This window comes from Podarcis pityusensis, assembly GCF_964106645.2.
Source record: "Podarcis pityusensis genome assembly, chromosome: 8".
Taxonomy (NCBI): domain Eukaryota; kingdom Metazoa; phylum Chordata; class Lepidosauria; order Squamata; family Lacertidae; genus Podarcis; species Podarcis pityusensis.
In genome coordinates, this window is record NC_138033.1 from 81,293,928 (window position 1) to 81,356,382 (window position 62,455).

General features: G+C 47.3%; 1 protein-coding gene across 1 annotated transcript; it reads right to left on the reverse strand.

Moving 5' to 3' along the window:
• Nucleotides 1–644: 644 nt before the first annotated feature.
• USP48 (ubiquitin specific peptidase 48) lies at nt 645–41,090 on the reverse strand. Its single transcript, XM_081017655.1, has 27 exons — nt 40,931–41,090; nt 39,313–39,433; nt 37,685–37,841; nt 36,960–37,087; nt 36,472–36,596; nt 35,326–35,434; nt 32,117–32,250; nt 31,069–31,151; nt 30,380–30,559; nt 28,889–29,011; nt 27,029–27,178; nt 24,332–24,532; nt 21,508–21,622; nt 20,294–20,424; nt 17,877–17,945; nt 14,469–14,593; nt 13,320–13,442; nt 11,768–11,829; nt 11,336–11,446; nt 10,617–10,747; nt 8,095–8,201; nt 5,580–5,684; nt 4,788–4,943; nt 4,147–4,272; nt 3,032–3,080; nt 2,551–2,577; nt 645–2,428 (listed from the first exon to the last, which is right to left on the reverse strand). The coding sequence occupies exons 1-27, from the start codon at nt 41,062–41,064 to the stop codon at nt 2,406–2,408; spliced, it is 3,105 nt and encodes a 1,034-aa protein (XP_080873781.1). The 5' UTR covers nt 41,065–41,090; the 3' UTR covers nt 645–2,405.
• Nucleotides 41,091–62,455: the final 21,365 nt, after the last annotated feature.

Genomic DNA, 62,455 nt, shown 5'->3' on the forward strand with positions numbered 1-62,455 from the left:
TTGGATGTCCATGAATTCTAGTGTTATGAGAGAGGGAGAAAAGCTCTTATCTACTCTCTCTAATTTTATAAACTTCTATCATGTTGCCTCTTACTCGTCTTTTCTCTAAACTAAAAGGTCCAAAATGTTGCAACCTTTCCGCATAGGGGTGTCGCCCCCTTCCCTTGACCATTTCGGGTGCGCTTTTCTGAACAATATACTATTTCGAAAAGCTAGCCTGCAGTTTCTTGGAGAAGGCAGCTCACACTTAACTCACTACTAGGCTTTGCGATTTTTATTCCAAAGTTAACAAAACCAAAACTTCAGTGTGCTAAATTCTGTCAGTGAGCAATGCCTGAGGCTACCTCATAAATTTGTGTGTGTGTGAGGGGGAATAAATGCACTTCATGACAACGGGGAGAAAACAAGCAGGGAAGTTGTAGCTTCAATGCCTTAAGCTTCACCGGTGGGTCTTCACGTGAGATACGAGTCAAGCCAGCATAAGGGTTGATGACAATCAACAGTGTGTGTGTGTGTGTGTGTGTGTGTGTGTGTGTGGCTCTTAAACCTCAATTTTAAAAGAAAAACAGAAAGAAGTTGTCATGACTGGTTGATAAGGAATCTATAAAAGTGCAGGGGGAAAAGAAAATACCTGAGCAGGCAAGTGAAAAAAACACACACGTTTTATATGCAATACAGTACAAATAAGGTAAGACTGACCATGTGGACACACTTTTAATAAGGCTCTGAAAACTAGTCCAAAAACATTTTGCAAGTGTGGATGAAGAAGAGGGTCCCAAGCATGAGGAGTGAGGCTTGAGCCCATTTCCCCTGCTCAGCTGCGACCGGCAGAAATGGTGGTTTGGTACAATTTAGGCATCACTCGTGTGTCAGTCTCCATCTCTCTCTCTCTCTCTCTCACTCAGTATGCACACATATATACAAGCACAGCATGGTCGATCGGTCTTCCTTGTGAATTAAGACACACTCTGCCCCGCCCCCCATCAAGGAAATATTACGAAACCTGGAAGGGGGGGGTAGGTGGTGGGGGAAGTAAATGGAAAATAAAAATATCAGAACTCCCAGGGGCTAGATGTCCATGCATCACTGCTTTCCATCTAGAACAATTAAGACCACTTCTGGGCCTGGCTTCTGAAAGGAAGGAGGAGGAGATGGAGATGGAGAGAAAGGCAGGCTGCTCTATAAAGCACTCACAACGGCAGACTGAATTATTACTGTTAACTCTTTACCTTGGGAAAGAATAAGATTGTTCAGCGCCACGTTTCGCCTCTTTAAAAAGAAAGACCCAGGGACCCAGAACGAACCTCAACGCCCCCCACTCCCATAGCCCCAGCTGGAAAACCTCGCCAATTTCGCAGGCTCCCTCTCCTGCCTTCCCCGGAACAGCAAATTGAGATAGTATAGTAGGACCACCAATTTTACAGCTCTCTGTTACAAAAGGGAAAATGAACTTGTCACACCCTTTTGAAAGGCTAAAGCTCCCCCCAACGGTTGTGCAGGACATCATTTTTCAAAGCTCTTTTGGATATGTGTCAGAAGGTCTAAGGAAGCGTTTGTGCATTCCTCCCCACCCCAAAGAAAAAGGCAGGCAAGGGGCGGGGGGCGGGGAGACTCTGCCTCCACCCGCACCAAAGTCTCACTTGAGCTCCTGGGCGACTGGGTCAATCTGGCAGGGCTGAAAACTAGGGCTTCCCTCCACCAGAGAAAGTGGTCCAAAATAATTCAAGTTATTCCCGAGAATAATTCACTATGATTAATTATCAGGGGCCCATCTTAATATGTTGGAAGTGAAGTCTTAAACAAAAGCAAAACAAAACAGGAGGGCATTGTTTTTTGATAACAGGCTGAATAAGTGCCTCTCTCCCCATACCCACCCCAAACCTCAGGCTTTTAGAAAGGGATTTTGCAGGCTGTTCAATCCTGGGGGACATATCTACGAAGTGCCAGAGGAAGCCAAGGGCTACTGGAAACAGAAAATCCTGCAAGTTCTCAAAAGACCTCTGCCAGGAAGCCGAACACCTGCCTCGCTGAAAGAGCAGATCCAGAAATGAAGGTCGCAGGAGGGGAGGTGGGGGAGACCTGATGCTGCGAGAAGCCGACCCTTCTTCCTCTGCAGGGGGAAACGGAGAGGTGCAGCCTTGAAACCGCTCAACGCTCCACCTCTGTTGTACTAGGCCAGAAGCTCTCCTCTGAAGAACAGCTCTTTCTCTCTCTCTCTCTCTCCTGCAGCGCAAGTGTGTGAGGGGGCCAAGGCCCTTCAGAATGGAGTCCCACCTCCAGGAAGGGGGCCTGGGCGGCTGGCTGGTCTTTTTGAAGTCCACCTTTCTTGGAATGCCCAGCCAGAGCCCAAACTCATCTCCCTACACCCCAGTTACTTCTGCTGCTGGCGCGGTTGTCGAAAAACATTAGTGTCCAAGGAGACCGGTACCTGGAGAGTAAATGGAAGGGGGAGGGGGGAATTTGGAAAGGCGGGGGGCAGAAAGCTTAGAAGAGAGCAAAACACGGTGGCAGGTAAAAATAAGGCTGGAGGGAAGAGAAAACAAAGCCTACCTTTAAATCCCTCTTCGGGCATGCAGACTGCAAAGAAAAGCAAAGAGGTCAAGGTACATTCTGAGGTGTGGAGGTTAGGGTCAGAGGAAGCTGCCTTGTACAGTTAGACCCCTGGCCCTTCTAGTTCAATATTGCCTACAGTGGCTCTCCAGGTTTTCAGGCAGAGAGACGCTCCCAGTCCCAACTGGAGATGCCGACTGAATGCTGGGTACTTCGACATGCCAAGCAGATGCTCTACCGAGCTACAGCTCCCCACAAGCTTCAATAACGTCGTCTTGGCAGCTTTCCCTGACACTTGGGGGGGGGGGGGGACGACCAAGGTCTCGTTCCCACCCCTTGACAACCATGTGAGTCAGTCTCAGACTGGACCCTTTGCTCCCGTTACCACCTCCTGCCTCCCCACTCCAATAGGTAAAAATGACTGGACGGGAAGAAGCAGGGCTTATTCCAGAGGAGCGTGTGTGTGCAAACTTCTCCTTACCTTGCATAACATCATCTATTGCTGCATAGTCCACAATTGGTTCATCTGCCTGTCGGAAGAAGGGAAAAAGGGAGACATGAGAAGAGGAGCCCTGTTAAGCCAATTTGGCTGATGTGCTTTCGAAAGAGAGACAAGGCCTCCTGCTCCATGTCACCAGACGACATTTCCAGGCCAAACACTCCAGATCCAGAATAAAAACAAAGAAACAAGGCGGTTCGTCCCCTTTTGGGAACCTGGCCTGAACTGTTCACAGCTGTGGCAACGAGGGCTTTAGGGTGGCTTATCCCTACTGACTTTTTATAAAGGTGTCTGCAAAAGCTTCAGCCAGGAAAGGGGCTGGTCCACTTAATTATCTCTGTCAACAGGAGTCGCAGCAGTTGACCACTAGCCAGCCACCTTTTCCTCCTAGAAGTCAAAACCAGCACTTACTTCCAGTGGCTCTTCTTCAACCATTGTTTTTTGCCTTGAAGTTGAAGGAGATCAAGGCAGCCCAAAGATCCAAATGAGTTACAGACCGGGGCGGGCGGGGGAGATGACAAGTTAAGGTAGTGTGTTCTTAGCTTCCTTTTTGCGGGGGGAGGGGGGATATGAACCCAGGGCAAAATAAGGCCTCAGATGGACACTATGACCAGTCAGGGATGGATGGATGAATGAATGCAGGAAGGGGTAACTGGTGACCCCCGAAGTGTTGTTGGTCTACAAATCCCATCAGCCCCTGCTCAGCCAACATGAAAGCATACAAACAGCCCAGCTGGATCAAGCCAATAGCCCATTTTGTCCTGTCTCCTGTTCTCACAATGGCTGACCAGATGCCTCAATGGGAAACATACAAGCAGAACCCGAGTGCAACAGAAACGCTCTCCTCCTGTGATTCCAATTAACTAATATTCTGAAGCACTGTTGACTCCAGCAGTTGAGACAGAGCATTGCTATTGTGGATAGTAGCCATTGATATGGGTCCCTGCCCCTGAACCTCCTAGTGAAAAGTAGGTAGGCTGGAAGTTTTTGGCACAGAGAGAGCCAGATTGCATTGCGGCACACAACCACTGGCCTTGCTACAAATATCTTGGTGGAAGGAGAGCCACACCTACTGGCAAGCAACTCTCCCGGCTTACCTTTAATAAAACAACGGACTCCGGAGTGACCCCGAGGCTGCCAAGCGTCGCCGAGTCGTCGGTGAGTATTGCCCCATCGATCGACAGGTTCTGGTCGAAAGGAGCAACGGAGAAGGCGTGCATGATCTGTGTGCCAAAATGAGGGGCAGGAAGCGCAACCATTGTGGGCGGCAAAACAAACACAGATGGCTTTTAAGAAATACGACACCTCATGGCAAAAAGTTGAGGCATGCTGCTTCCTCCGTTTCTCTCCCTCTCTTGCCCCGATCTCTCACCTCCGCTTTGTCCCTTTTAGCCCCAACCCACAGCCAAAGGGCCACTCCTCTGCTCCCCATATTCTCCTTTAGGTGGTTGGGGGGGGGGGACGGGACAGAAGGATACAATATCTTAAAATAAGATCACAGGTCTTAAAAGAGTGATCAGAATCATCAAGGTGAGCATCACCCTTTCTCTTTTACCCCTGGATGGCCATCTGTCAGGGATGCTTTAGCTGCAATCCCTTGGAAGTCACTTCCAACTCTACAATTCTATGATTCTACGGATTCCCAACTATAGCTTTGGGGGAGGAAGGAGGCCCGCCCACGCCGACTGCCAGGACTCAGGCAAGCCACCTCCAGGGCTCAGGGCAAAGTCCGCCTCACCTGAATTTTCAGGTCTTTCAACGTCTGGTTCGCCGACACAAGGAGGGCTTTCTCCCCGCGCACCTTCCTGTGCCGCGTGCTCCGGCGGATCCCCTGCTTTTGGTAAACTATGTAGTTTGGGTGCGACATTTTCTGTCGTTTCGTGTTGCTGTTGGCCTGGAAGCAGGAAGGCAGCTCATTGGACTCGACTGCCAGAGCGGCAGGTTTGTTTCTTGACTTAGCAAACAAAATCCCTACTCCCACCCCCATGTTCTTATCTAAGAGGCTCTAATGAACTGCAATACCAGACCTGGGGAACCTGCGTGTAGCCCTTGAGATTCTGTCCGACTTCCAAGTCCCATGAACCTTCAGCCAGCTGGAATTGGCCACACATTTTTAAGAACTGAGGAGTCCTGCAGCTGGATCGGGCCAAAGCGGACCCACCTAGTCCAGCCTCCTGTTCTCAGTGTGGCCAACCAGGTGCCCATTATGGGAAGCAGGACCCAAGCAAAGAGCCCTCTCCCCTCCCCAGGTTTCCAGCATCTGGTCTTCAGAAGCACTGCTGCTTCTGACTGCGGAGGCAGGGCAGAGCCAATCCTCTTTTAAAGCCACCCAAGATGGTGGTCATCCCTGCCTCCTGTGGGAGAGAGTTCCGCAGTTTAAGCACATGCTTTTAAGTCTGGCCTCAAATCGTGCTTTCAGCGGTTCCAGGGTGCAGAGATGAGGAGCGAGTTCACAATCCACAGAGACCCAGGAGGAGGAGGAGGAGAAACAAATGATCTTAAAACAAAAAAATGGTGACCAAGGACATACCTGGTTAAAATCTGGATCCTGCTCCCCTTCCAGGCGGGCCTCCTCTCGCTCCTCCTCTGCCTCAGAGCTGCTCATGTTCAGCTCTGGGGCGGCGTCCTTCATGACCTGGACATGACATCAGACACAGAGGGAAAACAAAGGAAAGGAAAACAGCACACCTGTGAGTCGCCTTTAGAAAAAAGGAAAAGGCACCTGAAGTCAGAGGTTGTCGGGAGTTCACCGCAGACACAGAAGGCTCAAAAACATGAGAGTTGCGTCATAAGGCTGCTGGTAGATGCTGGTCTCTCGAGATTGCCCTCGAGATTGGGCAAGGAGAAATCTCTGTGTGTATCTGTGTATATGTTTGAGTCTGTCTGTCTGTCTGTCTGTCTGTCTGTCTCTCTCTCTCTCTCTCTCTCTGTGTGTGTGTGTGTGTGTGTGAAATAGAGAGGATTTGACTAAGGGACGCGGGTTGTGCTGTGGTCTAAACCACAGAGCCTGGGGCTTGCCGATCAGAAGGTCGGCGGTTTGAATCCCCATGACGGGGTGAGCTCCCGTTGCTTGGTCCCTGCTCCTGCCAACCTAGCAGTTCGACAGCATGTCAAAGTGCAAGTAGATACCGTATTTTTCGCCCTATAGGACGCACTTTTTCCCCTCCAAAAATGAAGGGGAAATGTGTGTGCGTCCTATGGGGCGAATGCAGGCTTTCGCTGAAGCCTGGAGAGCGAGAGGGGTCAGTGCGCACCAACCCCTCTCGCTCTCCAGGCTTCGCGCGGCTCACCGCAAAGCGCGGGAGTCCAGCGCCGGGCTCCCACGGCTTGCGGAGAGTTGCCTGTTCTGGGGGCTGGGGTCGGGGGAAGCTCAGGCTTCCCCCGTCCCAGCCCCACGCCTGGGGGGGAATCAATTTTTTTCCCTTTATTTCCCCCCAAAAACACTAGGTGCGCCTTATGGGACAGTGCATCCTATAGGGCGAAAAATACGGTAAATAGGTACCGCTTGAGCGGGAAGGTAAATGGAGTTTCTGTGCGCTGCTCTGGTTCACCGGAAGCGGCTTAGTCATGCTGGCCACTTGACCCGGAAGCTGTACGCCGGCTCCCTCGGCCTACAGAGCGAGATGAACACGCAACCCCAGAGTCATCCACGCCCAGGGCTAATGGTCAGGGGTACCTTTACCTTTTATGTATTTGACTACAAAATGCGAAGCCTAATCAGCTTTGGGGATTTGCTTTGAGATAAGATCTAGCAACACCAAAGGCCCACAAGCACACCTGATCTTCTAGCAACAGCCTGTTTACCCAAGTTGACTGCTTTGCTATTCCTCTCCATTGCATCCACTGTTGCTGTCTTTCAATTCTCTCCCCGCTACCTAGGTGTAAAAAATACAGGACACAAACAGCACGGAAGCCTAGATCAGATCTTCCCTGCCAAGAGCGACCCTTGGCAAGAAACAGCCCGATTGCAGCCGTTCTGTTATGCTGGCCAAGGTGATGCCGTTTGCCCTTCAACATGCTCTGTTCCCCTACACAAACAAACCCCTCCGCCCTTAGACTTTTGCAACGGCAGCAGCTGCAGAGGAAGAGGACCCTGCATGCAGCCTCTCCAGAAACCTGCTCAACAGGATCTTGTGACCTTCCCACACTAGGACTTAATATTCTGCTGTGATCAGCTGGTTCCCAGCACCTTGGTGGAAACACCAGGACATATGTCAGAAGAGGGGAGAGTCATCATGAATTCCTGAGGCGGGCAGGCATCTTTCAGCAGCTCCCCAAAGTTCCCACAGGACCATATAAAGCTGGGGAAGGGCTGAGGCTCAGTGTCCCGGGTTCAATCCCTGACAGCATCTCCCACCGAGGCTGGGAAAGACCCTGGAGAGTCATTGCTGCCAGTCAGTGTAGGCAATGCTGACCTAGATGAACCCAAAGATCTGGCTCAGCGTAAGGTATAAGGAAATTTCCTGTTCAAACCAGCCCTTTACTCAAAACCATGAGGACTAGAAATCTGGCTTTGTTTACGAGAGGAATAGCTGCTTTGCATGCAGAAGGCCCCAGAGAAAACTTCCCACGTTCCTATGGCTTGAGACTCCATCTCCAACCAAGGAAGCACACAAGCTTGACAAACACCTTTCGTTTGCTTCCCCCTGCTCCCCTGCTCAGCTGTTCAGAGATATATTGCCATTGGCCATGGAGGTTCCATTGCAACTCAACAATCCCTCCCCAACATTTCACCTAAGAAGTTCCTGAAGTCCTTATGCCAGTGGCCCCGACAGGATTGTGCTGTAACAGAGAACTCAATGAAGGTTGGGATATCCCAGTTGGAAGAGCATGAGACTCTTAATCTCAGGTTCAGTGGTTCAAGCCCCACATTGGGCAAAGATTCCTGCATTGCAGGGGGTTGGACTGGAGGATTATCGTGGTCCCTTCCAACTATGATTCGATGAAGGCCAGAGAAGGAAGGAGGGATTAGGCCAGAACCATGAAGCAGAGAAAGAGAGCACACAGGAGAATACGCAGGGGTGGGGTGGACAGAGCCTCTCTACCTTTTTGTTGTCCACCACTTTCCGCACGTAGATGGTGGCCTGGGCATACTCTTTCAGGTCCCTCTGCTGCTGGCACAAGAGCCCTTCTCTGCATTCTGAGCACAGCTCTGGAAGGTTGGGGAGCAAAGAAAGGAGAAAGGCTGATGAACTACCAGCGGGGTCTGTTTCTACAAAGACCAAGCACTTTGGGCAATGTCACTAAACCAAGAACAACCACAAGCCTTTATTTACCGTATTTTTCGCCCCATAGGACGCACCACCCCATGGGATGCACCTAGTTTTTTTGGGGGGGGGGGAAATAAAGAAAAAAAATTATTTCCCCCCCAGGCACGGGGCTGGCGCGGGGGAAGCCCGAGCTTCCCCCGACCGCAGCACCCAGAACAGCCTGCTATCCGCAAGCCTAGGGAGCCGTGCCGGTCTCCCCAGGCTTGCAGAGAACTGCGCGAAGCCCGGGTGCGCTCTTCAGCGCACCCCAGGCTTCGGAGTGCAGGCAGCTCTGCGCGCCCCTCGGGAGCCCGGCACGAAGCCGCGCCGGGCTCCCGAAGGTTGCGCAGAGCTGCACGCCGCCCGGGAGTGCAGGCAGCTCTGTGCGACCCTCCGGAGCCTGGCGCGGCTTCGCGCCGGGCTCCAGAGGGTTGCGCAGGGCTTCGTGAAGCCTGGAGACCGAGAGGGGTCGGTGCGCACAGACCCCTCTCGCTTTCCAGGCTTCAGCGAAAGCCTGTATTCGCCCCATAGGACGCACACACAATTCCCCTTCATTTTTGAAGGGGAAAAAGTGCGTCCTATAGGGCGAAAAATACGGTACTTACACACACACAAAAAGTACAGATCTTTCAGAGGTTATCTTCATTTCTTCTTCATGTACAGTGGTACCTCGAGTTACATACACTTCAGGTTAGAGATGCTTCAGGTTACAGACTCCGCTAACCCAGAAATAGTACCTTGGGTTAAGAACTTTACCTCAGGATGAGAACAGAAATCACGCGGCGGCAGCGGGAGGCCCCATTAGCTAAAGTGGTACCTCAGGTTAAGAACAGTTTCAGGTTAAGAACGGACCTCTGGAGCGAATTAAGTACTTAACCCAAGGTACCACTGTCATTCTTTTTACAGTGGTACCTCTGGATGTGAACAGGATCCGTTCTGGAGCCCCGTTCGCATCCTGAAGCGAATGTAACACACGCATGACATCATTTTGAGCGTCTGCGCATGCACGAGCGGTGAAACCGGGAAGTAACATGCTCCATTACTTCCGGGTTGCCGCGGAGCACAACCCAAAAATGCTTTTCCTGAAGCATATTCATCCTGAGGTATGACTGTATTTATTTCTTTTTTCTTTTGATGAAGTAACTATCATAATAAATAAGAATAAAAATGTGCACCCCACCTTCAAGACCATTCCATTGTAACTGTCCAACCTCCCAAAATTTCAACACCTCTTGTGATAGTTTGACACCTTCCCGTTTTAACAGTACTAATTCTACAAACACCTTCCATAATTTCTCCTGCGTATTCTCGTCTGACCTTAATGGAACATGCTAATTTATCATTAATAGCTACATCCCACACCTCTTTATACCATTCTTCCATTTTATATTCTGCTTGCCCCTTCCACTTCCTAGCTACCGTAATTCGTGTAGCTGTCAATAAATTTGTGAGCAAGTCCTTCATAGCCTGCAAACCTTCCACTACATTGTGAATTGATAATAATGCTACCTCAATATGGCTTACAACACAGACCAATACCAAAATCCTACAGCATACAGTATATTCTGTATTGTATAAGTTCATATTCATATTATTAATTACCATTTGATTCCTGTAATAAAGTAAGTAGAAAAACAACTAATAATGAAATAGCTGCAATAACAGGAAACTAGCATATTATAATATACCTGGTTCAAATCTGAAGTGGGTTTTGGGTACATGCAGAAATCCCTTTATAACGTCTTGTCATCCTATATTTCATCGATTCTGAATTTGCTTTTAGTTATACTTTTTTGCATTTTAAGGTGTCTTTTGTATTGTTAGTCACACCAAAAGCTTAATGAAAAATCGCTATAAAAAATAAAATTCTAAAGCCGCTAGAAATTTTACAAACCCCCCCCCCCCCCGCTTGCAGCTTATATGTGAAATAGGAACCAGCCGCAAAAATATATATACTCTGGCTCTACGAAAAAGTCTTTGTTCCATCTCCAAAGCACAGGGGTTGGGTGGGAGAAGCCGTCATCTCTGAAGCACAGCAGCTGCCTGAAATAATTTTTGGCCCAACGGTCACATAATGCAAGTTAATAGTCTTGTGCACAACCTCAGCATGGAACACAGCCCAGGCAGTCGGGCATGTCTGCAGGTCATCTAAAAATAAAAGTGGAATACCTGAGCGTGCAGCCACCTGCAGAAAAAGCGAATGCCAGAACTGAGTGGGAAGAGAAGAACGTAGTGTGGAGTTTGCACAAGCCAGTGATTTTTTATTATTATTATTATTTGAGGTGGGGGAGACGGAGGAAACTTGCTTGCTTACTCACCAGGTTCAGTGATGAAGAGCGGTGCTTCGGGGCTGGCGTCTGCGGGCTGCCTCCGGATGACTCGAATGGCGTAGTCCACCACGAACAGCTTTTGGATCTTCTCCCACTCGCTGGGCCATATCAGAGCTATACTGTGCAAAGAAGCAGAACATGCTGCCTTACTTGGAAAGAGGGGGGCGGCCTCCCTCTTTCCGCAACACTCCAGACCACGTGCATCGAAAGCAGCAGGGAAGGGGATCCCAGTTAAAGAAGAGCTTTCGAAAAGCCTCAGCAAGCACCACCCTGGTTGGTTGGTTGGTTGGTTGGTTGAATGAATGAATGCAGGCTCCTTGCCCACGTGAGCCTTCATTCCAGAGGTGGCTGCCTGCTATTTATTCAGAATCTTGAGGACTAGAAACTTGCTTTGTTTTTAAGATCAGCAGCAGAGCACCTGCCTCACAGGTCCCTGGTTCTATTCCATGCAGCATCTGAATGTAGGGGCTGAGGGAAGAAAGGCCCTGCCTCAGACGCTGGATAACCCTGCCTGCCAGTGCAGACAATACCAAGCTAGACAGGCCAAGGGATCTGACTCGGTAGAGATGGCAGTTCCCTGAGTTCCTATGCTTGGCAGCCGTGCACTGAACTGCAACCCATGCAAATCCACCTCACTGCCTGCACCCTTATCCCCCCCCCCCAAAAAAACCTGAAAACGATGCAACTACTGAACGGAAGCAACTCACAGTTTAGAATCGTCTTTGGTCATGGAGGCAAACGTGAACATCAGGCCACCATGTGGACACAGAAGATCCCGGTTCCCGACCGAGGAGACGGGGCTGCAACGTGTAGGCCGCCTGGTTGTAGGTCAGAAGAAGAGGCAGAGATGGCAGGCATTGCATAGCAAAAGCCATTCTGACAAGCAAGAAAGTAGGGTTGCTACTTTCAATTTATTTTAACTAGACTAGAAAGAGGGAGAATGTGTTAGGTGGAAGCAGAGAAGCCTTCCAGCTCTAATAAGCTCAGTGGCAGAGTCCCTGTTTGCATGCAGAAGGCCCCTGTTTTCAAGGACTAGCAAGGGAGATCTGGGGCTATGAAACAAAAGCTGTTTCACCCACTAGTCATAATGGCACCTGGCTGGTCCAGCAGCCAGACTCACTCTCCCTTCGCCTTCTCACCTCACAAATTTCCTCCATTCTTCCACGAAGAACTTTGAGACGACATACAGCTCGTCCACCTCCTGAAAGACAGTTGGCCAACTTTTGTGAAATTCAGACTTTCAGAGAGTTCCTTGTTCCCCTGCAGAACATTATGTGAAGGGCATGAAAAGAGGAAGACTTCAAGGGCTGCTTCCAATAGCAGCCTTTCCCCTGCCGATTTAAAGTTCTGCCCCCGAAACCATTGGTTAAAAGTTACTGCCCAGAGGAAAGTTTTCAGAAAAAGCCAAGCAGCATTCATCAGGCTTCCTGAGGAGGCTGTAAACCATCACTTGTAACCACGACCTGTAGTTTAGTTTTGTGGGTTTACTTAGGGGAGGCTGAATGCATGCAGGCAGTGATGCCGCCCCTGGGCATTCAATTAGACTAGTCTTACCTGCCCTGGAGCCTTCCAAGAGTTCTCAGCTACAACTTCCATCAAGCCAGCCAGGGCTGATGGAAGTTGCTGCCCAAAATATATTAGGGACGAGCTACTTAACCTAAGGCCTTCCTTTGCTCAGAGGACAGCATGTTCAAGGACAGTCACAAACTCTGGATTAATGATCTTCACCACAGGCCCCACTGCCCAGACGCAGAAATGGAGAACTGGTTTGGAGGCTGCTGACTGGATCTCTACAATGCGGCCAAGAAGCAGCTCTCAGGAAAAAACCCTTCGGCACCAGAGACAGAGGTGGCACCCGACATATACACGCATCCCCCCACTTAAGTGGGGGTACGTTCCTGGCCTCTGCACACAGAATTTATTTCATGGTGGCGCATGTAAACGCAGTTGCGCACGAGAGGATGCACGTAACTGGGGCATGCCTGTATATTATACGGTATGTAGTTTTTAAGTCGATTTAGGTGGTTTTTATTTGGTTCCAAACTGCATTGTTTTGCGTCATCTGCAAGCCACCCGGCAAATTATATAAACCTAAATAATGTCGTATTGTTATGGGTTGTATTCAACTAAGGCCTACTCACAGTAGACCCCCTGAAGTTAATGAACATGAGCCATGTCCATTAAACCAGATATATTTGTAAAAATATTTGCAAACCACTGCGTCTAACTGTGTGGGGGTGGTGGTTTACAGCACTAAAAAGCATAAAACCATACAATAAAAAGCCATGTTAAGAAACAGAACTCAGTTAACCATTGTGGATGACTTCTTAATTGCCTGCATTGGCCTGGCAGGATAGAAGTGGTTTCAGCCGGCGTTTAAAAGTGGACACAGAAGGCAGAAGGCACCCGCTGGATCTCTAGAGGCAGAGAGTTCCACAGGACTGGGCTGCTGTGTCTGCTCTGAGTACGGCTAGCAACGGAAACAATCCATCATCTACCAGTCGCCATCGTGAAAGCACTTAAGAGGCTTTTGATGATTAAGCAGTCTACATACAACATATATATGTGTGTAGATGCATATATTGACAAGAAGGCAACCATAAGCAACCTCTGCCCCTGCAACTATATGAACTCATTCTGAGACACACACAAGCACCCCACCCTGCTACCATGAACTCCTGGACTTCCTACCTCTGGCCAGCTGCTGAGGCAAGGTCGGTTTTTGTCCTGGAAGAGGTTTGGGAGAGATGCCTTCTGCTCGCCAGCCATCATTTTGTGGAGGGCCTCATTCTCTTCCCCTTCCCGTTCCAGAATCTGCAGAAAAACACACACAGGAGTCACTCCCCATCCTGATCGAATGAAACTGGGGGTGGGGGAGCTATGTTTTTGCTTTACAGCATTGATTCCCAAACTTTTTATGGGTGTGTGTGTGTGTCCCTGGTTCCATAAACTCATCCCCAGTGCTGCCTACCCTATAAAAAATCATTACTCAGAACAGCAGATGGCATGACCCGCTAAGGAACAATTAATTGCACATTCATTCAAAATCCAGCTAAAACTATTTTGTTTAAGGAAATCAACAAAACTGATGGACTTGCTCCAGAGATACCAGTCCGATAGTCATATCCATAGCCAACATATCCCTGCTGCTCCCTTGCCTCTCACTGACCACCTAGAAAATCCCAGCACCCCCAAAGAGGTGGTACCACCCACTTTGGGAAGCACTGCTTGAAGTCAAGGGTTGTGGCAACGGTGCCTGCGATTCTTTGGCTGCAGTGACTGTGCAGTGGGGAGCAGTCTTAGGAAATAGTGAGCTAGGTTGAGCCAACTCCGTAGTTTCTTATGCTCACATCTGAATCAGCTGTTGCTTTATTTCTAAGCACCATAGTTGAGTGGCAGAGGACCTGCAGAAGGCCTGAGGTTCAGTCCCTGGCATCTCCAGGGACGAAAGCCCTGGATACTGCCAGTCAGTGTTGACAATACTGAGGTAGATGAACCAATGAGTCTGCTTAGGGTTGCTTCCTACATAGCACAAACAGACCCAGAACTGTCCTGCAGGCATTGGTTAAACCTCCCCTGCCCCCTCTAGGGCTCATTTGCCTGCAAAATTTCCTAGTGTTTGGGTTTCTGGGGCATTCTTGGACACAGAGCACACTCCGCCTTAGGCAGGGAAAATGCAACCAAGACACCTTATAGAATTACAGAATTGTAGAGTTGGCAGGGACCCCCCGGGGTCATCTAGTCCAACCCCCTGCAATGCAGGAATCTCAACTAAAGCATCCATGACAGGTGGCCGTCCAGCCTCTCCTTAAAAACCTCCAATGAAGAGGAGTCCGCCACCTTGCACTGAGAACAGGAGTCTTTGCTGTTTGGGAACTCGGGGGCATTCCGGAAGTAGCGCTGCAGTTTCTCCCAGGCTTCTCCGGAGACCACCCTCCTCTCGTTCTCTGATATGCACAGGTTGCCTGCGGGAGGGGAGAAAACCGCCAGAGAAATGCAGTTGACTCGAGCAAAAAGAGGCACATCTCAATTTGAGGCCCACCCCACCCCGAGTTTGCTGCCAAAAGGGAGTCAAACGGTCCCCAATGGACGTTGCTTTATAATATGGAACAATTAGACACAAGAGCTCTCCACACTGGAGGAATGGCAGATGAAACTGATGGACTATATGGAATTGGCGGAAATGACTGGCAGAATCCGTGACCAGAGAGAAGAGTCGGTGGAAGAAGATTGGAAGAAATTTAAAGATTACCTACAGAAACATTGCAAAATTAAAGAATGTTAGAGTGATGATGGATTAAAATTAAGTGGTTTCTAGCTGCACAGGCTTTAAAGTTATATACAGATTAAGATTAAGGATTAGGAATAAAAAGGTTAAAAGAATGGAAAATTGGCTATTAATAGATAAAAATTTAATGTTACATTATATTAAGATTAAGGATTGGGATTAAAAAAGAGGGAAAGGAATTGCTGGACAAACAAACTGAATTGGAATACAAAAGAGGGAGGTATGAGGAGGTCCAGAAAATAAGCAAACTCAAAAGTAGTGGTGAAAAGATGGAATTGTTTTTAACTGTTTTTTCTTTTTTTCTTTTTATATTTTGTATTGTGTATTTTTCTTTTTACTTTCAAATTCTTTTTTATTGATGTGTCTCTTTTTATCTGAAACTTTAATAAATCTCATTTAAAAAAATAAATATAATATGGAACAATTGTGAGGTTCCCTTTTGAGCAGCTTTCGGGTGCATGCTTCCTAGCTCACGGATCTGGCAGGAATCCTGGGGCAGGTGGGTGAGAACACTTCAGGTCCAAATTGGTTCATTAAAAGACCAAGCACCCCGGAGACCAGTTTTCAAAGCATTAACCCTTCCCCACACATGATTTTTGACAAGCCCCCCAGGAGGAGGAATTAGTTGCTGGAGAGCAGTGGGGCAGGAGGGGAACCCAGAGAAGCTGCTGTCAGTCAGTGTAGACCAGTGTTTCCCAACGCGGGTCTCCAGCTGTTTCCGGACTACAATTCCCATCATCCCTGATAGCTAGGGATGAGGGGAGTTGCAGTCCAAAAACAGCTGGGGACCCAAGTTTGGGGAACACTGGCGTAGACAAAAACAGACAGCTTGTTTTGCTTCTTTAAAAACCAGTCCTTTCTCAGTACCACGAGGGACTGTAATCTTCCTTTGGAAAGCTTTCCTGCCTGAAACCCATGAGAAGCTGCTGCCAGTCTGTGTAGACAACACTCGGCTAAGATGGGCCAATGGTCTGATTCAGTATAAGGCTGCTCCTTGTGGTTTTTAAGGGAAAGTAGCGCCAAAGCAGAAAGACAGGGCCATCTAACAAAGTTGGTATTTAGGACATTCAAGACAGATGAAAGGAAGGCCTTCTTACACACCAAGTAAGTTCACTATGGAACTCACTGCCGCAAGATGCCGCGATGGCCACCAACTTGAATGGCTTATAAATCAGAGGATCAGGCAAATTCGTGGAGGATAGGGTTATCAATGGCTGTCAGCCACAATGGCTATGCTCTGCCCTCCACAGCCAGAGGCATCAATGCTTCTGAATGCCAGCTCCTGGAAAACACACAGGAGGGGAGAGTTGCTCTTGTGGCTCAGGGGTCCTGCTTGTGAGCTTCCCAGAATGGGCATTTGGTTGGCCACTGCGTGAGAACAGGCACTTTGGGCCTGATCCAGCCTATTCCTAGGTATCCCTTCCCACCCTGCTCTTATTCTAACCAGAAAAAACATCAGCATCCAAGGCTCACAGAGGAAGGAACCACCACATGAAGCCGCTGGATGCAAGCCAAGACCAGCCTCCCCCTCTTCCTGCCCCCCAGGACTCCTTGCAGAGCGCACCTATTCCTGCCTCCGTTGCAGAGCAGAGAGCTTGCAAAAAAAAGGCCCACTGCACATTAATAATTTGCTATGTGCTTGGTAAGGAGCCACATCATCTCAAGAAGGCCTTCCACTTTCCAACACAGCTCCTTTCTGTGCAGTCTCTAAGGTTACAGGGCAATTAGGGAGACGAAGCTGGCAATTAAGGCGGAGGAGGAGAATACGCTTTTGTTTTACCTCCTGCTCCAGGGGTGACCCAAGCATCAGGAAGTGGGTGTGCGCCAAACGCAGGGGCCAACGCAGTCGCTGAGCCTGCAATTGCTTGAGATCTGGGAGAGGAGCACACTAAGGGCTTCCTTAGGCTTTGCTAATTGCCAGAAGCAATGGCATATGCGGAGGCGAGCACGTGCGCCTTGACTTCTTAAGCAAATTACCTTTCTGAAGGGCATCCTCCAAAACAAACACTCGAACTGAGATTATGTCTTGTTCAATGCAACCCAGCTATAAAAGCGGTAAGGGAGTAGGAGGCATTTGTATGCGAGATTCTCTCATTTTACAGCCACAGAAAATGGCCTGGGCCTACACGAACCTCCCTGGGTGCTAGCATCCTTGGGGGAGCACCTTCTCTCAAAAGAACATGAGCCTTCTGGATCCGGCCAGTGGCCCAGCTAGTCCAGCATCCTGTTCCCTCAGTGGCCAACCAGATGCCTGTGAGGAAACTAGCACACAAGACTGGATCACAATAGCACTCTCCCCTCCTGCAGTCTACAGCAACTGGGATACAGGAGCACTGCATTCCTGGTGTCAGGGGGAGAGGGCAGCCCAGGATGCGAACTGGAAGTCCTCTCACTCCTTTATGAACACTAAGAATCAGCTCACTCCCCACCCTTCTGAAACACATGGGTATTTTAGGAAGGCAGGTTTCACCCTTATAGGAAAGCCCTGGAGATTTCCTACCCCACTGGAAACTGTTGTTGTATTGGACTAAGTAGGGTGTAGCGGTTCAAGCAGAGGGGCTAGAAATAAGGAAGGGCCTAGGTTCAAATTTGCACTTAGCTGTAGGAAAGCTCATTGTGTTTCCTTGGGGCAGTCCCTTTCTTTCAGCCAGATCTGCCTTGCAGGGCTGTGGTGATGAGAACATTGCAAAGAGGTGGGTGGAGAACTACGCATGCCACCCAAAGCTTATCTGAGGAAAGGTAGGAAATAAATACAGTACATAGTGGGGCATATATATTAAGATGAGTTTGCTGAAATTTCAGCAGCTGGCACTTGCTTTCTATTTTTTATTTTAGAAGTGGGGTTTTTTCAGTTGCATTTTCATGCTGTCCACTGCTCTGTGCTCCCATCAGAGTAAGGGCAGTACAGAAATGGAATCAATCATTGAAACAGACATTTGAGAAACAGCCCCAGCCCTCACCATGGGGGCAGATGATGTCCTCGTTGAACTTCAGGTCCTCTTCCTCCCGCTTCTCGGCGATGGATTCATCTGGAAAGCAAGGAGAGGATGCCACAGAGTGAGAACAGGAAAAAAACCAGGCCTCTTCTGCAATGACTCCGTTTGAGGAATGCTCTTCCTAGAGAGGTTCGTCTGCTGCCTTCATTACAGATCTTTAGTTTCCAGATGAAAACATCCCTCTTCAAACATGCCTTTGGGCTGTTAAGCAATCTAAGGCCTTTTATTGGGGGTGTTACTGTTTTTATTATTCTTATGCATTTTGTGTTTTTATGTTCTAATTGCCCTGTGATCTTTGGATGAAGGGCAATATATAAATTTAATTAACAACAGCAGCACGCCACAGCAGATGCTGAGGTTTACATTACTGTGTGCTCCCAATGGCCTCCTCAGCTGAAAGGAATGGATTCAGGTGAACAGGGTTTGCTTCCTGGTGTTTAGAGACCTTTGCCACACAACTCCTGAGACACAGGTGGCCACTCAACTGCTCCTGTCTCTGAACTGTCTGTACTCCAGCTGGTCATTGTAAGAACCGCCATTTTGGTGCCTCCGGTTCGCACATTTGCCCTTTTCCCTCCCTGTCCCTTTCTCCTTTTGTGCCGTGTCTTTTAGAATGTACTTGTGATGCTGAGGGCCAACTTCTTTGTTACCAGTCTTGTGAAAGAGGTGAAGAGATTTGATATCCACAGTGAGTCACGCATTAGGGGACCGATCAAGGAACTGACTTTACAATCCTATTTAGGCCATGCCTAAGAACTGTAGTTTGTTTTTGTTTCTTTCCATAAAATTTTATTGAAACTTTTTCATTGTAAAAAACCAAACTAATCTGAATAAAAATTAAAAAGAGGAGGGAGGAAGGAAAGGAAGGAAGGAAGGAAGGAAAAAAGTATATACAAAGTCCTCTCTCAAAGTTAGGTGTTTTTTTTTATTAAGGCTGATCTAAATGAAAACAAAAAGAGAAAAATAAAGCAAAGTCCTTTCTCAAAGGTTGATCTTAACTCTTGTGTCACACAGAAAGGGGGGAGCACTAAGTAAAACTAATTGCTGGACAACAGTGCTTAGAGCAGGGGTAGGCAACCTAAGGCCCATGGGCCGGATGCGGCCCAATCGCCTTCTCAATCCGGCCCAAGGAGGGTCCAGGAATCTGCGTGTTTTTACATGAGTAAAATGTGTCCTTTTCTTTAAAATGCATCTCTGGGTTATTTGTGGAGCCTGCCTAGTGTTTTTACATGAGTAGAATGTGTGCTTTTATTTTAAATGCATCTCTGGGTTATTTGGTGGGGCATAGGAATTCGCTCATCTTTTTTTTCTTCAAAATATAGTCCGGCCCCCCACATGGTCTGGGGGACGGTGGACCGGCCCACAGCTGAAAAAGGTTGCTGACCACTGGGCTTAGTGTGTTGGGACTATGACCTGGGGAGAGACCACACTTAAATCCCTAACTTGGCCATGGAACTCATGGGCGGGACCTTGAGCCATTTGCTGCCACTCAGCCTAACTCAGGGCTGCTGGGAGGATGAAATGAGGACAGCGTGGGGAGAACCATGTATGGCACCTGGAAGCTCCTCACAGAAAAGGGTGGGATATAAATGCAATAAAATAAATACAGTGGGCCTACAGCTTATGCTGGGGTTTCGTTCCAGGGATCTGTGCTCAAAGGCAAAATTAGGTAAAGTCAGAATGACCCCTGGAACCACCTCTGCGGCCTCAGATCTTGCAGTATTTCTTAACTGTTCTGCAAGATATTGCCGGAACATAACGCAGGGCCTTGTGTGATTGTCCAAGAGCCCTGTAAAGCAAGGCAAAGGGCTTCAAAAGCTGCTTCTGCAAAGGAAAATCCTTTGGGTGGCTCCGCAAGATCTTGCAAGAGGCTCCAGAGCCCAGTAAGCAAGGGTCTCCACTTTCTATTTATTTATTTACTTACTTACTTACAATCTGCCTAAAGTTGCAATCAAATAAGAAGAGTATGTGTAACTTGTGGGCCTAGTGTAAATAATAATTCATAGAATCACAGAATTGGAAAGGACCACGAGGATCATCCAAGTCCAACTCTCTGCAGTGCAGGAATCTTCCACCCAAAATGGGGCTTGAACCCGTGACCCTGTGATTAAGGGTTTCATGCTCTACCAATAATAATAATGATTCGTCCTTGAGGGGTTCCACATTCCAGATTTCACCAGCTCAAGAGTACAGGATCAACTGTGGAGCCCCTCGTGCGCTGAGGCCCTTCGGGCAAACCCTTTCCTTGGGATTTAACAGCATCCGAGTCCAGCCATCATCCCTTTGCGATGGGAAGGCAGGCAGGACTTTGCTCCAGTGCTAGGCAGGGAGGCTGCAAAATCCGTATAAAGGGGAGTGGGGAGGCAGAGACAGGAGGCTACCTTTGCTTTTGGCATCACCGTTCATCCTGCCGTTGCTCTGATCGGCATCCTCGTCTGGGTCATCCAGCTGCTCTAGGGCCAGCTGGCGCCAACTCCGCAATGACGATTTCCCAACCCAAAACCCGTCGTTCCTGAAAGGAGACAAAGAGGCAACATACTGTGAAGATCTTTTTATTTAATACAAACTTCATTGAATTTTTAAAAAACAATTACCAAGCACAAAGTGTTCAAGCACGTATGCAGTCATCCACCTGACACCGATACAGACTTGGGAAATCTTTTACATTACAGGTTGAGCTCCCATCCACTGGGATAATTTCTCCATAGTGGCCATTGTAACTGAGACGGAAGAGAGTTTACTGTACTATTGTACAAAACCCCGCTATAAATCAAAGCCATACCGAGTCAAACTCATATTTCATTTTTATTCCACTTATCATAACTGGACTTTCTGGTTCTGCGGCTGTGTGTCTGGCATGGTACCAATGGCTGGAATGTCAAACCACCACTGAGAAGGACTGGAGTTCAAATCTTGCACATGAAGAAATTATCTATTACAGTGGTACCTCTGGTTGTGAACGGGATCTGTTCCGGAGGCCTGTTCACAACATGAAAAGAGCGCAACCTGCAGCGGCACATCTGCACACGCGCGGGTTGCGATTCGCTGCTTCTGCTCATGTGGCGAAACCCGGAAGTAACCCTTTCCAGTACTTCCGGGTCGCCGCGGGACATAACCTGAAAGAATGTACCAGTGGTACCTCGGGTTACATACGCTTCAGGTTACAGACTCCGCTAACCCAGAAATAGTACCTCAGGTTAAGAACTTTGCTTCAGGATGAGAACAGAAATTGTGCTTCGGTGGCGTGGCAGCAGCAGGAGGCTCCATTAGCTAAAGTGGTGCTTCAGGTTAAGAACAGTTTCAGGTTAAGAACGGACTTCTGGAACGAATTAAGTACTTAACCCGAGGTACCACTGTAACATGAAGCGGATGTAACATGAGGTATGACTGTAGTTGCTTCAGAGGTCTTGCAAAGACATTTAATTTCCCCCAGCTACATTTAAATATTAAACAGCCTAGAAATGCTTTTAAATAAAATGAATGCAGCTATTGATTTCCAAGCCACTTGCTCTCTTTACAAAAATGTCTCCAGCAAAGTACGCCCCCCCCCCACCGACAACCACTCTCTGCACACTTGAAAAGGGGGCTTGCTTACCCTTTGACGGTCACCTTCAGCAAGTTGGAGACTGTTTTGTAGTCCTCATTCAGCTGGTTCTTCAGCCGCAGGACTCGGCACCTCTCCACCACACAGTCCCTGCAGAGTGCTTTGACTGAGGAGGAAGAGACAAGCAAAAAGACCCCCATCATCCTCAGTACAATATCCCTTCCTGTGCATTCTGGAGAAAGTGTCCTTCCATAGGGCAGGGCTTAGATCTAAAGCAGCTGAGACAATGACACAGCTTTCCTCCACCCCAAACCCAAAGACCTGCTTCATCCAGCTTCCTTTCCCCTCTTTAGGCTGCCATCTGGGCATGTTTATCAGACCCTTTAAACTTCCCTGATTTTAACAAGCAGTTAACCTTTCTCCTGACTGTAGAACAGGAGACATAGGGACATAGGAAGCTGCCCTATACCAAGCCAGACCATTGCTCCATCTAGCTCAGTCCTGTCTACACTGACTGGCAGCAGTGGCTCTCTAGGGCTTTTGGCAGTGTGTCTCTCCCAGCCCTACCTAGAGATGGGGATTGAACATGGGCCTTCTTCTTGCCCGGCAGATGCCACACCACTGAGCTACCAGTGCCCCTTCCACATCCCATGGAGGAGAACTCTGTTTATGACTACCCAAACTAAGGCTTTCAGCGTAGCAGCACCAGCACTTGGGAACATTGTAGGCAAGCACCTCTACCGTGTTGATATTTTGACATTTGCTGCAAAGCTGGTATTGCCAAGTGTGGTTAGAGAGTTAGTCTGATTCTGCATGGGTCATTTTTTCCTGTTATCTCTGGGGCACCTCCAACTAAGTTTTACTCCAGGCAAACCTATCGAAATGAATGGACCTAACTTAGCTGTAGCCATTCATGTCAGTGGCTCTACGTAAAATAGGACTAACACTGGGCAGAACTCTTTGAGATGCTTTAACACTCTTGCATGCAATTTAAAAAAAAAACAAGTTGGCAGCTTATAAATGCTATTATAACTAAGTGGCAATTGAAGACACGCACACCAGCCAGTTCCTGTCTGGAGGAGAGGGATGGCTAAGCGCTTTATGGAAAGGGGAAACCTCAGTCTGAGAGTGTCAGCTTCACTCTCAGCCTTTGCAATCAGCTTCTCTTGGGTTTAACAGCTTTCATCTCAAGATTCAGCCCTGAGAACAGCAGCTGGCAGGAACGAACTTGGGAGGGGGAGAGGCATAATTGAGAGGAAGGTGAGTTTACCAGCCAGGGCAGCAAAGAGCTCTCCCAGCTGCAGAAAGGCATGGGACCAGAAGAGAGTGTGGAGTAAGCATTTGGAGGTTAACACGTGTGCTGCAAAATAGATTTTGCTGGCACTCTGCCACTTGGAAGGCAGTATCAAGAGGAAGAGGTTTCAAGGGTGTGTGGTTGTTGTTGTTAACCGATCCATTCACCTCCTCTCTTTCCAAATAGTATGCACTTTTTATCACTTGGTTTAATTTGCCCTATTTAAACACTGTTGTTTGGCCCCAGCCACAGGATGGATTCCATAAGGAACAAGTGGCTCCCGTTGCTCACATCTCCTTTCCAGGAAACACTGTGCTCCTTGGGAGCTGCCTGCTAAGCCAAGGAAATTGCAACAGCCGGTGGAGTGTGGAGTGGTTCGAGTGTGGGAATAGCAGGACCTTAGAGGAGAGGCTTCAAATCCTGCCCCTCAGCCATGAAACTTACTGGGTGAGCTCTGGGGCCAGTCACTGCCTCTCAGCCTAACCTACCTCACAGGGTTGTGGTGAGGATTAAATGCCACCTTGAGCTCCCTGGAAAAATTGGTGGGATATAAATTCAATAAACAAACAATCAAAGGTTATGGAACTCTAGTAAGAGCATAAAAACCCTGCTGGATGAAGCCAATGGCCTGTCCAGTCCAGTCTCTTATTCTCAACCAGGTGCTCGTTATTGGAGACCTGCAAGCAGAAGAATTCTCCCCTCCTGCAGCTTCCAGCAACCGGCACTGAGATGCATTTACTGCCTCCACCCGTGAAGACACAGCAGAGCCATCGTGACTGGTCACTCCTCTAACAAGGCAGGGTAGTCCAACCATCACAAGATGATGCGGGAGGCAAAGGTGGCGAGGAGCTAAGCCATGGGTAGGCAAACTAAGGCCCGGGGCTGGATCCGGCCCAATCGCCTTTTAAATCCAGCCCACGGAGGGTCCGGGATGAGGATATTTCACCCCTCCCATTGCAAGAATCTGCTGATGTTTCAGAAAGGAGGGGGCGGATTTTGCTTATTACTTATTCCGCTCCAGCCTGACTTCAAAGAGGGAGTCTGAGTGTTATCTGTGTATAGATAAGGTCGCTGCTCATGCAGCTGTAACACTCAGCGCAGTCCAGCGTCTCCATTTAGTCTGTAGTTAGTTTGTATAGTAGCTGTAGAGAATAAAAGAAGTTATTCTACAGAAGCTGTCGTTCATGTGGTTCATGCTCTGCTGTGCTCCGCTGACTACTGGAAGTGAGTTTGGTGCTCACAGCTCTGAGCTGTGAGTCCACAGCACTTAGACCTGCTTCCTGCGTGGAAGGTCTCTGGAAGTGCTTCCCAGCTCGCCTGGCCCAGTCGGTGGCACTGGCTCAAAGGCAAAGCTGAAACGGGAATCAGCGTTTTTTTACATGAGTAGAATGTGTGCTTTTATTTTAAATGCATCTCTGGGTTATTTGGTGGGGCATAGGAATTCATTCATATTTTTTTTCAAAATATAGTCCGGCCCCCCAAAAGGTCTGAGGGACAGTGGACCAGCCCCCAGCTGAAAAAGTTTGCTGACTCCTGAGCTAAGCTCTCCTGGGACATGCTCCCTTCTGGGGTTTGGCTTACCTGTCAGCCTAGGTCCTCCTCCATATCTCTTGTAGAAGTAGTCAGCGACATATTCAGAGACCCTTTTGACGGTGGGTATTTTGTCCGGGTGCAACTTTCCGTGAGAGCACAGGCAGGCCGTGTTATCGATGGGCTTGGGGGGCGTTGACTCATCCAGCCACTGCTGCAGCCATTCAAGAGACACGAAGTCATAGGGGCAGCCTGGAAGGAGGAGGAGGACAGGAGGGCTGGGGTGGGGCATCAGCGCCACAAGCCCTGTTTGCTTGGGCTCACCAAAAGTGTCTGCCTTGACCGGTGAAGCTTCATGATCATACATTCCACCCCCTGGCCAGCAAAACTCAAAATCTAAACAATCTAATCTTCAACTTGGCAAGAAACAAGCAAACTGGGTTGTATCCAAGTCTGCCCTACTCAGAGTAGACCCGTTGAAATAATTTATAGTTGTGATTCCTGCATTGGAGGGGGTTGGACTAGATGACCCTTGGGTCCCTTTCCAACTGTACAATTCTATGAGTCTATTAATTTATATCCCTCCCTCTCTCCCTAAGTAGTCTAGGGTGGAAAACAGATGTAGCATTTGAAACAAAAGCGTAGCAAGCACTTTGAAAACAGAATGAAACAACATGAAAAACTATTACAGATAACATCTAAAATAAGTTAGTTTTTAAAAAACCCTAAAAGCAATTTGAAAGAGTTAAGAACATCCTTCCATCCAATAATCCTAGGGTTGCCTGGGATAGTATTATGCAGCCACGGAACACACCTGGGTAAACAGGAATGTTTTAAAATTCCTCCTGGAATGGAGTAATGATGGAGGCAGGCACACCTTGATAGGGAGGGAGCTGCACAACTGGGGAACCACCACTAAAAAGGCCATATTGTGGGTCAGCACCAACCAGGCAGCTCTGGAAATTAGTGGACCCAAGTTAGTCTTGTCAGTTAATTTCTACGGGCCTCCTCTGCTTAACGCTAACACAGACTGTGAAAGTCTAACACTTGTAAAATAGGACAACAACCTGAACTTCAGAAAATTAACTCCAGCACCCCACCCTCAGAAGGCCCTCCAGCTATTTGGGGGGTAAAGCAAGAAAGGGGCTTAGGCCACTGAAAATGTAGCCGCATGGTAATGTGTTTTCTCTCTCTCTCTCTCACTCACTCACTCTCACACACACACACACACACACACTCCCAGAGCAAAACAGAGGCTCCATCAGCCCACCCACATCCCAGCTGCTCATTTTCTCCCCTGCACTGAGCCAAAATGAGGATGAATGACCTCAGCTCATGGATGCATGAAGGAGCAAGCCATGCGTGCGACTGCTCCCTTAATGTAAGGTAACTCCATGCAGGTGGAAAACTAGTGCAATTATAGTGAAGGTTTATAGTGAAGGTATTATAGTGAAGTGCAATTATAGTGAAGGAAACTAGTGCAATTATAGTGAGGAGTGCTAGACACACTCTTTCCAATATACTTGGTCCTGGTTTGTGGTTTTTTAAGAGTCATTTGTTAAAGGACACCAACACCACCCCAGCCTTGCCCACAGTGGAACAGTTCGTTCTGCCACATGTCATCATTTATCTCCTTTAATTTATAGCCTACCTTTCTCTCCCAGAAGCTCAAGGTTGCAATGCACAGTTCTCCCCCTCTCCATTTTCTCCCCACAAGGTAGGGCTGGGCTGAGAGGCACCCAGTGAGCTTCATGGCTGAAGGGGGCGGGGATTTGAACCCTGGTCTCTCCCAGGTCCTACTCTGACACTCTAACCACTACATCACACTGGCTCTCAATAAAGTAAAGTAAAATTATCTGAAGACCTGTGGCATGCGCATGAAAGCTTATACCCAGAACAAACTTAGTTGGTCTCTAAGGTGCTACTGGACAATTTTTTTATTTTTTTTTTATTTATTTCAACTGCATCAGACCAACACCTGAATCTAAAATTATTTTGTTATTTATTTTACATCCTGCCCTTCCTGATAAAGCAGCTCAGAGCAGCAAACACTTCAGTAAACAGAGCAGTGGCCATGTTTCTTAATATTTTAAGTCACTGCAGATCGTAAAACACCCTAGGTTGACAGAACAGGTAGACAAATATCTTGGGGCCCAGCAGCAGTTAAGTTGTACTGTACAGAACATTAGACTATCCGGAAAAACCAAAAAGGAAACTTGGCTGGCACCCAATGTCCACACAACACGTTGTTCCAATATTTCCTCTTGGGACTTAAGACTAAGGCGGCTGACCAACTGCTTCTAAGTGTTGCCAGCAGTGATTATCTTTACCAAGAGATGCAGAAACGACTTTAATTTTCCAGGCCGGAACTAGACGCCACAGGATTTGATAAAAGTGATATAAATATTGCTAATTAGGAAGGCTTCATTAGAGATCCAAACAATGGGAGCGGGGGAATGCAAGGCAAATTTTAAATGCTTTCACATGTTTAGATGTTTTTAGACATGCCCAAGAGAGAGAGAGAGAGCACAGGTGATGTGAATTTGGGAAGAAAATTCTTGCAAAGCTTCCACTGATGTCTGCTTGCACTGTGTGGGTGCGGGGCAGGGATGGAAGGCACTTTGATGGAGCCTCAGGAGGCTTACTCGTCACCCCACCCTCCAAACCTCGCCTACAACAGTCTTATCCTTAACATGCAATACTGCAAATATTTATTTTTTTAAAAGACAAATGGAAGATCTTACAGACCAGCTTTGGCAGGCAACTTCTGGTAGAGCTCCTTCACCTCCTCGTGCTTGATCTTGCCCCTGGCCACGCTCTGCTTGCGCATCTCGGCCATCTCTGTGCACCACTCCTCAAACTTGCTGTTGTCCCTCTCTACGAGCTCTTGCAAAAAAGCTGGCCAATTGGGGGGAGGGGGACAAGCAACAGAATTAGGACTGAGAACGGAGCCCGGCCCTCATCCCCCACAAAAGAAAGAGGAAGCCCTTTCCTACACCTCTAAAGGCCTTGACTGAGAGTCATTCCCACAGACATCCATTCACCCCAGGGGAAACATCTTGTTTCATCAAATTCATATGGTTGCTTGATTCCAAAAGAAACCAAAAAAGCAGTTTAACAAAACAGATTTTAAAAATCAAACTATAAATAAGGATTAACGACAGTAATTGCAGACTTTTGAACAAACGTTCATAGAACTATAGAATAAAAACAGATTAAAACCTGCACCAACTCTCTAAACATCTGGGTAGGCTTTCTCTTAACAGAGATGTTTTTTGCAGGTGCCAAAAATAGTACAGTGAAGGCAGCTCTCCGATATCAATAGGCAGGGAGTTCCAGAGTGCAGGTGCTCCCACACTGAAATATTGAGTTCTTATAAATGCAGAACAGATATTACGTTGCACCTGCAGTAGTGCCTGTTCTGCTGACCGAGGGAGTCAAGTGGGTGTATATGGGGTTGGAGGCCCCCCTTTGAGAGGAGACCCCCAAAATAAGAATGTCAGAAGAGTCTGGCCGCAGCTGGAGCAAGCCAAAATGGACCCACCTAGTCCACCATCCTGGTGGCACAGTGGCCAACACAAAATTATTAATTATTATTATTTATTCATTTTATACACCGCCCTATACCTGGAGGTCTATGCCCTATGCCCTTATGGGACCTATGTGCAACAGTACACTCTCTACTTATGAGCCCCAGCAAATGGCATTCAGAGGCAATTTGCCCCCAGTAGTGGATGTAATAAGCCCCCCCCCCCGAGCCAACATTTTCTTGAGAGTAATTTACAGGTTTCCGCCAAAGGAGGATTAAGCTCATGTAAGGTTTCTGATGCAACCACCAAGCTGACTTGCCACCTCCTCAACCAATATAAAACATCTCTTGGGGGGAACAATGTGTAGAGGACATTTGCCATTACTTACGACAACATCCACTATATACAGACCCAAGAAATTGATTCATAACAGTCCTTTTCACACAAAGGAAACAAATCTAACCAGGGTGGTCAGTGTGAAATAGCTGCAGAGTGATACTGATGACTCTGTTACTTATAAGGTGGCTCTCTATGCCCTAACAGCTAGGAAGAAAGAACTGGATGGGCAAGTGATCAACTGAAATAGGGACTCAGATAAATTTATACAGTGGACGCTCGGGTTGTGAACATGATCCGTACGGGAGGCACATTCGCAACCCGCAGTGTTCGCAACCTGCAGCACTGCGTCTGCGCACACGCGGGTTGTGATTCGGCGCTTCTGCGCATGCACCGAAACCCGGAAGTAACCCGTTCCGGTACTTCCGGGTTTGGCGCACTGCGCAACCCAAAAACACGCAGCCTGAAGCGTCTGTAACCCAAGGTATGACTGTATAAAACACACCCGGCATTCCCCCTTTGACTCAGCAAGCTACCTATTTGGGGGAAGAAAGAAAACATCACCATCTGTGCCCAACATTTGCTGAGTGGACACAAGGTGGCTTGCTTAGCTTAACATGTGCCCCACAACAGGTTTGCCTGCACACACACACACACGCCAGGCAATTGCCACACCCTGGGTGCACAGACTGGGAAAGAATAGACAACACACAAGCACACAAAACTCCAACTCCAGCCTTACCTGGAATTTCAACACTCAGCGATTTCTCCCGGGTCTGCAGCCTGTACACCAGCATGTAGGCGTTCCGAGAGCGGTAAACCCCCTTCCCGCATTTGAGCTTCCGAGTCTGAGATTTAGAAGGCTCTAGTGGGGAGAGAGAAGCCAAGCACAAGAGAAGCCCTGAGACATCTGCTCTCTCTCTCCTGTCACGGAAGCAGAACCTGGAACGCTCTTCCCTCTCAACTCACTGATCTGTGATGGGGCCTTTTCAGTGGTGGCTCCTGGGTTGCTGAGCGTTCCGTCCTAGCAAGGCATTGCCCTGCATCTCACCCCATCCAGAGTGCTTCATCTGCCAGGTTCAATGCAGCTAACCTTTGGCCAGACCCTCCCACCCCACTTCTGCAGCTTTGCCAGAGTGCCAAATTTATTTGGGTGGATCCCCATGTACCCCCCCCATTAACATGTTTACTTTTTAATGGATGCCCCATTCACATCACCTGCCAAGCACATGAGGAAGGAAGACAGCACAGAGCAAGGAGCCAAGACTGAAGGTGGTTACTTCCAAAGGGCCTCATGAGAGCCAGCAATTTGGAGCTATCAGATACACAAGCCTCACCAAACGTGGGTTGCGTAAACACGTTATTGAAGCCGTTTCTTCTGGGGATAATTATGCCAAGGCACAAGAAGCTTTATTGCTAGTGGAAATGGCAACTGAGTAGTTAACCCTTTGCTGTTCCCAATACACCAGGCATACCCAGCTTTTGGCCCTTTGGATGTTGCTGAAACTACAACTCCCATCAGCCCGGGTCAGCACAGCTAGGGATGATGGGAGTTGTAATTCAGCAACATCCAAAGGGCCAAAGGAACCCCACAGTGTGTCATTCCAGGAGTGCTCACAGGACAGACAGGCAGTCTTCTCTATCCTGTGGCCCTCTAGATGGTGCTGAGCGATGATTCTCTCAATTCCCTGGCCTTAGGGAGTCATTCGTCATCTAATACAAAATGCCTCTAGGCACCTTACACACACCCTATTAAAAATGATCACTGGGTCTAATTAAATAATATGCAAAGAAGATATAACACATAAACATAATCATGTTCCCTCAAATACCTCAGAGAGCAGATATGCTGAAACAACATTAATGATGGCACAAGGCAAGCCTTACTAGGGAGAGCATTCCAAAGACCAAAAAGAGGGGCCCGTAACCAAAAAGGCCCTGTCGCTTGCTGACACCCTCCAAACCACTCTCAGGGAAGCGCCTCAGGCAATGAATGCAGGACCCAGGCAAATGCCAGCCAGGACACAGACATCGAGGTCCCTTGCTTTATTGATTGAATCTGGGATTTGGTGAACCGAGCCTGAAAACATAGAGGCAGTCAGGGCAACTGCACCAGATTTGGACACTTGGAGGGACAGAAGCTGTCTCCCCACCATGGCTGCTCCAAACGGTTTGACTCCTAACTGCTTATAGGAGCCAGGGCCTCCTCTGCGTGTTTTTGGTAAGGTCTTACCTAGGTCTTCTTCTGCCCCCAGCTGCAGCTTCTTGCCCTCCATCTTCTCTATCTCTTCATCGTTGAACCGGTACCACTCTCCCGTCTGAGGGTCCTTCACGTGGGCAATGTAGTGGCCGGAGTAGGCGCTCACGCCACGGTGGATGAGGACTGCACTCAGCTCATAGACAAAGATGCTCCCTGGAAGGAGGATCACAGAATCAGAGAACTGTAGCATTGGAAGGGACCCATGGGTCATCTAGTCCAACCCCCTGCAACGCATAGGGTTGGCAAAGAGAATAGCCCCTACAGCGTTTATGGCGTTACCGGCTTTGTCATTGTAATCTTCTGGGAGGCAGAGATCAGCCTTTTTGTCCCCAACCCCTTGGGCCATGGTTGGTGTACATTGGGATTGGCAGGATAGAAAGCAGGGAGCTCAACAGCAGGGTGGTGCCAGAGTGACCTACTTTTGCCCCTGCCTTCCTCCTTTTTGAGTTCTAGATGGGGAAACACTGAGTTTGAGGATGCTGACAGCAAGTGCCACAAACCTGGACTGGTGGTAAGTAAGAAGGCAGGCAAGGCAGGGTCTGGTGAAGGGCAGTGAGACTGCTAGGGCAGTGCCCTGTTTGCCCTAATGGACCAGCCCCGACTGCCACCCCTTCATGCCCAATCACAAGCTGCTACTTGGCTACGTAAGATCATAACCTCACCTTTGTCTTCCATGTAGGGCTCCATGTCCAGCAATTCTGAGAACTCGATGTAGGCGTTCAGCTTCTTCTTGTGACCTGTTTGCCTAAGGAAGTAAGGAAAGAAATAGCAAACGGTAAGGCCGAGTTTGGCAACTCACAACACACCTGCGGCACCCCACTTGTCACCTTTTTCCAGGATGACGAGGAACCGTTAGTGAGCTTCGGGTTAAGTCAATCAACCAGCTACTAATCCACCGAACAGTTATCTTGTCCCGTTCAGTTTGATCTGCGGCACTGTTACAGGCGCCGCATAATATCCATTCTGCCTTGGTAAGAAATTGATCTTTTCATGTAGCAGCACCTATACTGACAGCAGGCAGGAGCCTTTTCTGTCCTCTTTTTAGCAACTGCTGAAACCATTTTTGTTTAGGCAAGCCTACCCAGATGTTTAGGGACGCGGGTGGCGCTGTGGGTAAAAGCCTCAGCGCCTAGGACTTGCCGATCGAAAGGTCGGCGCTTCGAATCCCCGCGGCGGGGTGAGCTCCCGTCGCTCGGTCCCAGCGCCTGCCAACCTAGCAGTTCGAAAGCACCCCCGGGTGCAAGTAGATAAATAGGGACCGCTTACTAGCGGGAAGGTAAACGGCGTTCCGTGTGCTGCGCTGGCTCGCCAGATGCAGCTTGTCACGCTGGCCACGTGACCCGGAAGTGTCTGCGGACAGCGCTGGCTCCCGGCCTATAGAGTGAGATGAGCGCACAACCCTAGAGTCTGGCAAGACTGGCCCGTACGGGCAGGGGTACCTTTACCTTTACTTATCCAGATGTTTACAAAGCTGATGCAAGTTTTAATCCCTTGCTATTTCCCTTGTTATTTTTCTTACTGATATTTTTCTTATTGATAATTTCGTTTGTTTTATCTCCTTTTGTAAGCTGCTCTGAAGTGCTTGTTGTAGTTTGTGAAATAAAATGGGGGTGTAAGCGTAAGCCTGCCTCCTTCCAGTACGGAGGGATCTGACCACAGCAGCTCTGAAGGCTCCCACCCTGGGGTGCTGGAACAAGAAGAGATGCTTGCCTGTCAAACACGAAGCGCATGAGCTGCAGGTTGAGGGTGCATGGGAGGCTGAGGAGACGGATCCTGCGGGTGGCATTCTGCTTGCTCTGGCAGGTCTCACAGAAGTAGCGGTTGTCCCCTTCCAACTTTTCTTCCTAGCCAAGCAAGAGACAAATGGAACAAAAGTCACCTGGATGCCCCTGAGGCAGGCTAGAATTTCACCTAGGTGGAAACAGACATCAAATCCACTCTTCAGCTCCTGAATCCATGCATGGAAAGAGTGTCAAGGATGCCTATGGGTCTTCCTTCAGTGGTATTCTGGGAACAGCTTCTATGGCAGGAGACCAGAATTTGGGGGCTGTCACTTGATACGCAGAAGCTGAAACCAAACTGTCTACATCTGGAGACAGTAAACAAAGCAGGACCCTTCTTATCTCCTTTTTCAGAAAATATCCTAATCAATTTATTCTCTTTGCATATGACTTTGAGGCTTTTTTAAAATAATCAAGCAGTGCAGAAATTTCATGAAATAAACTTTTTATATGTTAAAAAACCCTCAAACAAAAAATAAACATCCATTTATTAATAATCACATTTGAACCTATTAAAATAGTATTTATAATGTTGCTAACTTGACAGAGACCACACTTAAGATTATCCTTCTGAGGCAGCCTGTTGGAATTAATTTTTATAAAAGCTCCATAGGCACAAAAATCCCCAAAGGACCGACTTCCGGGGGCGGCGCGAACGGCAATGGCGGTCCTCTTCTGAACGGGAGAGGAGGCTCCGCAGGCAACGGGTCGTCCGCTACGGCGAAGCGGAGACCCACATCGGAAAACCCCAGGCGGCAAGAGCCTGGGGTCTTGAGGCTCGGTGGGCGCCTAGAGCGACCCTCCAAGTGCAGAAGGAACCCCGTAAGGGGCTCCGGAGCACGGAGGGGGGTTGCGGCGCTGTGAGCCGTTTCGCAGCCTGAGGAGCGAAGCCGCGCTGCTGCTGTCGGTGAGCGCTGATCCCTTTTCCTGCCAAATTACGGATCCGGATGAAAAAGCAACTAATTTGTGAGTAAAAGACTGAATCACTCGAAATTTGAGACTTTAAAAGGGAAACTTAAATTGGCTTGAACTTGGCTGTGAGCGGAGAGACGTGGAAGCAGGAAGTCCGTCTTCCGCAGCCATTGAACTTGAAAAAAAGCAATCAGCTGGAGGAGTGGAGGCTGAAAGAAAGAGACTCTAAGTTTTACAGATCTAAGCATCTATTTGAACTTGCATTTTAAAGTAAAGACTTCAAGTTAAAGATTTGGGATTTCTATTTGTACTTGACTTTCCTCCTCTTATTGGATTACAAATTTAAAGGTGAAACCCAGAGTCAGGAGCTGCCTGAGTACTAAGGGAGCTGTCAGTACTGCAGATTTGGATACTGTATATTGGAACTGGAAACAATCTGAGGGTATTGATACCTTTTAAATTTGAAACATTCTTTTTGGAGATAAATAAGCACTGTCTGCAACAAGGTAATCATTTATAAACTCTGCTAAGTATTTGTATCTGAAGGTTCTTGGACATTAATCTAGACTCTGAAAGATAGATTAAGCTCCCTCTAGAGGATTGGATTATAACAGTGATTTTACATACACTTTTTACTTTCGATTCCCTTGCTGTTTGCTTGCTCTGGACCTTTCCATTCCCATGGGAACAACTCAGTGTGACCTTGACTGACAGATAACGTTGGAATGAGTGGCACAAGAAAAAGAGGGAGAGCTAAACAAACAACTCTAACAACTCTAACCTCAGCCTTACAGACACGCAGATCATCTGTGCCTGCTTTGCCCTCAGAAGTGGAGGGTGAGGGCGAAGCAGAGCAGTTACAATTGGAAGATATGGCCTCAGGAGCATCTGCTTCTATACTAGATAACTAGAAAAGGATGGAGACAAATGGAAATTGCAGAGTCTAGAGAAAATGAAAGACAAAGTGCGAGACTGGTTACATTACGCTCAGATCAAAGAAGTTTTTAAAAATGATAAGAAATTAGGGTTCCAGGTGGAGAAATCGAAACTAGAAACAGAATTGTTAGAACCAAAGATTAAGGTACTTTCAAGGATGTATAACTTGCTGTTGAAATGGAATACACAAGACGAAACGGTTAAATCGGCTATGATAAGGTGGGCACAGGACATTGGGCATAATATCATGTTTGAGGACTGGGAGAGGTTGTGGAATAATGGACTGAAATTTACTGCATGTAACGCCCTGAAAGAAAATGTAATGAAAATGATTTATAGATGGTACATGACCCCAGTCAAACTTGCTAAAATTTACCACCTGTCTGATAATAAGTGTTGGAAATGCAAAGAGTGCGAGGGAACGTTCTTCCACCTCTGGTGGACTTGCCCTAAAGTGAAGGCGTTCTGGGAAATGATCTATAATGAACTGAAAAAGGTATTTAAATATACCTTCACTAAGAAACCAGAGGCTTTCCTTTTGGGTATTGTCGGCCAAGGGGTGGCAAAGAGGGACCAGACATTCTTTATGTATGCAACAACAGCAGCAAGGATACTTCTCGCAAAACATTGGAAAACCCAAGATCTACCCACACTGGAAGAATGGCAGATACAACTGATAGACTACATGGAACTGGCTGAAATGACCGGCAGAATCCGTGACCTGGGAGAAGAGAGGATTGAGGAGGACTGGAAGAAATTTAAGAACTATTTACAAAAGTATTGTAATTTGAGTGAATGCTAAATAAGATGCTAGACTAAAACAACTGAGCACCACTAAATTTAGAAGCTTTTTTAAGAAAATAAGTAAGGCTGTGAAAAATTAGCTCCTTTTGAGAATTATATGATTATGAAATATAGAAGGGATATAAGAATTTAAACAAGATGATAAATTGCTGACAAAATGTTTTAACGATGAAAATGGGAGCGGGAGGTGTGAGGAAGTCCAAAGAAAATGTGAAAATATGTTAAGATCGATGTTATATTGTTTATTATGTCTATTTTTATTGTAAAATTTAATAAATTGCTATAAAAAAAAAAAAAAAAAATCCCCAAAGGACCAACAAACTAAATGACATATGCAAAAATTAGGGCCAACTAGGATCAATCTCCTCTATTCAGATCCCACCCTTGAGATAAAGCAAAGAGCAGCCGAAAGGAAATTGGCCTCAAACCATAATAGGCTGGAGGATGAAAGTGACAAGGAGAAAACTCCCAAGGAAGAGTTGATACCTTCAGAAACTCTGTGATGCAGTCCGACAGTTGCTTGTGGCCCTGGATGTTCAACTCAAGCTCATAAAATTTTGATATGAGTTTGGACTCTCTGCCACACTGGTTGCAGCTGGGGAAGAGAGAAAAAAAACACCACTGAAGACTACCTCAAGAAGAATTACTTCTTCAGAAATCACGGATATCATTATTTATTAGTCACTTTTTTCTCACGGTAGCTCAAAGAAACTTACAGTATTTTAAGCAAACACCAAACATATATATATAGATAGATAAATAAATATAGATATAGATACACATACACACACACACATTAAAACCAACTTTTTATTTTTTTTAAAAAAGTATTCTGTTTTCAAAAAACTACTATAAAAATATTCTATCCACGCAAAAAGGCCATATATATCGTTAAAACCCAAATGCCTGATGAAAAAGGAATGTTTTTGCACAGAGCCTAAAACGGTGGTGCCAGGCAAGCTTCCCTGGGGAAAGCATTCCACAAATGGGGAGCCACCACTGAAAAGGGCCTGATCTCATGTTGCCACCCTCTGGACCTCCCATGGAGGGGGCACATGGAGAAGGGCCTAGGAAGATGATAGTAGGGTCTTGGTTGGTTGGGGAGATGGTCCTTGAGGTACTGGGGTCCTAAGCCTAATAATAATAATAACAATAACAACAACAACAACAACAACAACAATTTATTAACAACAACAACAATAATTTATTTATACCCCGCCCATCTGGCTGGGTTTCCCCAGCCACTCTGGGTGGCTTCCAACAAAACACTAAAATACAATCACCTATTAAACATTAAAAGCTTCCCTAAACAGGGCTGCCTTTAGATGTCTTCTAAAAGTTTGGTAGTTATTTTTCTCTTTGACATCTGGTGGGAGGGCGTTCCACAGGGCGGGTGCCACTACCGAGAAGGCCCTCTGCCTGGTTCCCTGTAACTTGGCTTCTCGCAGCGAGGGAACCGCCAGAAGGCCCTTGGCGCTGGACCTCAGTGTCCAGGCAGAACGATGGAGGTGGAGACGCTCTTCCACGTATACTGGACCGAGGCCGTTTAAGATTTATAGATCAAAATCAGCACTTTGAATTGGGAATACACAAAGCTAAAGCACCAAAAGACTAAGAAGAGGAGAAACTTACACTGTAACGTAGGCATACTCTCCACAAAACTGCTTTTGGACAATGTCTCGCACATCTGGGTTTTTCTGTGAGGTTAGGGTATCCTCCAACAGGGACATGAACAGCTTGGAGAACTCCTGAGCATCCTAGGAGAACAGTACAGTTGCAAAGGCAGCATTGATAACACAGGTAAATTAACAAACTAACAAAATAAATGAAGAGGGTGCTTAGCTCTTTTGTTATACGTTATAGCTCCTTTAAAGAGGAGGCAAAGCAACCACCACCACCCCTCATTGCATCGATTCGGGGATGGCACTGCACCTCAGCAATGTACAAGGAAATTAAGAATGGAATAGGGCCATCCTCTTCAGTGGCAAAACATCCCTGGTTCACCTCAGCTCAGGGAACTGCGGCTTAGCATTACAGAGGGCAAGTGGATTGATGTGCAGCTGCTTCTGCAGAAAGAGCAAGGCAAAACACGCGCTCACACGCACGCACCCGAACGTTACCTGTTGCTGACCTGTGTCCAAACCCAGCGCTTTAACAAACCCTGATGGATCGATATAGCGCCTCTTGCTGTTCTGCAGCAAAGCAAACAAGTACTGGAGGTGCTCACAAATCGTCTGAGGCTCATAATCTATCAAAAGGCAAGAGGATTCCTTCAGAGATTTACCCACCATGACGCATATACTCATATTGACAATGGTCACCCCCCTCTGCACACACTCTGTTATAAAAGACCTCCCCCTGCCCCACTTTGCTACACATTGGGAGGGATATACACAGCATACCATCTGCTGGCAACTGAAAAACTAACAAGATGTGCCATTCTGAATAACAATTTAAAAAACCAAACCCTTTCAGAAAGGGAAGGTTTCCTCTTCATTTAGATTTCCTTTCTGTCGAGGTTTGTTTGCGACTTTGCTGCTGCTTAGATACTGCGCTGCCCATGAGAATCCACTGTGGTCTCTAGAGGCTGATTCACTGACTCTGCTCAGGATATAGAGCATTACCTTCAGCAAAACTCTCCTCTCTCAAACTCTATCTGTAAAATGGGAACAAGTACCCAAGCAGCGCTGCTAGATTGAGAGGACCACAAAAGCCAATAGCTATGTAGGGGGATAAAACATCAGGACACAGTAGCAGCCTCTAAGCAGACGGAGCCTTGTCAGAGCAAATCAAAAGCCACCGGCCCATGTGCTAGTGAGCAGTGGGAAAAGTCTGACCAACTTACCCTTGTTTGATGCGGTGCCCTCTGCTGTCACGTACTCAGGGCGGGCAATTGGACACAAGTAGAGCGCCTGGCGGAGCTCCAAATTCAAGAACCACATCTGCAGAAAAGTGTTGACGTAGCACGTGGCACCCAGATTTGTGAGGCCCACAAAGGCATTCTGTGAGGGGAAGGGGAAACACACAACAGAGGTATCACCAAGCAGGTCACAAGGGCAGCCCTTTGCCAACCTGGTGCCCTCCAGATGTTTTGGACGCCAACTCCCATCAGTCCCAGCATCACACAGCCAACACTGGCTGGAGTCAATGGGAGTTGTGGTCCAAAACATCTGGACTGCGCCCAGCAGGCAAACCACCAAGTGGTTACCTCCACAACGTTAACCAAGAGCCTCCAGAAGATGATGGCTGTGAGGTCCTTTCAAGACAATATATCCTGCCTTTAGTGCACTTGACCTGTGTAATAGTTTGGGGGTTGAATTTGTAGCACTTCACAGCAGGGATGGGGAACACCTGTGGTCCCCCAACAGCCACAGTAAACATAGCCAATAGTCAGAGATGACTGGAGTTGGGAGCCCAACTACAGTATAGATAGGCAAACTAAGGCCCAGGGGCCGGATCCGGCCCAAACCCCTTCTAAATCTGGCCCACAGAAGGTCCGGGAATTAGCGTGTTTTTACATGAGTAGAATGTGTCCTTTTATTTAAAATGCATCTCTGGGTTATTTGTGGGGCATAGGAATTCGTTCATTTAAAAAAAAAAAAATCAAAATATAGTCCGGTCCCCAACAAGGTCTGAGGGACAGGGGACCGGCCCCCTGATGAAAAAGTTTGCTGACCCCGAACTACAGGCTCCCCAACCTTGGTTTACAGGGAGGTTCATTGTTCCTCTTTATTTAACTATTACATTTTTAACATGTTTCTCCCCTGACTTTCCATAAAATGCCCGATACGTCTAATATTTAAACAAACATAGCAGAATAAAAGAAAAGTCAATAAAATCCAAACAAGGTAGCTATTCAAAAAAAAACTAATGAGGAAGAAATACCAAAATATTTTTACAAGCTTCCTGGTACATGGGAGGGGTCATCCAATGGTATTTTTCTCTGCAACAGAATACAGTGGTATCTCAGGTTACATATGCTTCAGGTTACATACGCTTCAGGTTACAGACTCCGCTAACCCAGAAACAGTGCTTCAGGTTAAGAACTTTGCTTCAGGATGAGAACAGAAATTGGGCTCCGGCGGTGCGGCAGCAGCAGGAGGCCCCATTAGCTAAAGTGGTGCCTCAGGCTAAGAACAGTTTCAGGTTAAGTACGGACCTCCGGAACGAATTAAGTACTTAACCTGAGGTACCACTGTAGATTGAGATGAAACAGTCAGATAAAGCTCTGCTTGCAGTACTCGGTCCCTCTTATTGACAGCTACTTCACAGAACTGGAAAAGGAACTTTACAGCTACCGCTAAGAAACCTCTATCAGTTCTGACAAAACAGCCAGGACCACAAAGAAAATTTCAAGCCTTCCAATTCTATAATCAAGTTGAGGATGCATCTTGGGGGAAATAATCCTCCTTCACACAGGCTTCAAGGCCAACACATGAACCCTGGAGTGCCAGGAGACCATAGTAGCGTTACCTTTTTTCTCCTCTCGAAATTTGGATCGTCAATATTGTGAAAGGTGTTTTCATCTATCTCCCCCAGCCAGATGTGCTCACCAATTCCTACCAGGCAGTTTGGGTTTCCTCGGCAGTTTCGCCTGCAAAAGCAAAAAGCAGCAGGATCTGAACCCAATATTCTGACCTCATCACACTGCTATCAACCAAGACCACTTATGTCCTGATGACACCTGTGTGACTTCCAGCACACCTCTCCAGCAATTAGTCGCAAGCACAGCTTACAAGCCCCACCAACCACAGAGGAGTCCTGAGGTAACTGCAGATAGAGTGCCAGGGTTGATGATGCTCCCTGACATGTTTCCTCCTTCCCCCTACAAATTTCAACAAAAAGGACAACTTCTGCACATTCCCCACATTGCCTAGCTGTCAGTTTCTGTGCTGCTTTTGCTGAAAAGTGCTTGTAAATCAGAATTGCTAAAAGGGGTTATTATTTCCAGCATTTCTATCATGTCTTTTCTCCAGAGAACTCAAAGTGGTGTAAATGGTTCTCTCTATCCTCTTTAGTCCCCACAACAATCCTGTGAGGTAAGTTAAGCTGAAAGGAACGGACTGGCCCCCAAGGCCACCTGGTGAGCTTAATGAATGAGTGGGGATTTGAACCCCGGTCCCTAAGGTCTTAAGTTTGACATAGTACTATACCACACTGGGTTAAATGACACGGAGGTTGCAAGTATATCAGTTTCAGATGAAACCACCTGCCTCCTGTATCAGGCAAAAGAGAGGTTTACGGGCACAACAAGCCCCTTCCATAACAACCTTCCATAAACATCTGACCTGTGCTTTTTATTTAAATTAGCATGGAAATTAAAGACAAACCATGTGTAACTGCAGATGCTTAATAGATCATCTGCTTTTAATTATATGGTGCACATAAACTCACACAAAAGACAAAAGACCCACCCTTGAGTTCACAATTGAAAGCAGGGGAAAGGAGGGATTAGAGGAGAGAAAAGAGCTCAGAAAATGTTGGGGTTCCTCACACACCAACAATCTCAGTGAGGGTCCCTAACATTGAAGCAGCAGCAAATGAGAACTATACAGCTCAGTTTTGCCTACTCTGACTGGCTGCAACGGCTCCCCAGGGTTTCAGTCTTTTCCCACATTCTACTGGGGTGGCAACTGAGCCCAGAACTTTCTATGTGCAAAACAGGTGTTCCACCACTGAGCTGCACAGCCCTTCGTAAGAACTTCTAGAATACCCAGAGAGTCGCTTTGAGTAGCCACGGCAAAAAAAGCAACTAATATATTCAATAAAAACAAATAAAACGGTGGGTGGGGGAGAACAGGTGGGGCTTGTGTGCCATAGGGAGCTGCCTTCTCTCGAGTAGCCACGTTGGTCCACCTACCTCAATACTGCCTACACTGACTGGCAGCAGTGGCTCTCCAGGGTTTCAGTTAGGGAGCCTCTTTTTAGCCCTATTTAGCGGGTATTGAACCTGGGGGCTCCTGCATGCTGTGCAGGTGCCCTGCCATTGACTTGCAGTACAAAAGGCTGATTTCCAGCGCGACGCCGACGCCGCCCTGTGGTTCCCCCGGGGCCCTAGCCTAAGCCCAGCCTGCCGGCCCCTGAGGCTTACCTGCAGGCTCCGCGCTGACAGGGCTCCAGGCCGACGCGGTAGGCCGCCTCGATGTGCTCCTGGGTCACGGCCTCGGGGGGCACCGTCTCCGTCCAGCGCCAGGCCGCCTTCTCCAGTTGCAGCCGAGGAGCCATCCCAGGCGCGGCTCCACGACCCCTGAGAGGGGGGCGGAAAAAGGAGATGCAAGAGGGAGGGAGGGAGGGAAAGAGGGAGGGCGACCAGGAAGCGGAAGCGGACTGGACGCCCTAGGAAGTGGAACCGGCCTCTCCCGGAGCGACGCAAAAGGCCCAAAGCAGGGCGGGGTGCCGGGGAAGCTGTTAGCCGCGCCTCGGCGCTTGGCTGTGACGTCAGACGCAGACGCGACGGCATCGCCGCGCCGCAACGAAGGGGTGGAGTGGGGGGGGGGAAGCGGCGCAGCTTCGCGGAGATTGGCTACTTCCAATCCGGTCGGGGGCGGGGTTACTTTCTTTGATTGATCTCCCTCTTGCTCCTCCCCGTCGCTGCCTTTTCTTGGCTCCGCCCACTTTTCGAGGCGGGGTTTCTCTCCCCCAACCCACCTCGTAGTAACAAGCAGTGACGTAGGCACGAGGAGCAGGGGAGTGGCTTTTTAAAAAACAACAACGAAGGAACACACGCGCGCGCGCGCTCGAAGGCCGTTGATTTTTCCGCGCGTGCGCAGTCGCGTCCCTATCACCGGGACGACCTATTAATACCCACAATGCATTGCGGTTTCCTCAGAAAGCCCTGGCTCCCTTTGAAGGGATTAAAAGGAAGAAAGCAAAATAACAATAAAAACCACACTCTTGTACAAGGGAAAATAAGAAAAAAAGAGAATACTGGAAATTCCTGAAGGAAACAGTGAACCATTCCCCAAAACAAACCACCACCATGATGGCAGCCATTTTGCTCCTGTTCTCCTTTCCAGGACCTATTGGCCATTTAGCGTCACTCGATTCCTTCCTGCATCCCACACTGCTGATGACAGTTATACGCAAATTTGGGGTTGGCTTTTGCATCTCAAACACCCACCAAGGGATTTGGTGTCCCTGTTGGAGAAATTTGCCCCAGGGATCTTCCCCAGAGGTAGCCAATTGCTCTGTGAGAAGAAGGGAATCTTGACACCAAGATCAGGCAAAACCACAAGTTGTTTATTCTTGAGACAGCGCTGCATGGGCAACTCCCCACCTCATGCTGCAAAGAGGGAGGCCACCGTCCTTTTTACATCAAATGTTTACAAAAAAATGCCATAAAGCCTGTCCGAATTTCCTTCCTACAATCTCCTATTGGTTAGGAAATTGCAGTTTACAGGTCCTCCTATTACATATTGTTACCGGAAAAATCCGAGGGCTCCCTTGGACAAAAAGTAAAGACACCAACCAGAGTAAATTGGAGCAAATCAGCAGCCTGTAGGCTTGGCCTTTATTGAACTGTTGCAACAGGGTGTTCCCCTCACTTGCAGGAGAGAGGAAAAGACACAGAAAGATGGCGTGCAGGACCTTATAAAAACTTTTGAAATTCCCATCCTCTAGGTCAAGCCCACCCCCAGAAACATCATGCATACATTACAGAAAGGAGGGGTTGACATCATGCATACATTACAGAAAGGAGGGGTTGAGGTGGTAACCTGAGTGTCCTGTCACCTGGCTGGTTCCTCCTTTCCCCCTCCCCATGAGTCACTTCCAGGAGACAAAGGGGAGTTTGCAGTTTCCTGCCCCCAGAGGGAGGATCTGATCATTGTCCTTTGTTTCAGTCCATGCTGAATCCACTCCCATATGCAAGTTCTTTGTGATCTTGATTGTCTTCTGTCTAGGACCATCAGGGTTGGCATAGCAACTGGGCAGGGCTCCTGTGGATGTGCCGGGATGGTGAAGGGATTATGGCTGACCAGAACCAAGCCACCCCCCTTTGATAGTCCTTGTCATATGGAGTAAAATAAAAATGGAACAGTGCAAATCCGATGTATGGTTGATTTTTCTATGAATTTATAACAGAAGTGTGGCATATGTACTGTGTGAGTGTGAGTGTGTGAAGTTTGTACAAACTGAATGATTGGGGTGGGGGGTTCCTGCTACAATATGTACCCCCACTGTACATCCCATGTTCATGCTGATTAGCTTTAGCTCCACCCAGGGCAGTTTGACTAATATTCATAGCCCTTTTAAGCATGTGAAATTGCTTTCTAACTGTTCTCCATTTTCCCTCGTGATTCTGAGTCACCCCCACACTAATCTCTTATAGGGCATTACCTTTTGGCTACTCAGTAATTTCTATACTTAACATATTACCACGTATTAACGTATTACCACAAGTTTCCTTTTTCTTTGCAATGCAAGCAGTTACAACAGCAAGGCGAGGCATGGTCGTTTCTGCTAAGCTTTTTCTTATCCATTTATCCCACATCTCCCAAGTCCGTTATCGTTCAGAGAAGAATTAATGGAGGCAGGAACCAGTAGAAGAACATGGCACCCCAAGAATGTCTCTCATTGTGCCTCTCAGCAAGCTTGGGTGCAAAGTGTTGTAAATAAAAAAATATGCCCTTTTCCCTTATGGGGTATCCAAGAGCCCATATAGAGTCCTTACATAGGTTCCCTATTGGTAGGAGAGAATAACAGAGGCCAGCCAGAGAATATTGAGAAGCAAAGCAGCTAGTAAGCTTGATCTTTATTGATTTGTTGCAACAGGGTGCTCCCCTCACTCGCAGGAAAGGCGGAGGACCCACAAAAATGCTGTGGAAGGGTTTATAAAGACTTTTGAAATTCCCATCCTCTAGATCCAGACCACCCCCAGAAACATTATGCATACATCACAGAAGGGGTGTAACCTAAGACCACCCCTCAGATACATCCCACCTACATCACAGAAATTTTAATATTGTTTTTCTCCTGTTGTTTATCTCCTGTCTAGCAGGTTACTTGCTTGGATTGCCTGAGGAGCCTGGCCATTCTTTTGTAGTGGTAAAATACTTATTTCCTGGGCCAGGTCACAGGCTCACATCTTATTCAAACAGACATATCCTTGAGACAAGATTTGTGAGGAAAGAGACAATGGGGAGGCTTTTCCAGTTTAACCTTGCAGAGAAAGGATTTGGTCAGTTTAGGAATCAAAATGGTTCCAGGTTGGTCTTCCTGTGTTGAGCTATGTATGTGCAGTTATGAACATTACCATATATCTAAGACCATAAAATTCCTATCACAAAAGCAGCAGTCAGTCACAGCTCCAGGTCTCGGTGCAGGCTCCTCCTGTCATCACTGCATGGAGTTTGGCCTACCTCCTCCTCCTTGTTTCCAGAACACCTTTTGATTTCAAAAAGGACACATTTTCCTGTCCACTCTTTGGAGCAGAGCAGAAGGATAGCTTTCTGCATTGCCAATTGACGTTCATAGCCCCCATTGCAGACCCTCCAAGTGCCCCTAATTTCCCGCTGTTACCAGAGAATTGGCCATTATGTTGTTACAGTAGTACCTTGGTTCTCAAACTTAATCCATTCCAGAAGTCCATTCCAAAACCAAAGCCTTCCCAAACCAAGGTGCATTTTCCCATAGAAAGTACAGTCATACCTCGGGTTGAATGTGCTTTGGGATGAGCGCGTTCGAGTTGCGCTCCACGGCAACCCGGAAGTAACATAGCACGTTACTTCCGGGTTTCGCTGCTTGCGCATGCGCAGATGCTCAAAATGACGTCACGCGCATGCGCAGAAGCGGCAAAAAGCGACGCGTGCGTGCGCAGACGTGCCGTCGCTGGTTACGTTTGCTTCTAGATGCGAACGGGGCTCCGGAACGGATCCCGTTCACATCTAGAGGTACCACTGTAATGCAAAATGGATGAATCCATTCCAGACTTTTAAAAACCCCTAAAACAGCAATTTAACATGAATCTTACTATCTAACTAGACCATTGATGCATAAAATGAAAGCAATAAACAATGTACAGCGGTCACACAACCAATCAGTAGCTGAACTGGGTTCCACACAGTCACAAAAACAAAACAGGGGAAAAAACGCAAAAACAAAAACACAAAATAAATAGCAATAACAGACAGACATCAGCGTAACACTCAAAACAGAAGAGTGGCACTCAAATCGGAAGTGTGGCACTCAAAATGGAAGCGTGGCACTCAAAGTGGAAGTGTGTCACTCAAAATGGAGCACGTTTGACTTCCAAAAAAAGTTTGCAAACCAGAACACTTACTTCTGGGTTTGCAGTGTTTGGGTTCCAAGTAGGTTTGCAAACTTTACCTTGGTCTAAGAATGGAATCCAAATGGTGGAAGGGCATCGGCGGCGGCAGGCCTCATTAGGGAAAGCGCGCCTCAGTTTAAGAACAGTTTTGGTTTAAGAACAGACTTCTGGAACAGATTAAGTTTGTAAACCGAGGTACCACTGTTTTTTTTTTAATAATAATATTTATTGCTTTTAAACCTTACAAAAAGAAGAAAAGAAAAGAAAAAAGAAAAGAAGAAGAAAAGCAAAAGAAAAAACAATACAATACAATATATAAACAATACAGAACGCAACATTAACATTAACACATTAAACAAAACAAAAGCAAAAACAATTCAAAAAACACACATCATACCATCTCAATATCCTCTCTTTCATTCCCTTGTTTCATCGACTTCCTCTCACCTCCCTTTTTGTATTCCATTTCTATTAATTGTTTCAGCAAATCCTTTCCATCTTTCTCTATTTTCTGTCATGTAATTATCTTAACATATTTTAACCTTATTTTCCATTAATACTATAATACTTATTTATACTTAATTCCTTAAAATATTTCTACTAAAGCCGTATAATTCCCTTCCAACATTTTTCTAACACTCATTAATTTTACATTATTTCCATATATAGATTTTAAACTTTTTCCAATATTCTTCCACCGTCTCTTCTCCCTGGTCTCGGGTTCTGCCAGTCATTTCCGTCAATTCCATAAAGCCCATCAACCTGGTGATCTTCTGTCCGAGGCTCTTAACTCTTTTCCAGGTACCTTCTGCAAGTCTTCTTCATGTTTATACATGCACTTTACTTTGTCTTCTCCTGATCTTGTTCTTATTTTCCTTCTTTTGATGCTGAAAAGTAGATATCCAGGAAATTCCTATCTAGCAATGTTTTTATTCCTTCTCGACAAGTCAGCCAAATCTCCATAGTTAGAACTGAAATTCAAAAGATATTTCCAGTCGTGTTTCAAAGTTCCTCCAAGTCTGGCAGTCCCCACAACTCCAGTCTCCTCCTGACCCAAGTCCAGGTCCCAAAGGTCAATAAACCCCTGCATGAGGGGATCTATCCAACTTTCTTTCTCCAGTCCAAGTGGGGCTCCAATCCTAAAAGTCTGACTTTCTCTAAATTCAGTCTTGGAAGGCATCAACTTATAATCATCAAATTGCAACTGTAAGACTGGGGCTCTCTCCCTCACCACTTGTGCCACTTTAGGTTCCACAACAAAAACTTTCTCCCCCGCCTTCTCCTCAATTTGCCATGTCAAAATAGATCCCTGTATCGATTCCTGAATAATTTCTGTATTAATATTGACTTTTTGTGCCAAATTAGTCACTTTTTGTTCCAAGTTATCAATTTTTATAGTCCTCGCATCCGTCTTCTTATAAAGCTGTTCCAGTGAATCATTAATCTTACAAAATGCAACCACTAAGGCTTCTTCTGTCAACATTCTTAACGATTCAAGGTCAATCCCAGATCCTCACAGTTTTATCTTGCAGGTGGAAAATTCCCCCAGCTCAGCTCTTGTAACAATTTCAAAGGCTTCCTCTAGGGGGAAACAATTTCTATTTGTATCAATCCTTTTAAGCACAGTTCAAACAATAAAGTTAGTTTCCATTTTCAGTTACTTTTACTCCTTTTTAAACACAGAAGGAGACAATGGAAACAATGTATTTCTCTTCTTTAACTTACTGTCAGCAGGCGATCTATTCACAGTCAATGAGCATATCCGAAACTTCAATCTTACTAGCAGCCCGTTTCCAGGTTCAGAGCGGTGGTAATTTGACTTTCTTCACTCTCTCCTGCAGGCTTACGCGATCTTAAATTTCCCCCCTCTTCTCCTGCTTCCAAGGGGGGTTTGATGATTTAACCGATGGAAGTTTAATCCCTTATGAGAGACTTTCCAAGGCTTTAGCTTGCAGCCTCTTTGCTTCAATCTATTTACAAAAGGGGAAGGCGGACTTCCTGTTTGAAACCTCCCCGTTTCGGTGCCAAATTAAGACGTTTAAAAATCCAATTTTCCGTTCTACTCACGGGTAGTTGTTTTAAGATCAAATTGTCCACAGGAAAAAGTCAGCGCTCTCCTGCAACAGCAATGCGGCTTCACTCCGTGAAAGAAGCAGTCGATTCGAAGCACCGCACCACTCACCCCACATCGCTCCGGATCCCCGAAACCGGGTTTCCCCGCGAGTAGGGGAGGCGCAAAAAGTGCCAGCCGAATCCCACGTCCACAAGCTTCTCCCGCCTGTGGTTTTTAGTGGGTCTCCGCCTTCGCCGTGGCGGCCAGACCCTGATTTCCACGGAGCGGATTCCTCCCGATCAGAGAAATTCCGCCATTGCCGGAGGCGCTAACCCGGAAGTAAACCGAGGTACCACTGTACTTGACAGACTGTATTTGCAGGGAGGTAAAAGTCCCTAGAGTCCAAAGACAATTGGAAAACTTTCCCCATTTCCTTCCTCCTTGCAGAGTGAAATAAATGGAAAAGGGGGGGGGTCCCGGTAAAAGGGTCCAGCTTCTTAAGAAAGACTGGACCTTTGGGGAGAGCGCATTTGAAGGCTCTAGCCCGGGGGTCAGCAAGGTTTACCTCGCCTGGGCCGGTTCACTCCCATGGAGATCGCTCCATGGGCCGGATCACATCTGTGCAGACGTGATTTCCGGCCCCACAGAAACAAGTCCCTGCTCCACGCTGCACTGGTTTAGTGCAGCGCGCGGGGACTCGCTGAGTGGGCGGCTCGGTTCGAGGGAAGCTTGTGGGACATTTAAACGACCCCTGTGGGCAGCTTGTGGCCCATGGTCCACAGGTTGCCAACCCCTGCTCTAGCCGGTAGGGATTGAGAGACAGAGACCAGACCAGGATTTATGAAAAGCAAAGCGGCTATAAGCCTGATCTTTATTACAAAATAAAGGCTGTTGGCAACAGGGTTCCCACTCACGTAACAGGCGACGGAGGAGAACCCAGAACAAAAGAAGATTCTTCTATTTATACCTTTTAATTTCCATACAGAACAATAAAAAACAAGAGACATCAGACGAGGCGCGGCATGAGGGATTAAACAGGTAAATGGTATGTTGACCACAGGTATGAAATTTACGGCATGTAATGCCTTAAGAGAAAATATTATGAAAATGATATACAGGTGGTACATAACCCCAGTCAAGCTTGCAAAAATTTATCACTTGCCCGATAACAAATGTTGGAAATGTAAAGAAACTGAAGGTACATTTTTTCACCTTTGGTGGACGTGCCCAAAGATTAAGGTTTTCTGGGAAATGATATATAATGAATTAAAAAAGGTATTTAAATATACCTTCCCTAAGAAACCAGAGGCCTTTCTCCTGGGCATAGTCGGCCAAATGGTGTTAAAAAAGGATAGAACTTTCTTTATGTATGCAACAACAGCAGCAAGAATACTCATCGCAAAATATTGGAAGACACAAGAACTTCCCACGCTGGAGGAATGGCAGATGAAACTTATGGACTATATGGAACTGGCGGAAATGACTGGTAGAATCCGTGACCAGGGAGAAGAGTCGGTGGAGGAAGATTGGAAGAAATTCAAAGACTATCTTCAGAAACATTGTAAAATTAAAGAACGTTAGAGTGATGTTGGACTGAAAATAAGCGGTTTCCAGCTGTACAGGTTAAAGTTAATGATAGACTAAGATTAAGATTAGGATTAAAGATGTTTAAAGAAATGGAAATCTGACAATTAAGAGGGAAAATTTTAATGTTATATTATACTAAGATTAAAGATCAGGTTTAAAGAAATTGAAGATATACCGTATTTTTCGCTCCATAGGACGCACTTTTTCCCCTCCAAAAATGAAGGGGAAATGTGTGTGCGTCCTATGGAGCGAATGCAGGCTTTCGCTGAAGCCTGGAGAGCGAGAGGCATCGGTGCGCACCGACCCCTCTCGCTCTCCAGGCTTCAGGAAGCTATCCGCAAGCCTTGCAAGCCCGGTGGGAGTTCCCGCGGGCTCACAAGGCTTGCAGGCAGCAGCCTGCAGCCCCGGCGAGTGTCCGCAAGCCTTGCGCGCCCGGCAGGAGGTCCCGCCCAGCGCGCAAGGCTTGGGGCGGCAGCCTGTCGCCCGAAGCACGGGGAGCCCTCCGGAGGGCTCCCCGTGCTTCGGGCGAGTGTCTGCAAGCCTTGCGCGCCCGGCAGGAGGTCCCGCCGAGCGCGCGAGGCTTCGGGCGGCAGCTTGTCGCCCGAAGCACGGGGAGCCCTCCGGAGGGCTCCCCGTGCTTCGGGCGAGTGTCTGCAAGCCTTGCGCGCCCGGCAGGAGGTCCCGCCGAGCGCGCAAGGCTTGGGGCTGCAGCTTGTCGCCCGAAGCACGGGGAGCCCTCCGGAGGGCTCCCCGTGCTTCGGACGAGTGTCTGCAAGCCTTGCGCGCCCGGCAGGAGGTCCCGCCCAGCGCGCAAGGCTTGGGGCTGCAGCTTGTCGCCCGAAGCACGGGGAGCCCTCTGGAGGGCTCCCCTTGCTTCGGGCGAGTGTCTGCAAGCCTTGCGCGCCCGGCAGGAGGTCCCGCCGAGCGCGCAAGGCTTGGGGCGGCAGTCTGTCGCCCGAAGCACGGGGAGCCCTCCGGAGGGCTCCCCGTGCTTCGGGCGAGTGTCTGCAAGCCTCGCACGCCCGGTGGGAGGTCCCGCCGAGCGCGCAAGGCTTGGGGCGGTAGCCTGCAGCCCGAAGCACGCGAGGCTTGGGGCGGCAGCCGCGGGGGGGGGGAATAATTTTTTTATTCATTTCCCCCCCAAAAAAACGAGGTGCGTCCTATGGACCGGTGCGTCCTATAGAACGAAAAATACGGTATATTACAATATTATATTAAAGCTAAAGATTGGGATTAAAAAAGTTGAAAAGAAATTGCTGGACAAACAATTTGGATTGGAATACAAAAGAGGGAGGTATGAGGAAGCCCAGAAAATAAGCAAACTAAAAAAACGGAAATGGAAAAGAGATATTGTTTTTAATTGTTATGTTTTTTGTTTTTTATTGTTGAATTGTGTTCTTTTTTGTGTGTTCTTGTTATCTTTTTTTTTCTTTTTTTGAGATATGTATTGTGTATGTTTTCCTTTTTTTTTCTTTGTTGTTCAAACTTAAATAAAAATTATTTACAAAAAAAAATAAAAAAAATAAACAGGTAAATGGTATGTTGGAAGGGGCTGATCTTTGTTAATCGCTGTGTTTGTTGACACTTATTTCGTGTCATTGTTTGGCAGGCAGCGTACACAAAGGTTTTGGGCTGGTTCCTGTTTTTCCAGCAATCTTGTTAATGGCCATGTATTTCCTTTATTTACAGGAATACTTTGGCACTACCTGGAGCGGATTAATAAAGGGAATTTAAGACAGGATTTGGAAAAGACAGGATCTGGGTATTTTCCTGCCTTTCACATAGGTGTGACAGCATAGTCTTGTGTGTCCTTTTATTTGAATAAAAACATTTGCTTCAACTGTGTATTTTTGTGTCTTCATTGTAGACTCAGTAGGTGGCGCTGGGTGACTTCCTGACAGGTTTTACATTCTTATAAAGTCCTAAAATATGACTTTTCCACAGTATAAAACATAACTAAAACATAACATAACAATACTTGGCAACTAATAAAAATACAGTCATACTTTGTGTTGTGTTAGGTTCATGTTGCATCTTGGAACTGTAAACTTCCAGGTTTTGCCATACGTGTGCGTGCAGAAGCGTTCTGCGCGCTTCGCACATGCGCAGAAGCGCTTTAGCACGCCACGTGCATTCGCAGAAGCGGTGCTCTAGTTACGGACTTTGCGGGGTTCAAACAGCACCCTGGAACGGATTGAGTGCGTAACTGGAGGTACCACTGTACACATAAGAAATACATTCGCATACGAGAAAGGTGAAGATCGATACTGAAGCTCAGCAGCCCATAAAAAGACACAAAAGAAGCATCAGATACAAAGAAACAATGAGAGGAAATAAAAATACATAGTTGCTATAAAAGTATAAATCAGTGTATCGAGCAAGGTCACAATGTTTACAACGTAGGATAAAGACAGGTACAGTTGTACCTCTAGTTATGAACTTACCGTAATTCGTTCTGGAGGTCCGTTCTTAACCTGACACTGTTCTTAACTAGAGGTGTGCTTTCACTAATGGGGCCTCTTGCTGCCGCTGCACTGCCGGCACACGATTTCCGTTCTCATCCTGGGACAAAGTTCTCAACTCGAGGTAACTCTTCCAGGTTAGTGGAGTTTGTAACCTGAGGTGTTTGTAACCTGAGGCGTTTGTAACTCGAGGTACCATTGTAGTAGGAACTGGGAGCTTTATTTGCAGTTTTATTATGCCAGTAACAATCATCCCCTCATTGGTAGTTTATATTTCTTATAACAAGAGAAGTATTTGAGGTCAATTTGGGAGAGTCAAAATGGCTTCAGGATTGCTCTCCTGTACTATTTCAGACACGTGGTTTATATGCTTGTGTATGTGTTTGACTTCTACATTTATGAACATTGATTCTACATTTGAGACCTTAGAATTCTTATAATAATGTGTACCATCCCCTCTGGTTCTAAGGCGTCTGTCAGGGAACTGCCATCGGAGCTAGAGGCGGAGGGAAGGCTCCAGAGGGATGGCGGAGAGGGTACCAGTAGGGAGAGAGGCAGCCCATCCGCTGGGGAAGGAAATCAGCGTAACACCAGTAGAGAAGGGGAGCAGATGGGGGAATCAGAGAGGAGGCTCCAAGACTCCTCGCCGGAGACCAGCGGAGAGAGTACGGGTACTCCGTTGCCCACACCCTCCCTGCGCAGAAGACTTCCGCGCAGGGAGAGTAGGAGGAGACTTGGCGTCAAGGAACTTTTGTGCTGGAAGAAGTTCAAGAAACGCCCACTGACGGATTCTGCCAGCGACTGAGACAGTCACGATGCTGAAGGCTGTTCAGTCAGAAAGGGTTTAACCAGGTAACCTCGCCAGCAGTGGCAGCAACTTACGCACGAGCAACCCCGAAATCCATTACAGCAATCCGTCAGTCCCCGACGTTGCTTGTGCGCAGCTCCAGAGAGGCATCACCATGAGCCAGACCAGAGGAGCCGGAGAGACAGAGCAAGCAGCTGCAGTGCAAGGTCTGATAGAGAGAAACCGAGACTTGGAACAGCATGTAGCTCTCCTGACGGCGCGGCTGGACGAAAGACGAGCTCAGGATGCTCAGGTCAGACCCACTCCCATCGCAAGGAAGGTACCGGGGCTGGTACACAAGTTTGGGGGGAAACCCCAGGACTACAATGCGTTCCGAACGGAAATAGAGTACGCTTTGGAACTGCAGCATGATGACTTTGCTAACGATGAGCAAAGGGTAGCCTACATTGTGGGGCATCTGGAGTATGGGGCAAGGGAATGGATCAGGCCCCTTATGGTGACGCAAAATCATGCCTTGAAGGACCTTAAGAAATTCTTTCAGGCGAAGATCAAGCAGGCTTTCTCCCGGGTAGACATTTGTCTGATAATGTGAGAAACATAATCAATATTTTAGAAAAATTACAAGTGAATATAAATACTAAGGCAGTTTTGATATTTGTGGACGCGGAGAAAGCTTTTGACAACATTTCTTGGAGTTTCATGAAGAAGAACCTACAGGGGATGGGGGTAGGCCAAGGCTTTGAAGTGCAATTTATTCAGAACAAAAGGCTAAATTAATTGTAAATAACGTGGTGACGGAGGAATTTAAGATAGAAAAAGGGACACGACAAGGTTGCCCAATCTCCCCATTGCTTTTTATATTGGTCCTGGAGGTCCTGTTGAATATGATTAGAAGGGACCAATTGGTTAAAGGTATACAAGTCGGAGCTAAACAGTACAAATTGAGAGCATTTGCAGATGACTTAGTATTGACATTACAGGAGCCAGAATCTAGTACTAAAAGGGTTTTGGAACTGATTCAAGAATTTGGTCAGGTTGCAGGATTTAAACTGAATAAGTTAAAAACAAAGGTCTTAGAGAAAAACTTAACAGTGATTGAGAGAGAGAGGTTTCAGAATGAGACAGGTTTAACAGTGGTTAAGAAAGTGAAATACCTGGGGATTAACATGACAGCTAAAAATGGGAATCTATTTAAAGACAATTATGAAAAATGCTGGGCTGAAGTGAAAAAAGATTTAGAAATTTGGTCAAATTTGAAGCTTTCACTGCTAGGCCGTATTGCTGCGATAAAAATGAATGTATTGCCTAGAATGTTGTTTCTGTTTCAAACATTGCAAATTTTGGACAAAGTGGATTGCTTCAAGAAGTGGCAGAGAGATATCTCTAGATTTGTCTGGCAGGGCAAGAAGCCTAGAATAAAATTTAAAATACTAACGGATGTAAAGGAAAGAGGTGGATTTGCCCTGCCAGACCTTAAACTTTATTATGAATCAGCAGCTTTTTGCTGGCTGAAAGAATGGCTGCTTCTTGAAAACACAGACATTTTGGATTTAGAAGGTTTTAATAATGTATTTGGATGGCATGCATATTTGTGGTATGATAAGGTCAAAGCACACAAAGCGTTCAAAAATCATATTGTCAGGAAAGCATTGTTTAATGTCTGGATAAGATATAAGGACCTATTGGAAAACAAAACCCCAAGGTGGCTGTCACCGATGGAAGCGAAAGCTCAGAAAAAGCTCAATATGGAGGCCAAATGGCCAAAATATTGGGAAATTCTGGAACAAGAGGGAGATAGATTGAAACTGCAGAGTTTTGAAAAACTAAAAAATAAAGTGCGAGATTGGCTTCATTATTATCAGATAATGGAGGCATACAATTTGGACAAGAAAATTGGCTTCCAGGTGGAAAAATCAAAATTAGAAACAGAACTGTTAGAACCCAAAACTAAGATTTTGTCAAAGATGTATAACTTGCTGTTGAAATGGAATACTCAGGATGAAACGGTGAAATCTGCTATGATTAAATGGGCACAAGATGTTGGACATAACAAAATGATGGCTGACTGGGAACAGTTATGGACCACAGTTTATGGCATGTAATGCCCTAAGAGAGAATATTATGAAAATGATATACAGGTGGTACATAACCCCAGTTAAGCTTGCAAAAATCTACCATTTGCCTGATAATAAATGTTGGAAATGTAAAGAAACTGAAGGTACATTTTTTCACCTTTGGTGGACGTGCCCAAGGATTAAGGCTTTCTGGGAGATGATATATAATGAATTAAAAAAGGTATTTAAATACACCTTCTTGAAGAAACCAGAGGCCTTTCTCCTGGGCATAGTCGGCCAAACGGTGTTAAAAAAGGATAGAACTTTCTTTATGTATGCTACAACAGCAGCAAGAATACTCATCGCAAAGTATTGGAAGACACAAGAGCTACCCACACTGGAGGAATGGCAGATGAAAATGATGGATTACATGGAATTGGCGGAAATGACTGGCAGAATCCGTGACCAGGGAGAAGAGTCGGTGGAAGAAGATTGGAAGAAATTCAAAGATTATTTACAGAAACATTGCAAAATTAATGAATGTTAGAGTGATGTTGGATTGAAGTTAAGTGGCTTCTAGCTGTACAGGTTTTAAAGTTATAAATATATCAAGATTAAGGATTAGGATTAAAAAGGTTAAAAGAATGGAAAAATTGGTTTTAAATAGGTAAAAATCTAATGTTATAATATATTAAGATTAAGGATTGGGATTAAAGAGGAGGGAAAGAAATTGCTGGACTAACAAACTGAATTGGAATACAAAAGAGGGAGGTATGAGGAAGTCCGGGAAACAAGTAAATGTAAAAGAAGTTATGAAAAGACGGAATTGTTTTTAACTTTTTTCCCCCTCTTTTTCTCTTTTTGTATTTTGTATTGTGTATTTTTCTTTTTTCTTTTTAAATCTTTTTTGTTTATTAATGTGATTCTATTTTCTCTGAAACTTTAATAAATATTAATTAAAAAAAAAAAAAGAAATTCTTTCAGGCGATGGATGCGATGTATTCCAGTGAAGTCCAGCAAAGTGTGACTCGGCGAGAACTGATGGGGTGCAAGCAGGGGAGCCAGTCAGTTAGAGACTACTGGTCGCGCTTTGCAATGTTGATCCACCGGCTCGGGTGGGATCTGGACTCTGAACCTATTCAAATGTTGTTTGAGGAGGGGTTGTCCCCAACGGTGAAGGACGAGCTGCCCCGCGCGCCCCGCCCACAGTCGATGGATCAGCTGACCAAGGCTGTGCTTGCGATTGGAGTGCGGCAGGAAGCGCGGACTCAGGAGAAACGCGAAGTGAGAGGGAAACGTTGCCATGACTACCGCATTCCTGAAATACCAAGACAGCTTTCCCAGGCGGCTGAGCCAATGGAAATAGATGGCGCGCGCGAGGTTTCAAACTCCAGTGAAGGTCGCAAGAGGGAGGGGAAGGATTGGAAAACCACCAAGAAGTGTTTCCTCTGCCAACGGCCAGGACATTTTGCAAGGGTCTGCCCTCAAAGAAAGGCCTGGCAAGGGATGGTGGGGGCTGCTGGCTGTGAGGAGAAGGGGAAGGAAGGGCAGGCGCAGGGAAACGACAACGCCTGGCTGCCAACCAGAGGGGCCAGCAGCCAGGCCAGCAACCAATAGAAGTGCCCCAGCCTGACCCCCCCAGGGCAGCGATAGCCATAGCAGTGGTGCTAGAACTCCCGAATGGGCACCCAGTCAAGGTTGAGGGGCTGCTGGATTCGGGCAGCTCCTGCAATTTCTTCAGCAGGGACTTTGCTTTGGAGCACCAAATACACTTGCTACCCCTGGATTTTCCCTTGCAATTGACCACTATCGATGGCAGGGAACTTCTGGGAGGGGAAGTGACACACCAGACCCCGCCAATGCGAATGAGGGTTTCCAGGCACACGGAGACCATTGCCTTTCACGTGGCCACACTGGCAGGACCCCCAATAATACTGGGAATGAGCTGGCTGGCACGGCATGATCCAGTAGTGTCATGGCATCAGCGGTCAGTCACCTTTGGGTCAGCTTACTGTTTGGAACACTGTCTGGGGGGGGGGGAACCCCAAGAATGACAGTGGCCAGGGTGGCTGGGCTGGCGGTGGAAACAAAGGGAGAGGTGCCACCACCATACGCTGACCTAAAGGAAGTCTTCAGCGAGAAGGAGGCGGATAGACTACCCCCCCATAGGCCCTTTGACTGCCAAATCAACTTAATCCCAGGGGCTCAGCTGCCGGTGGGTAAGTTGTATGCCATGTCGGACCGGGAGATGCAGGAGTTACGGCAGTTTATTGACAAGAACCTGAAGAGGGGGTTTATAAGGGAATCAAAGGCGGTGGGGGGCAGTCCGGTGTTCTTTGTGGACAAAAAAGGGACTAATCAGCCCAGATTAGTCGTAGATTATAGGGCGTTAAACCTGGTATCAGAACCCGTGACCTTCCCAATGCCCAGGATTGACGACATTTTAACACGGGTGAGGCAGGGGAAAATTTTTACCAAGCTGGACCTCAGGGGAGCGTACAATTTGATCAGGGTAAGGGAGGGGGACGAATGGAAAACCACCATGTTCACCCCCCTGGGGGCTTTTGAGTACTTAGTCATGCCATTTGGATTACAATCGGGCTCCGCCTGCATTCAAGCATTCATGCTGTTATGTAGTGTAGTTTCACCCTGGGCCAACAGGGGGATACTGTATATAGTTTTCACTCAGGTCTGTAGATAGTTTTCACTCAGGTCCGCGTCTGTTATTTTAGGCGGGAACTCTGGGCTGTTGTGGTTACAATGTTGACAGCCGGCTGCCTATAAATACAGGCCAGCTGAGCTGTTCGCAGTCAGTTCTATTCCAGCTTACCATAATAAAGAGCTACTTGAAGAAATCGCTGTGCCGGCTGCTATGTCAACCCACGACCTAACACATGCACCACGTGTTGGGGCCCCTGCTGTACAAGAACTGCGTAGCCTTCTTGGATGACGTCTTAATCTATTCAGACAATGAGAAGCAACATGTCAGAGACGTCAGGGAAGTGCTAAAGAGGCTGCAGAAGCACCAGCTGTGGGTCAAGCTGGAAAAATGCCAATTTCACACCAGAGAGGTCGAGTTTCTGGGGTACAAGTTGTCAGACAAGGGACTAGCTATGGACCCAAGCAAGGTGCAGGCAGTGCTGGAATGGAAGGCCCCCAAAACCGGGAAGGATGTGCAGAGGTTCCTAGGGTTCAGCAACTTCTACAGGAAGTTCATCAAGAACTTCACCCACTTGATGGCGCCCATCACAGATTGTCTCAGTAGCAAAAGGAAGTTCGCCTGGACAGAAAGTGCCCAGCAATCCTTTGAAAGACTGAAGAAGGCGTTCGCTTCGGAAGAGCAGCTCCTGCACGTTAATCTGGAGAAGCCCATGAGGCTAGAGACCGACGCGTGCGACCGAGCCATTGGGGCGGTACTTTTGCAGCCGGGGGGGGGCAAGCAGGACTGGAAGCCGTGTGCCTTTTTCTCGAGGAAGCTGAGCAAGTCGGAGCAAAACTATACGGTGTATGACCGCGAACTGCTGGCGATCTATGCGGCGTTTCGCCGATGGAGACATCTGTTAATAGGGGCGCAGCACAAGATCCAGGTTTGTACTGATCACAAGAACTTGGAATACTGGAGGACCGCACGAGTACTCAACCAGAGACAGATTCGATGGGCACAGGAGTTCTCCAAGTTTTCCTTCGAGATCCGACACGTGCCGGGAGAGGAAAACGTAAGAGCAGATGCTCTCTCCCGGAAACCGGAGTACATGGAAGGAGAGGGACCGCCGGAGATCCGACACGTGATCCCCGAGGACCGATGGGTGTGTGGGGGAGCCTTGGTTGGGAAACGAGAACTGGCCGGGCTTACTAGAAACGACGTGTTCACTCAAACTAAAATCAGGGAACTCCGAGACGGAAGGGAAAACCATGGAGGGTTTGAGGAAAAGGAAGGGGTGCTGTACTATAAGGGGGCGCTGTATGTACCGGGGGAGACCTTGAGGGGGAAGGTACTCAAACAACTCCACGACAACCCTACAGCTGGGCACTTTGAACAGCACAAAACCATGCTGCTCGTCACCAGGCAGTTCTGGTGGCCAAGGGTGAGGGAGGATGTACGGGAATATGTACGGGGGTGCGACCGCTGCCAAAGGGCAAAGGGGGAGAGGGCTGACCCCGCAGGGTTACTGGAACCCTTGCCCACGCCTGGAAGACCCTGGGAGGTGGTGTCCATTGATTTTATGACAGATTTGCCCAAGTCAAGGGGGAAGACAGCAGTCATGGTAGTAGTCAATCTACTGACGAAGATGTGCCATTTCATAGCTTGCTCACATGCGGTGACGGCAGAGGAGACAGCCAAGTTGTTTGTGGATCACATCTTCAGGTTGCATGGGGCGCCCTCGAGGGTCATCTCAGATCGCGGAAAACAATTTACTTCCCGGTTCTGGAGGAAGCTCATGAGCTTGCTGCAGGTAGAGGTGGGCTTCTCGACGGCGCGACACCCGGAAACCAACAGGCAAGCAGAAAGAGCAAACAGTATACTCCAGCAATACCTACGCTGCTACGTCAGCGAGCGACAGAACGATTGGGTAGAGAAACTAGCACTGGCTGAATTTGCGTACAATAACGCTGAACATGTGTCCACGGGGATGAGCCCGTTCATGGCCAATTATGGGTGTCACCCCAGGGCCTTCCCGGGGAGGGGGGAGGAAGGGTGGAGTGTACCTGCGGCAGAGCAGTTTGTGGAAGAAATGGAGGCCTTGCACCAGCAACTCAAGATGAACTTGGAGCGAGCCAAGGAAGTTTACAAGAGGCAGGCAGACAAGCACCGTCGGGAGGGGGAGGCCATACGGGTGGGAGACCAAGTGTGGTTGTCAACCCAAGGGTTACCCCTAAAGGGAGGGTGCAAGAAGTTGCAGCCGAGGCGGCTGGGACCCTTTGAGGTAACACAGCAGGTGAACCCTGTGGCATTCAAGCTCAAGTTGCCTGACAGCATGAAGATACATCCGGTGTTCCATAGGTCCCTACTCTCACCGTACAGGGAGGGGCGGGAATTCCCGGGGCGGGAGGGAGGAGTCACCACCCACCCGCGGGTAGAGGAGAGGGAACTCCACAACCAAGCCACGGAAATACTCGATTCAAGGTGGCGAGGGCGCCAGGTGGAGTACTTAGTGGCGTGGGAAGGAGAACCCGGGTCAGAAAACACGTGGGTCCCCGCTGAGGTGGTCAATGATGGGTATCTAGTGGAAGAATTCCACAGCCTGTTCCCAGACAAACCAAAACCACTAGCGAGATTCTGGGAGGAAGAATTTGGAACCACAGACGACGAAGAGGAATTTGTGGGTTTTCCTGCCTCCGAAGAGGAGGGAGGGGAGGTGTCAGAGGGAGAAGAATCAGACTGGGAGGCCCACCCCGTGGCAAGAGTTTGGAGTGGGTGGGAAGCAGGTTTTGAATCCTCAGAGGATGGCGACAGCTCCTTCAGGGGATTCCCCGCATCATCGGCCGAGGAAAGGGACGAGGTTGGATCAGAAGGTCGGGCCGAGGGGGTCCTGGGGGGGAGATGGATGTCAGGGAACTGCCATTGGAGCTAGAGGTGGAGGGAAGGCTCCAGAGGGATGGCGGAGAGGGTCCCAGTAGGGAGAGAGGCAGCCCGTCCGCTGGGGAAGGAAATCAGCGTAACACCAGTAGAGAAGGGGGGCAGATGGGGGAATCAGAGAGGAGGCTCCAAGACTCCTCGCCGGAGACCAGCGGAGAGAGTACGGGTACTCTGCTGCCCACACCCTCCCTGCGCAGAAGACTTCCGCGCAGGGAGAGTAGGAGGAGACTTGGCGTCAAGGAACTTTTGTGCTGGAAGAAGTTCAAGAAACGCCCACTGACGGATTCTGCCAGCGACTGAGACAGTCACGATGCTGGAGGCTGTTCAGTCAGAAAGGGTTTAACCAGGTAACCTTGCCAGCAGTGGCGGCAACTTACGCACGAGCAATCCCGAAATCCATTACAGCGTCACATCAATAAAATAAATGTTCATAAATGAACTGGGTGCACACACGCATAGGTACATAAACCATATTCTAAAATGGTATAGATGAGCAATCCTGAAGCCATTTTGAGTCTCTTAAATGACCTAAAATTATTTCACTGAAGTAGAAGGAAGGAGAGGGGGGAAATACGTTTCCATAATTATATTTTCACTTGTAAAGTAATAGATTTTTGAAACTGAAACAGCTTGAAATTTAGGGGTTTACCCCTCCCTGTGAAACCAAACTGGCAGGTACCTGTTAAACTGAGCAGACTGTCATTAGAGCATCTTCTTCTATGTAACAATAGGTGTGAGTTTGTAAAAGGGGACCAAGGTAATTACAAAAAGTGAGGCAATCTGCAAACATTTCCATATATCTTGGCCAATGGGATAAAAGCCACATCCTCTTATTTCTGTTGGAGACCTCCTCTTTCCATGACATATGTATGATGCCTTTCGGTGGTCCTCAGCTAAGGGGCTGGGCAAACTCTTCAAGAGTCTTTAAAAATCCTTGCAAATATTTGTTCTGGGTATCTCTCACCTCCTTGCAAGGAGGGGGAAGGCACCTGTTGCAACAGAAAAATAAAGATCTGCCTTGCTCTCACTGGATCCTACCTATTCTCTGACCAAACACAAACTTGGGGGACCCAGAATCCCTTAAAATAGGAGTTAGGCCATTAAAGACACACATCCCCTAAATTCTGTAACATGGGGACAGTCTTAGATTTACAGAAGATGCCCAGGTTTCTGATTTGATCCTGGAATGTCCTGCTTTTCCTTAGGATATGGGTAGGCAAACTAAGGCCTGGGGGCCAGATCCGGCCCAATCACCTTCTAAATCCGGCCTGCAGATGGTCCAGGAATCAGCGTGTTTTTACATGAGTAGAATGTGCCCTTTTATTTAAAATGCATCTCTGGGTTATTTGTGGGGCCTGCCTGGTGTTTTTACTTGAGTAGAATGTGTGCTTTTATTTAAAATGCATCTCTGGGTTTTTTGTGGGTCATAGGAATTTGTTCATTCCCCCCCCCAAAAAAATATAGTCTGGCCCCCCACAAGGTCTGAGGGACAATGGACTGCCCCCCTGGTGAAAAAGTTTGCTTAGGACGCCTTAGGACGTCCCTATTTCCATTGGAGAAATATTGAGGGGTATGGTAGGACATCCCTATTTTCATCAGAGACATGTTGGAGGGTCCTGAGTTTTCCAACCCCCAAAGCATCTGTATATGGAAGCTTTTAAAATATTTGATGTTTTATTATGTTTTTATATACGTTGGAAGCCACCAAGAGTGGCTGTGGCAACCCAGTCAATTGGGTGGGGTATGTTGGGGGGGGGTATGCTATTGTTTCTCAATGGGGCAGCACCTAGCTAAGCTGGACAGACTGAGCTAAATCAGGAATTTCTTGTCTGACAATTCTGAAGCTCGTATTTTCCCTTCAGATCCCGAATATCATCTAAAGCCTACTGTTATTCATGTCTACCATTCACTAACAGACTCAGATACCCAAGATCTATGACATTATGTTGAAACTATGTGGACAGAAAGCTTTCCCAGAAAGGGAAATTCTTATGTGGAAGTAAAAAAGAAAAGGGGAAAAGTGTGTTTTCCTTCATTAAAATATTTATCTCCCACCTTCCAGCCCCATGAGCTGAAGCAAAATTCACTGAAGGAAAGAGGAATGCTGACAAAAATGGACTGTGACAGCTGTAAGGAGAAAATGCCTGAGGAGAATAAGGGAGAAAGGAGAAAGCTCAAGGGAGAAGTTTTTCTGAAGTAAAAATGAGAGAAATCAAAGCTTGAGGGAAGGAGAGGGAGCCATAAGTTGTATCTGACTGAAGGGAAAATCTAAAGAAAGAAAAGGTTGAGGATATGGAACTGAGGGGAAGAATTGGAAAAGGTAATTTTTGTGTGTGTGTACAGTGCCAGATTTACGTATAAGCTAAACAAACTATATCTTAGGCTTCCCAAAATTTCACTATTAATATACTTCTTTTTAATTGTTTTTCAGCTCAACAATTACTTTTGTTATAAGAAGAAAGCCAGCTCCTTTTCCCTTATGGGTTATCCAAGAGCCCGTATAGAGTCCTTAAGTGGGTTCCCTATTGGTAGGAGAAAATAACACAGGCCAACCAGAGAATATTGAGAAGCTAACTCTTTGCAACAGGATCTTCATTCACCACTTGCAGGAGGGAGGAGGAACCCAGAACAATGGTGTGCAAGCCCTTATATAGACTTTTGAAATTGCCCACCCTGTAGCTCAAGACCACCCCGCAAAAACATCATACATACATCACAGAAGGAGGCGGTCTACAGCAGAAATCCTGTTGGCCATGATATCTGTTAATGGTCACTGATTGCTTTACCTGGACAGCCTGCCCATTCTT

Bases quoted from the DNA above. Each gene is read 5' to 3' on its own strand.
- USP48 (XM_081017655.1), bottom strand. From the start codon at position 41,064: ATGGCTCCTCGGCTGCAACTGGAGAAGGCGGCCTGGCGCTGGACGGAG. The intron at 24,533-27,028 runs GTCTGTAAGATC...TCCTCCTTCCAG, and splicing joins GAAGTTGCCTGCCAAAGCTG to GCTGCCCCTATGACTTCGTG. The intron at 13,443-14,468 runs GTGGCGGACTCC...GTTTTTCTGCAG, and splicing joins ACTCCTGTTCTCAGTGCAAG to ATTCTGGAACGGGAAGGGGA.